At 36.5% G+C, this 67,437-nt stretch overlaps 4 protein-coding genes across 18 annotated transcripts; 2 read left to right on the top strand and 2 right to left on the bottom strand.

Moving 5' to 3' along the window:
• Window positions 1–5,625: 5,625 nt before the first annotated feature.
• On the bottom strand, window positions 5,626–26,823 carry LOC120110296 (putative histidine kinase 2). Of its 9 annotated transcripts, XM_089925067.1 has the most exons (12): window positions 26,767–26,823; window positions 25,426–25,505; window positions 12,155–12,299; window positions 11,401–12,010; window positions 11,208–11,299; window positions 11,023–11,079; window positions 10,388–10,612; window positions 9,620–10,318; window positions 9,101–9,476; window positions 8,138–8,718; window positions 6,771–7,982; window positions 5,626–5,965 (listed from the first exon to the last, which is right to left on the bottom strand). In XM_089925067.1, the coding sequence occupies exons 6-12, from the start codon at window positions 11,071–11,073 to the stop codon at window positions 5,756–5,758; spliced, it is 3,354 nt and encodes a 1,117-aa protein (XP_089781193.1). In that variant the 5' UTR covers window positions 11,074–11,079; window positions 11,208–11,299; window positions 11,401–12,010; window positions 12,155–12,299; window positions 25,426–25,505; window positions 26,767–26,823; the 3' UTR covers window positions 5,626–5,755. The 9 variants fall into 9 exon arrangements, 8 of the variants coding, with proteins under 8 accessions (XP_089781193.1, XP_089781192.1, XP_089781191.1 ...); XM_089925066.1 differs by lacking the exon at window positions 12,155–12,299 and having other exon boundaries at window positions 26,767–26,822; XM_089925065.1 differs by lacking the exons at window positions 25,426–25,505; window positions 26,767–26,823 and adding an exon at window positions 24,519–25,418.
• LOC120110297 (cytochrome P450 714C2-like) lies at window positions 20,563–24,041 on the top strand. The gene is made up of 4 exons (XM_039124893.3): window positions 20,563–20,944; window positions 21,427–21,653; window positions 22,588–22,835; window positions 23,159–24,041. Exons 1-4 carry the CDS (start codon window positions 20,653–20,655, stop codon window positions 23,208–23,210), a joined length of 819 nt encoding a protein of 272 aa, XP_038980821.2. The 5' UTR covers window positions 20,563–20,652; the 3' UTR covers window positions 23,211–24,041.
• A 10,308-nt stretch (window positions 26,824–37,131) lies between the features above and the next one.
• Window positions 37,132–59,454, bottom strand: LOC148702796 (putative histidine kinase 2). 7 transcript variants are annotated; one of them, XM_088703382.2, is made up of 7 exons: window positions 56,019–56,919; window positions 42,527–42,583; window positions 41,893–42,117; window positions 41,125–41,823; window positions 40,606–40,981; window positions 39,644–40,224; window positions 37,132–37,471 (listed from the first exon to the last, which is right to left on the bottom strand). In XM_088703382.2, the coding sequence occupies exons 2-7, from the start codon at window positions 42,575–42,577 to the stop codon at window positions 37,262–37,264; spliced, it is 2,142 nt and encodes a 713-aa protein (XP_088559508.2). In that variant the 5' UTR covers window positions 42,578–42,583; window positions 56,019–56,919; the 3' UTR covers window positions 37,132–37,261. The 7 variants fall into 7 exon arrangements, 1 of the variants encoding a protein (XP_088559508.2); XR_016396280.1 differs by lacking the exons at window positions 39,644–40,224; window positions 40,606–40,981; window positions 41,125–41,823; ... (1 more) ...; window positions 42,527–42,583; window positions 56,019–56,919 and adding exons at window positions 56,926–57,005; window positions 58,267–58,620; window positions 59,221–59,454 and having other exon boundaries at window positions 37,389–37,471; XR_016396279.1 differs by lacking the exons at window positions 37,132–37,471; window positions 39,644–40,224; window positions 40,606–40,981; ... (2 more) ...; window positions 42,527–42,583; window positions 56,019–56,919 and adding exons at window positions 43,490–43,512; window positions 56,926–57,005; window positions 58,267–58,620; window positions 59,221–59,454.
• Window positions 52,076–54,966, top strand: LOC103697824 (cytochrome P450 714C2-like). The gene is made up of 4 exons (XM_088703366.2): window positions 52,076–52,454; window positions 52,937–53,163; window positions 54,098–54,345; window positions 54,669–54,966. Exons 1-4 carry the CDS (start codon window positions 52,163–52,165, stop codon window positions 54,718–54,720), a joined length of 819 nt encoding a protein of 272 aa, XP_088559492.2. The 5' UTR covers window positions 52,076–52,162; the 3' UTR covers window positions 54,721–54,966.
• Window positions 59,455–67,437: the final 7,983 nt, after the last annotated feature.

The raw sequence follows: 67,437 nt of genomic DNA on the forward strand, positions 1-67,437 counted from the left end.
CGTAGCCGAACTAGTGAGCACTGCAGCTGATACGTCATCTAGAAATGACAGGGATACTTGAGGTTCGTTTTTTTGGCTCGTATAGCAATTAACTAGGTATGCGATGATACCGATAGTACCCTAGCAGCTTCACCCTCGATTTTTTTAAGATGAATTTCGACTGTAGCATATCAGATGGCGGCAGTAGAGGTGGCGTGGGTTTTGTGATTAGAGACCAGGACTTCAAACTGATTGTGGCCGGAGATCGGCATGCATTTGGAGGATCCATTCCTGTGATATAGCTGCACGCGGCGTGGGAAGATCTCGTTTGTGCTAAAGTGCACCTAGGCACTCGGCGTATATTCCTAGAGGGCGACTCGGCCATAGTGGTCGGCTGGATTCGGTGCCGGCAGGCCGAGCCGGACCTACACCATCTACTTCGGGATATTTGGCGCATAGTGGAGGAGCTCGAGTTATTTCGGGTCTCGCATGTATTTCGAAAGGCGAACAGTGCTGCGAACTGGGTCGCCTTCTATGCAACCCACCACTCCGAGTTTGTATCATGAGGTACGTCCGATCGTGTGCCGTAGGTATTTGATCGCGTTTTGTTTTATGATTGCTCTGGACCTTCTCACGGTCATGTGTAGTGAGACGTCAATTTACCAAAAAAAAGAAAAAAAAAAAGAGATCTCTCTCTATCTCTCTCACTCACTGCGTTGCTCTCTCTTAAATGAAAGGTAACAAAAAAAAAAAAAATCTCACACAGACAAGTTAGAAGGACAAGCTGTAGCTTTCCAATTTCTTCTCCTGTTGATAATCTGTACTGGATGTGGTATAGCTTTCATTGTAAGGGAAATGGAGAGAGATGCATTTATATTACAATAATTCAAATTTAATTTTTCGAGGATGCACTGGTTGCTAAGTAGAGAGGTGTAATTATTAGGACAGATTCTAATCTATCCTGATATGATGTAACTTAATTTTTAAGCAAACTGCGTATCTAATTTTAATTAAAATGTTCATTTTTTTATAATTGTTGCATAACCTTGATGAATTGGGATCGATCTTGCCTAATCTTTTTCAACAAATAAAGGGAGAAAAGAAAGTTGATAGTGAAAATTGGAGCGGGAAAGTTAGCTATACGGCTTTGTTCTGGTGTGAAATTTCTAGCACCGCTCAATTTGCAATTCTCTTGGGGTTTAAACTTTACCGATCTTTTTTTAGCATCAAGCAAAAGAACAAAAAGCTTTATCCAATTTATTGAGATAGAGAAAGATGGAAAAAAAGCAAGAAATATTTTCTAATAAAGAAAAATAAAGGAACAAGGAGAGAATATACACCCTTGACTTCCTTAATTGAAAAAAAAAAGGACTCGGCTTTTCTACAGTTTAAAGTTCTATCCTCTAAGAAAAGATGAAGCAATAGAAAAATGAAAGATAAAATTTATTTGATAATACTAAACTTGTTCAAGAAGATTCACTAGTTCATAATCTAATTCAAGATATAGGAACAATTATGGTATAATTTGATTAATATCTACAAAATATGAATTCTAAACAAGCTATTTTAAGTGTAGGAACAATGAAAAACTGAAGTAATGGGCATAATTTCTTTTATTTTCAGCTATGACCGGGGGCACCCTACTCTTCATCTCCCCATCTCTCACCACTCTTGTCATCTCATTGTGCATTCCCCATGGCCTTTTGCTCTCACTCTGTGTTTTGATTCACTTCATCCTTCCATCAAAAAAAAAAAAGACAAAAAGATTGGGGGCCCCCAAGATGGTTATAGCTGTTGTCTTTTTAAATCAGGCCCAGGGACGTAGCTCTTTGGTATGGGGAGGTAGCTCTCAGCCATAAAGCAGATAACCTAGATGTAGTTGATCTCAAGCTTTCGAAATAATATCGCTCTTCCATCTCATCTTTCTACTGATCTTAGAGTAATCAGAGGTCAATTTGGTGGCATCATCTTTATCCGAAAAAAATGATGGCATCATCAAGCCACTGGTGTCACTGCCTGGACTCTTTGCTTTGTAGACTTTTGATGGTCGCTTGCTCTTGGGTGCGACCAAACAATCACAGAAAATGTAGCTAAGTATGTGAGCTTGCTCGGCCAACCATTTACTTAACAATTGACATGAGGTATGAGAGGACCAGTGTATGAGACCACTGGTGCCTCCATGTTCTCATGTTGGCATGAGAGGATCGGTGTAACTTGCAAGAGTGATGAAATATGTAGGAGATAGTTGAGTGTTGAATTGCCAAGCCAAGGTTTGATCAAACTTATTGTAAGGATTCGTGCGGGCGTGTGTTTAGTCCTATGTCAGTTATTCGCTGGGTAGATCTTAGATACTTATACAAGATTAAGAAATCCAAATAATACATTCCAGCTAGCCATTTTGGATAAGGTCCTGAGTTATTACAAATGGTATCAAAGCGGACCTAGCCCATAACCTATGTGGATTAGGGGACACTGCAGCACGGATCCATTGGGGCTGACCATGGGCCGATCATGGTGTTTGTGATTAGATTTGAATAGATTTGAACTCTTAACCTAACGAGGACGTCGGAGCTTGAACGGAGAAGGTATGTGAGAACCCGTGCGGACGTGTGTTTAGTCCCACATCGGTTATTCACTAGGTAGATCTTGGATACTTATACAGGATCAAAAAACTCAAATAATATCTTCCGACTAGACATTTTGGATGAGGTCCTCAGTTGTTACACTTACATGCGTACTAACAAATGCCCAAAACAAGTCTTTAATATGCATTTTTTTCACTTTTCTAAGAACTAAAATAGAAGAAATTTGGGCAGAGATCGGGTGATGAAAGGATCAAACTTAGGTTACTGGTTAGAGCAGATATGGTATATTGTTTGTGTGGGGAGATTTCGTATGTACTACTTTCAAAAAAAAATCCATGGAGAGTCATGTGTTAAAAAAAAAAAAAAAGTTAACATCTCCACCCAATTAGTCTCTTATATAATGTCAAGGCAATACTAGGATCTATCCTGGTTAATTTTTAGGTTGGTTTCATGTTGTTGTCAGGTTGTAACTACAAAGTAACGTAGAACTGAGATAACATATATTAAAGTTTTTCTCAGATGGAAAACTGATCTCTAGCAAGAAGTAATGCAGCTAGTTCTCAATGAAATGGTAATGGAGACAATCAAGAGCGTGTTTGTCTTAGAAGACTGCCATCTCTAGCCCATCTTTATATAACAGTCAGATTCCTTTCTCTAGCTATGGTTGGTTCATCACACTATTAATAAAAACATATGGACTTAAAAAGGGCACTTGGATTCTTTTAGGGACAGCCACCACTGATAAAAACTGGGGCAAGTCTTCTTTCAGTCTCTTTCAGTGCTCAGATAAAAGCAACTGTCATTTATTGCTGTAGACCAATTTCATTGATCAATTCCTAGAAGAATATTTCTGCAACATATGAACCGACCCAAGTACTTGGACGTGAGACATATTCTTGGTGATAAGGCCCCTTGGAAGATTTTAAGGAGTAGGTACACATGACATCTTGTCTTAATTAAGCCCTGTTAGGTGGTATTCAAGTTTGCTTGATATCTAATTGGCTTGGAAATTGAAATAGTACAGCTTCAGCCCAATCATGGCAGCCATGGTAAACTAGTTTAGCTCTAATTTCGTTGACTGAATTCTCCCTCTCCGTATATGTCTGTTTCATGTAGTATTTATTAGTATTTGGCCATCAAGCCAACATTTAGAATTCTATGACGCACTTTGAACAATCATGAATAGCTCAGCTAATGAACGTAAATTCTTTTTTCCCGTACATTTTTTGGAGTTAACGAATGAATGTAAATTCAAATACAAAATGGTGTGAAAATAATATTATAACATCTATAAGTCCTTTGGATTATCTTTATAGCTTTTTGTGGAGAGTCTACACGCAGCTAATATTGGGTATCTCTTCAATTAATGATGTGGAAAATTAGAGTTCTGTGTGCCCCTTGTGTTATGCCAAATGGTTCAAGCACATGGGCTGCGAGCAACTGGATTTAGCCGACAAGGAGCCATGGCGGCCGTGTGTTCCCTTGGGCCTTATCCATCTACCATCCTATTAACCCAAGAATACGGCATCCACCGCAGCCCACCCTCTGATTCAAGCACATGGGCTGCAAGCAACTGGATTCAGCCGACAAGGAGCCATGGCGTCCGTGCGTTCTCTTGGACCTCATCCATCTGCCGCCCCATTAACCCAAGAACACGGCATCCACCGCACGTCTGATCGGTTGGTCTATTAGTTGGGCCCTGAGCATGTCGTACGTGGTCCAATATTAGGATACATGTTCGCCCGCCAAAAGAGACGAAGAGCTCGTGGTTGCACGAATTTTGAGTTGTCTTCCATCAGCCCGACATCATGTGGAAGTTGATAAGGATTTACATAAATTAGAGTATCCTTAGTCTACACACACACACACACACACACCCCGACCGTTTAAATCAGACATGAAGTAGGAATGAACCCAATTTTCTTCATCACTTTGGACCTTTAATGTCTTAATATTGAACTGTAACAACTCGGAACCTCACCTAAAGGTATTATTTGGGTTCCTTGATCCTATATAAGTACCCAAGATCTACCTAGCAAATAACCGATGTGGAAATAAATGCAAGCCCGCATGGATCTTCACATTCTCCTTCCATTCAAGCTCTGACGTCCTCGTCAGGCTAAGGATTCAAATCTAATCACAAACACCACGATCGGTTCGTGGTCAGCCTCAATAGATCTATGCTGCAGTGTCCTCTAGCCCACATAGATAATGGGTCAGATCCCTTTTAATATCATTTGTGACAACTCAAGACCTCACCCAAAGTGGCTAACCGAAAGGTGTTATTTGGGTTCTTTGATCCTGTATAAGTATCCAAGATCTACCAAGCAAATAACCAATGTGAGACTAAATACGCGTCCACACGGATCTTCACACGAACAATCTCTCCATATGCTTCCATATGTATATACATATGTACATACATACATACATATATATACATACATATACATACATACATACATATATACATACATACATACATATACACTACTGGCTCTCCTTATTGCCTCCAAATGCCAAAGGCCTTATTGTATGGATAATTGAAGCCAAGGTTAAGCTCTCAAACCTCTTTCTATCCTGTCCCCAAATCTAGCCATTACTTATTAAGAGTCATTCGTATCTTGCTCTTCTTTTGCTTCCTATCTTTCGTCCTGAAGTCAAGGTGATAGCAGAATGTTTTAGTTAATTTGAGGATATGAAAATTGCCATTAGTTTCAAGCTTCTGAGTCCTTTTTGTTTTAAACTAATTCGGTGAGTTAGTTTGTTGGATGCAGAAGAAAGTTTGTCTGGAAGCCTCAGAGAACTAGCAGGCCCTCCATCAGATGCAGAATCACAAACTGGACAGCCATCTCAATAAGTGTCTAGCACAGTAGATAGAATGAAGTGATACTGATATTTAGAGCCACTTCATGCTTATTGTTCTTCTATTGAAAGTCACCGAAGTTTGTATTTGTAGATGAATGCTCCCTTTGCACATCACACGCACACAAAACTAGATACAATGCCATGCCCATGAAGTGTTATAATTAAGTAAACACAGTAGTCATAGAACAACCAATTTAAGCAAACAAGGAGAATGTAATAATAGAAAAACTTACAATATTTGTCTGATCTATAGTACAAACAAAGACATAATAGAAAAGAAATGACAGTTCAAATTGTATAGCAATATAGTCGATTCATTTGTTTTAGTTTTGATAAGCATTATTGATAGTTTCCAATAGCTCATTACTTTTTAGTGGCTTTGTCAAATGGAAATCCATTCCAGCGGAAATTGATTTCCTTTCTTCCTCAGGTGTCGCATGAGCAGTCAAAGCAATTATTGGGATGTGGAAACCATAATATTTTTCCTCTTCCCTTATTTTCCTTGTTGCTTCATAACCATTCATAATAGGCATCTGAGAGAAAAAGAATAAGATATCAGAAAACTGATTTAGTTAAATAAGACAATTATTGTGAAGGTACTGCAACATAACCATCATCTGTTTTATATGAAATAAGAGAGTACAATGCACGATGAGATGCTTATGTGCAAGGTAAGTAGTAATAGCATTTTTAAATGGCTTGCAAGCATAGTGACAAATAAATACATCAATAGACATAATAACAAAAATAAGATAACATAAAACAGAAATACAAGTCGATGCTTAACATGGTATTTAGTGCAAAACATTATAATATGTTATATATGCATGTGTGTGCATTCTAGCAGATAAGAACTATAAACATTAAGAAAAAAAACTGAAGGGACAAAAATCATCACAAACTTTGTTATTTTATTTTCAGAAAGACTTACCATAACAGGTGGAATTTAATGTACTTTCTATCTGAAAATCAATAAATAGATCCATATGAGCACTTATGTATTGATATTCGGTTACTCTAACGATGATTTCATATGCTGCTACTCAATATACTAAAACAATTTTATTTATTTGAGCAATGGAGTGGTAATGTGTTACCACCAAGGTTTAAATCCTAGACCTAGCCTAGGATCAAGCCCTTCGGAAAGGGGTATCAACATTGGACTCGAGCCCAGTTGACCAATACAGTCAAAAAGTTTTGTCATTCAAAGTCAGCCACTTAGATCCTTATTTTAACTTGGAGTTCTTTATAGAATTTCAAATCCAAGTAGTTACCTTCCTTTTGGACGACAATGATTATTACTAGTATAAATACATAATTGCTAAATTTTTTTCTTACCTCACAATCCATTAGAATAATATCATAAGGTAAAGGCTTTAAATCTCCTTGTGGTTGGGCAGTTCCATTGTGCTTATCAGATGTTCCTCGCAAAGCCTTTGTAACCAAGTCCACAGCATCCCGCCCATTTTCAGCATGTTCAACAGTTGCACCAAGTCTTGAAAGTGTGTGTTTAGCAACCTTAGATAAAATGGGCATATCCTCCGCAAGTAAGATGTTCATGCCACTTAAGGGTGTGTCATCATCCATACTGTATCTCGATCCAGATGTTTTGTTGGTATGTTGGCTTGATTGCGAAGCAAAAGAATTGGACAATAAAGTTTTATCATCCATAGAAGAACCAAGCTCGATAGATTGTTGTCGTTCTTGCATTGTATTCATAATCTGTATTCCTTGTGGATCATCTACATTTGTTCCTCCGAACTCTTGTAAAAGTTTCAGGAGTGCATATAAACGAGAACCATGTAATGGTTTTTGCAAAACAAGATCACATTTCTCCTGATTAGAACTACTTAAATCAGCGGCCGGAGTATTGAAACTGGCCAACCAAACAATCTTGCACTGGATATTATGAATGCTGCTAGTAAAATTCTTCAAAATCGAGCATATTTCTGACATATTTCCACTGCTCAAATCAATGACAATCAAAATGTAAGTTGGCAAACCACTAAAACTTAGCTTCTTCAGACGTTCCTTAGTGGTAAGAGGCAAAGTTTGATCAGCCACATCTACAGAGCTAGAACACCCCTCATTTTCTTTGTTATAATTGAGAGATGTGGTTCTGGACAAGGAATTGCTACGTGACACTGAATCGGGCTTTGCAGAGGCACAAAGACTATTCTTGATCTTTTCGAGTGAAGGATAAAGAAGCTTGTGGTGGTCGATTGCCCATACCTTTACTCCAAGGCTTTCCATCCATCTTTGCATAATTTCTTTTGTTTCACCTTGAATCAAAAGTAGAGAGTGAATTCCTTCCATTTGAAGACCTCTTTTGAATGTCATGGCACGAATTTTTGATTGGGCAGTCATATTTTTCCCAGCAAGTTGAGTACTAGCAACAGATGTATTTCTTGGATGCAACTGAGAATTGGTATTCTCTTCACCATCCAAAGATGCATCACTTGACTTGAGAAAAATGTTAAACCTAAAACATGTTCCTCTTTCACCAGGATCTTTCTCCTTAATGCTAATCTCACCACCCATCAGTCGCACCTAATAATAGTAAACGAAAGTAGGATATCAATTCAACGAACAGAGATATAATCAAGGTAAAGCATAGAAAATTTGCAACAAATTTGTAGGCAAAAAACACAGGAAAAAACTTGAATATACGTTACAAAGAAGCAACAGATGTAATTTTTACTTACAAAGGATTGAACTATTCCAAGTCCCAAACCAGTGCCCTCATGTCCTCCAGTAGTTGTTTCTTTGACTTGCACATAGTTCTCAAAGACAGAAGCTCTCTTTTCCTTGGGTATTCCCTTACCAGTGTCCTCTACCTCAAAAATAAATTCAACAGAATCTGGGCCATGCTGAACAGGATTAAGAATTTCCATATTAGTTTCATTCTTCCAAAGGCACCTTGTCAGATGGCTTAATATGCTAGGAAAGCGGAACTCATGGTTCGAAGAAAGTTTAAAATTTTCTAAGCTAGGCTTCTTAGCCCAAGCACGCACAACCACGTGTCCCTCGGATGTGAACTTCACTGCATTGCCAAGTAGGTTATCGAGAATCTGTTTAAGCCGTCGACAATCTCCTTTGACATTTGAACATCTAAGAACTGAGCAATCACAAGGATCCCAAATCACCTCTAGGCCTTTCTTAAGAGCGACAACATGGAATATGTCTGCTGACTCCTCAAGCACTTGAGCCATATCAAATTCAACCTCTTCTAGTTGCATCTTTCCTGCTTCTACTTTACTTGTATCGAGAACTGAATTTACTATCCCTGTCAAAAAGGTTTCATCAAAAGAAATCAGTAATTTGTCTGTAGAATGTTTTCTTTCTGAATGTTACTAGAGTAACATGATAAATTACTAACAACATGAACTCCATCAGCACAACCCTTTAAGCTTGAATCAGTTGGGTATCGATAGAAAATTTTGATTTGAAGAGGAAGCTAACAAAGTTTTCCAAGATCAAGCATGAAAGAAACTAACAATGGACTACGAGCAAACATAAATGTTTTCTTTTTTTTTTTAGGGGAAACAAAAATAATTTCTATACATGCATTTAGATTTATATGTATGTACATTTGTATGATGTTGAAAGTGGTTCTGTATTAAATACGCGTGTTGTATCATGAAGAACCAGATAAGGAAACTATATACCTAGAAGTTGTGATGCACAAGTACTCATCTGCTCCAAGTGCCTATCCAATTTGGAATTTGGGGTGGCATCAAGACGACAAAGTTCTACTAAGCCAGTGATGCCTGCGAGAGAAGTACGCACGTCATGGCTGGCACTAGCAAATGCCAAGCTCTTATTCATACTCTTCCGCTCTGCCTGTTGAATCGCCTCCTTTTGCTTGATGAGGCTCGCATATAGAAATGCTTCCTGTATTCGCGATCTCCTCAACAGTTGCAGCATGATGGAACTTCCGACAATCACACCGAGAATCATAAGTGACAGCAGTGAGACAACAACTATCTTCATCTTATGAACGAGGGGAATTACTTCCTTACAGGGAAAAGCAATTACATATACCTAGTAAATAACCAAAATTCGATCAATTTAGAGCAAGGCAAGGCATAACTATTAATGGAAAGGACTGAACTGAAAATGACATCATTTCATAAGAAGAAAGCATCAAAAAGCTTTAATTCCAGGACCAATATCCAATGCATTACCATTCTGATTCCAGAAACATCAAGATGAGCACAACCAAAATTGTATCTCTTGCCCCAAATGCTCAAATAGTTAGTATGAGATGGATCACTGCCTGTACCTTCAGGGTTATCAAGCTGGCATGAAAAATTATCATGCTTTTCAAGTGGTAAGGTATCACTCTTATCCATTACATGGATTGAAACTGTATTATTACCAAGCACATAGCGAGTATGCGGTGGTCCAGTCTCTGCTATGACATGCCCATCTTCTGTAGCTACATACAAGTGCCCGCCCCAAAGGTTGACACGAAAAATATTATCAACGAGATCTTTTATGGCAATTCCGATGGAAATAACTCCTGATCTGGCCACTGGAGCAGTGAAAAAGAGCATCTGATCCCTAGCTTTGTTCCAGCCAACTCCCCATGAAGCATACCTGCTCTTACCATTTAATGCATCTTGAAACCATTGGGAACCAATTTGTTGTGGAGAGCAAGGAATCACATCTCCATACACCATCCCAGTATCTCGATCTACTGATTGGCTGTACCATTTATGTGCAGCAGAATAATTGGAAGAATCTGAAATATTCGAAAACATCGTGCGCGCCTGGTTCTCATCATTGTAATAGGAGAGAAGCATTCCACCATGTATACTAACATAAGATATCTGTGATATCCATGGCATTGTTGCAAATGCCAGGAACAAATTTGGCGCCACCTGCAAATCGAAAACATCAATTCAGTACCAACCTACTCTGCTAATGGCATATTGCACTCTAATATCTACCTTGTCTGCGATGTTGGAGAATGCGGACAAGTCTCCAATGGAGCTTAGCACCCTGGTGACATGAAATACAGTGGCATTCGCCTGCATCAGGAGATCCGCACGGTCATGGACGTGCGCCAGCAACAACTTGACAGGATCATAAGGATCATCCCGCATGGCGGGCTTAATTTGCTGGGTCATGAGTACCATCACCGAGATCGCACTGACGCCCAGTGCCACTAGAACCTGCATGTGTTAATGATCACAGTAGCATCTAATTCCATTTTCACCTTATTCCATCTTCCAATCCAACAAGGACGAAGGTTATTTTTATAAGCATAGATTAATGGAATAAGACAGTATAGGGAATGCAACCACATGGCCAACTAATCCTATCCGGAACCCTCTCCTAAGAGTATCTCATGAAAAAAAGGAAAAATAATAAAGAAGAGAGATGGGAAAAAAGAATGATGAACAAAAAGAAGGGATTAAAAAACAATGAAGAAAATGATATTCATGAAAAAGAGAATGACATGAAAAAAAAAAGAAAACAAAAAAGAAACACGATAAAGAGAGAAAGAATGATGAAGAACGAGAAGCGATCAAAAGAAAACAACGAAGAAAACGATATAGAAAAATCGAAAGAGAAGGATTACCAGAGGGAATATGATCCAGTAATGAAGAAAAGCGTTCATTTTCGCACTCATTCTTGCCTGCATGTCAAAAAGATCAAGAAGAAGAAGAGTAAGAGGATAACGCTGAAAGAAAACTAGATACGCAGCAAAGAAGATAAAGAGTTTTAACTCTCTTCCTTAAGAGCGAAGGATTATGGATGCATTACCTCTTCTTGAAATCTTCTCTCTCTGCTCTTTTTTTTTTTTCATGCACCTCTTATTTTTTTCCCTTCCTGCTTGTTTTGGAAATGTATAAATGCTTTATATAAAATTGATCACCAAAAACAACTCAAAGTGAGAATCTTCCCAGATTTTCTTTTTTTAGGTAACAACAGCGATAAGGCCAAAAACGATATTCACCTTCTTAAATATGTAAATTAAATAGGATACAGAAGCAAAACCCTAAGCAATGAGCATGAAATCGTTTAACCCTAGCGCATAGCAAGAAGTCGGTCCTTGGACTCCCGTTTAATTTTCCCCTTGACTCGTGTAGACCGGCAGCGAAAATATTTCTATTCATGCTTGACTCTGAGACGCTGCCACGCGACATGGAGCCCGAGCCCCCCAAACCGTGGGCCCCCACCGATTCGGTTGGAATCTTCGAGCGGCCCCCGAAACTAACGGACGCGCCGCGCGGCCTCCACCGGTTCGGTTGGAATCTTCGAGCGGCCCCCGAAACTAACGGACGCGCCGCGCGGCCTCCACCGTTGTTTTGGGCTTATCGAAAGCTATCCTTTCGCGCCTTCCCACCTCCGATCGGCGCCGGCCGGGGCACGGCGGCGGCCTCCGCGACGTGCGGAGCATGTTCGGTGAAATGCCCGAGAACGCGCTACTCGCTGGCTGAGCCGAACTGAGCGGCTTCGCCGGTACGGTCTCGCCGGGTCTTCCGGGCCTAAGAGATTTTGAAGGCGCATATGCTCTCCTTCATGCATGATTGGATGATGCGAAGTCCAAGGGCGATGGTTTCTCTCTGCACATCAGAGGTAAGGAGTCATTGATACGATTCAGTCAATTTAAATTATAATAACTATATTAGTTCTTCATTTGAAATGTTTTATGACACATGGCAAGTTTGTAGGTTGGATCTTGCTGTGCAAATCATTTCATATCTTACCAGTCTTAAATTCTGTATGCTTTCTGTTTTTGCTCTTGCGTCTAGGTGCTTGTTTCTCAAATTTTGATGTTGGCTTTAGAAAATAGCATGATCCAGCTTAATTATTTTGAAATGTGCATAATTTTGCTTCCCTCACTTTGTGTACCTGGAAGAATTAAAAATTAATTTGGTGGGAAAATACAACTCATCATTCCATGCTGATGCTTCTATGTGTTTGAATTAGATTTTTTTATTAAAAAAAACTTGAGGAGACAAGGAGGATGCGCAATACTCCTCCCAAATGATCTTGACATCAATTGATGGTCAATCTCTAGGATTCAATGTCTGAGGAGGACTTAGTGATTTGTAATGAAAACTAAGTACTTAGGAGAGACAAGTGCGTCACGAATTGAATTTTTTTGTGTGTATGTTTGTGTTTGTTGTATGATGATGAAAGCTTCAATAAATAAGCTTGCCCTTCTACTCTTGCATCAAATATGCATGTCTTCAACCTCGCAATTGGGCAACATGCCGTGTTTTGCGGTAAATAAGCACCTCATTAAGATGCAATGACCCCTCCATGCCTATATTTTCGCACATGAACTAATCGCTAATCAATTCTACGTTCCCATCATATGCCATATTGAGAATATTAATTTTTCATGGAAAGGATGCAGTATTTCTTTTTATTATAGCTTAAACAAAATTCACATGTTTGGATTCTATGTTAGTTCTATAATATATACCTTCATAAATGTGCGATAATTATCTATCAATGGGGGTGCAATAAAAATCATGCATGCTTGTGCACTAAATGCAGTATAATAATGCTGCAGGTTTCAACTCTTTCATATGATATCCATCATAATGCTAGCTTGTGCGCATTTACGACAATTACAAAAAAGTAGAAGTGTTGACTAGTTGGCTAGAGAGAGAACGTTGCATCTAACGACTTATATTTAGCTTCTCATTACCGAGTTCCTTAACTTGTGGATGGCTAATATAAGAAAATAAAAAATATTCAAATTTTTCAAATATCTATTTTAGAATTCTCATATCGAAGTTTTTTTATCTTAGAATTGAAGAGAGGGGATTATATCTTATATTGATATCATGCACTTATAAATATGATATATCTAGAATATTGGTCCTCGTGCTTATCAATCTAATATATCTAAAATTATCATTTTTTATTATCTAGGTCAGTATAAACAAGTATATCTTAGAACATTCACTAATATATTTTTAATAAAAGTCGATCAAAATTTTTCAATCATATTCTTTTTACTATCTTAAATTAACTTTGACAAAAATATATAAAAAAAATAAATGTCCAATGATTGAAATATCAATTTTTGGTTTCCATCTAATGCTAGGATCTACAATTATCTTGTTTCTTTTTAAAATTTCTCCACCTTCCAACTTTCATCTCAGCCAATATATTCGTGATATATCTTGATATTGATCACTATAATAATGAGAAAACCTGGGCTCCCAAGGAGTGTAACCGCCTGAAAAGTATAGAATTTTTGGTAATAGAGTGGGGCCCATATAAGAGAGAGCATAATTGAAAGAAAGCAAGGAGAGCGCAAATTCTCTCTACCAATAACAAAAACATGATTAAAACCCAAATCCGAATAATTTTTATCACTGGAGAAATCATCTTATAGGACTTGGGACATCTTTTATTTATATTTATAGAAATACTCATGAAAATAAAATCAACAACATGGAAGACCATCTTTTTTAATAGAAGAACTCTCTTTTTATTTATTAAAATCTAAAAAATTTTGGAATCGTATACAAAAAAAGGAAAGAGAACTTTGGAAAGCCACCCTTTTTATCAATCTATTTGGCACATTCAATGCACCTGTCAAGATCCAGATCTCAACCTTTAAAAACCCTAGCCCTTGCTCTCTCATCTTGTTCTCCTGTAAAATCTCAAGCCCTTTCTCCTAAAATGACCTAAGGTAAGTCTCTCTAAGCAGGCAGGCCTCATCATCGTAAGTTCAACTAAGCTTAGTGTTTTTGGTCCTCATTCTTATCTTTATTTTTGCATACTTCGTGCTCATAAAACTTATGTATTCAAGCCAAGGTTAGCCTACCTTTTGTGTTCCTGCATTTAGCTTATGCATCATTATTTTATTTTAAGAAATAATATGGCGGATTCTGCTTTGCATTTCCAATATGGTGACAAAAGATTGAAAATTTACCTAGGCAAATAGATTGTTGTGGGAGTACCCTAGGCATTGAGAGGTTCTTGTTTGCTTGGCAATAAAGAGTGGTAGATCCCTGCTCTAATTTACGATTGTTTGGGTATTTCCGTAAGAATAACTTGCAGGAATCAAACCTATTAGACTTCCCAGCCTGCAATCTTTTTAAGTGCCCACCTAGGTCCCAGCCTAAGTCCCAACCTGTGGAACTATTTGGTTTACAACAAGAAAAGGAAACCTACGGAGGTCATTTTATTCCTTCTACAAAATTTGCTTAAAGAAAAACATTCGATTTGCTTAAAGAAGAATCTAAAACTAAATATTCTTTAGAATAATAATAATTAATTGCTACTTTGGCCTCCTTTGGATTTTTTTTTCTTATTATCTTTCTATTTTCATAAAGAAAAATTTATCCTGTCCCCTTTCGTTCAATTTTCCTCCATTGAGAAAACTATCAAGAATGGATGGGCATTTAAGTGACTCCCATCTATCCATAAACAAGAAGGAAAATAATAGAAGATGACATGACCCATACCAAGAAAAAAATGTTTCACATACTAATGAAAGGGGAAGTATCATAGTTGCACAGTCTGTCAACTTGAATAAAATAAAATTCACCGACATTTTCCTCAAGTTTTACAAATAGAAGTTCGCGGCATTCACTTTTCTCATTTCATTTTGAAAATAAGACATTGAATTCTTTATTTGAACTTTTGTTCAAAAGGAATTATTCTCACTCAAACCTCTTTTTCATGGAAGAGTTGTTCATAAAATCCCTTCAACGCACTTGACTTACCCCCCAACCCCAACTAATGCTCTTTTAATAAAAGATCCATACTTCACCATATCCTTAGACCTCAGGTATGAAAAAGATCCATTTTTTTGATTATGTTTATCGTTATGCGACCGAAACCTATCATCATGATGCAGCTAAACTATGGTGATTGAGGAGACTCTTCACTTCTATCCTCCTACTGCATTTGTGTTATGAGAAGCTTTCCAAGATATGAAGCTTGAAGACATTTGCATTCTAAGAAGGCATCACTCATAAATCTTCTATGTGTTACGAAACTGGTTTTTGCTGCATCCAACATAACTCATAAATCTTCTATGTGATTTAAATAAATGCACTGTGGATCAAGAACTTTGAGATCCATGAATGAGAGATCAGTGAGTCTGCATCTCCCCATGGAGTTATGATAAAGTATCCTATGTTTTTCTTTTGTTTTTAGGAAAAGTTAATCTTTTAAGCGAAACAACAGCAAGCCACCTAATACTTATTGATAAATGAGATCGAGCAAGAGAAACATACCAAAGGGGGATTTTAAAAAAAAACGAAAAGAAAAGGAAAAGAAAAAGAAAATGAAGAAGAAAGAAATGAAAAGAAAAAGAACATACCTTGCATGAATACTAAAAGTTCGGTCCAACAAAGGATGAACTTATAGATTAATCAAACTTGTCCATAATTTAGCATATCTCATATTATCATAAAAGACCGGTTACATCCTAATTGATGACCTAACCATATTTCGAAATTTGAAATCTGAATTTAAAATTTTGAAATTTGAAATTGAAAGATTTGTCCACCGAGCAACCTATATATCAATTGGATTCATCCAAGATGAGAGGAACATGCAAAAGGAGAATTAGAAAAAGAAAAAAAAAAAAGGACAAGGGCAACATGGAAAAGGAGAATTAGAGAAAAAAAGAAAAAAAAAGAAGGAAGAATTGAAAGGGGGAAAGATGATATCTAGCCTAAATACTAAATATTCAGTCCAACAAAAGATGAATCCATAGATCAATTGGACTCATCCATGATTTAGTATATCTCAGTTGATCATAAGACCGGCTAGATCCCAATTAATGACCCAACTACATTTCAAAATTTAAAATTGGAAGACTTAGTCCACTAAACTTTGATTCTCCGAAACTATACACCATATAGCAAAAGATCGGCCTATAGATCAATTGGTTTCGTCCATAAGAAGAAAAGAGCAACATGCAAAAAGAAAATTAAAAAAACAAAAAAGCAAAAAGCAAAAAGAAAACAAAGAAGGAAGAAATTAAAAGGGAAAAGATGTTACCTAGCCTAAATACTAAATTTTTGGTCTAACAAAAGATGAATCTATAAATCAGTTGCACTTATCCATAATTTAGTATATCTGAGGCTTCTGAGCTGATCATAAGATCGACTAGATGCCAATTAATGACCCAAATACATTTTGAAATTTGAAATCTGAATTTAAAATTTTGAAATTTGAAATTGGAAGACTTGTCTGATTCACCGACTATGGACACCAATATATTAAATTTGGTTTGGAAAAGGCCAACCTATAGATCATTTGAATTCATCCATAGTACAAGTCTATCCTAGCTTATTCTAAGATCGAACAGATCGCAATGTAACAACCCAACCATGCTCCAAATTTAAAACTTAAAATTTGAAAACATGTTTGGCATTACCCTAATTGAATTTTACCACCAACACACTAAAGTTTGGTCCAACAAAAAACCCAACCTATAGACCAATTGGATTCGTAAATAATTTAATTCTATCGATCCTATTGCAGGACCAACTAGATCCAAATCTAACAACTCACCTATATTCCAAATCTAAAATTGAAATCTAAAATTTTGAAATATGAAAACCTATCCGCTAAGCTCCAATTATGTAATCCTTTCACTCTAGCGTCACCATGTCACCCCAATGACCCTATTACATTCCACATAAACACAAGGCACTGCCTAAATGAGTTTTCATTAATAAAAATATCATGCCCTAAATTCGACGCTTGGGTCTTCTGTATGACAGCCATATTACCTATAGGGTATAACCTTATAAGTATGTAAGACCTGACACTTAATAATAGAAGATAAGAAAATAAGATAAATTAAATATTATTATTAATTACAGATAATTGAAGTTGTCCATAATACAAGGTCAGATATATTTAATATGAGATATAGAATTTGATTGATATTTTCTAACCAGAAGTTCCAAATCAAACTCGTGAAACTAGGCATCCTATGGCTCTAAAAAGGAGAAATAATGGCATGACAAGAATAAACACCCACATATTCAAGTTCGGGCTAATGAAAAATCAACCTATAGATCAATTGAGGTCATACATAATTCAAGCCGATCGGAACTCGGTTCAAGACTGGCCTAATCACACTCCAAATTCAAAATCTAGATTTGAAATTTGAAATTTAAAAACTTGTTTGGCCACCTTTGAATTTGAAATTTTAAAAGGTAAGTTTCTTCGACATTACCACCTCGATATCCTCGTGTCACTCCAAAGGCACTACCTAACTAAGGGCGTGTTTAGATATTGCTACAGGATTGGGCTAAAAATCCTTTAGGATTTGTCAATTGGACTGTCCATTTAAATATGGCCCTGTATCAACTAAATACCACCTAATCTAAATTCTATGGGAAGAAAAAAAATCTCCATAGATCTTATTTGTTTTGTAGTCCAAAGCCTCGAATCTGAGCTGGATTTGGATAGGCTATTAGAAAATACAAAATGGATGATCTAATGGATTCAATTTCTACAAAATTTTTAGTTTAATTCTGTAAAAATATTCAAATAGATCTTGCGTAAATATACTCTATTATCTCTCCTTTATCTCCTTCTACTTAAATTAAATGCCAAAAGCGGAGAATAAGCTCGTCCTTTCTTGGATATATGGATAACTATTTTAATAAAATTAACTTAAACAATGAAACAAAAGACAACCATCTCTTTCAAACAATTATAGAATTTAGTATATATTAAATACATATATTTATCCTTTATATTTATCTCTTCAATGAAATATATAAAATTTTAATTCTGTAAAATTAATTTTATTTATTCAAACTTATTTAGATAACTTTTTTATGTCCTTTCATAATTTATTTGCCATGGAACTCTAAAAAAAACATTGAACATATTAAATGTTAGTACTATATTTACCTCTTCAATAGAATATATAAAATTTGAATTCTATAAAATAAATTTTATTGATTCAGACTTATTTAGATCACCCTTTTTTTGTCCCTTCACAATCTAATTTGCAACGGAACTCTATATAAAATATATGTTGAATGCTAGTATTATATTTAGCTCTTCAATATAATATATAAAATTTTAATTTAATAAAATAAATTTTATTGATTCAGACTTATCCACATAATTTTTTTTCTTCACAATCTAATTTACAATCGAACTCTACATAAAACATTTGTTGAATGCCAGTATTTTATTTATATTTTCAATAAAATTTTAATATTATAAATAATTTTTATTTTTTATATTTATCTGGATATTTTTTTATCTTTTTATAATCTATTTTGCAATGGAACCCTACGAAAGACAATGCTCGTATTAAATGCTAGTATTATTACAGATAATGATTACGACAATTTTTTTTTACTAAAATAGATGTATCATACATTAACCCATCCCTTTCAAACAATTATAGAATTTAGTATATATTAAATACATATGTTTATCCTTTATATTTATCTCTTCAATGAAATATATAAAATTTTAATTCTATAAAATTAATTTTATTTATTCAGACTTATTTAGATAACTTTTTTATGTCCTCTCATAATTTATTTTGCAACGGAACTCTAAAAAAAAATATTGAACATATCAAATGCTAGCACAATATTTACCTATTCAATAGAATATATAAAATTTGAATTCTATAAAATAAATTTTATTGATTCAGACTTATTTAGACAACCTTTTGTTTGTCCCTTCACAATCTAATTTGCAACGGAACTCTACATAAAATATGTGTTGAATGCTAGCATTATATTTACCTCTTCAATAGAATATATAAAATTTTAATTTAATAAAATAAATTTTATTCATTCAGACTTATCCACATAACTTTTTTTCCTTCACAATCTAATTTGCAACCGAACTCTACATAAAACGTTTGTTGAATGCCAGTAATTTATTTATGTTTTCAACAAAATATATAAAATTTTAATAATATAAATAAGTTTTATTTTTTATATTTATTTGGATTTTTTTTTGTCTTTTTATAATCTATTTTGCAATGGAACCCTACGAAAGACAATGCTCGTATTAAATGCTAGTGTTATTATCGATAATGATTACGACAGTTTTTTTTTTACTAAAATAGATGTACCATGCATTAACCCATCCCTTTCAAACAATTATAGAATTTAGTATATATTAAATACATATGTTTATCCTTTATATTTATCTCTTCAATGAAATATATAAAATTTTAATTCTATAAAATTAATTTTATTTATTCAGACTTATTTAGATAACTTTTTTATGTCCTCTCATAATTTATTTTGCTACGGAACTCTAAAAAAAAACATTGAGCATATCAAATGCTAGTACATTATTTACCTATTTAATAAAATATATAACATTTGAATTTTATAAAATAAATTTTATTGATTCAGACTTATTTAGACAATCTTTATTTTGTCCCTTCATAATCTAATTTGCAACGGAACTCTACATAAAATATGTGTTGAATGCTAGTATTATATTTACCTCTTTAATAGAATATATAATTTTAATTTAATAAAATATTTTTATTGATTCAGACTTATCCACATAACTTCTTTTTTCCTTCACCATCCAATTTGCAACCGAACTCTACACAAAACATTTGTTGAAGGCCAGTATTTTATCCATGTTTTCAATAAAATATATAAATATTTAATATTATAAATAATTTTTTATTTGACATATCTATATACTCTTTTGTTTTTTTATAATCTATTTTGCAACGGAATTCTTAAAAAAAAATCTTGACCATATTAGATGCTAGTATTTTATTTACCTCTTCAATAGAATACATAAAATTTTAATTTAATAAAATAAATTTCATTGATATGTGTTGAATGCCAGTATTATATTTATATTTCTAATAAAATCTATTTTTTAATATTATAAATAATTTTTATTTTTTCACATTTTTTTTGTTTTTTTTATCTTTTTATAATCTATTCGTAATGGAACTCTCCAAAAGACAATGCACGTATTATAATATTTTTTCTAAAATAAATGTATCATACGTTACAGATATGAATACAACTAAAAAAATTAAAAAATAATAGATTTTGGAGTCAGGTAACCCTCTCGCCTCCACCCAAAGGTTATGGATCAGAGATATGAGATTCCCTTGCTTCCTTCATCTGCTCCCAACCGTGCAGAATAGAGCCTTTCGCTTGTATAGCCCTGCACCCCCATTGTCGGGTATATAAAGCTTATAGATCAGAGAGAACATAAAGAGCTGAGGAGGAAAAAGGAGAGGAAGAAGATGGAAGGTGCTCAGTGGGACACTTTGCTCCCATTCTTTGTTGCAGGATTTGTGAGCTTCGCTGTGTTCTACCTCTCTAACATCCTCTGGCTAAGGCCAGAAAAGATCAGAAACAAACTGAGGAGCCAAGGGATAAAGGGTCCTTCCCCTTCCCTCCTCTACGGGAACATATTAGATATGAGGAGGATCGTCAAGGAGGAGAAGGAGACCCAAAAGGGTGGCAGTCGGCATGTATCAGCCAGTTATACCTCTGCTCTGTTTCCTTACTTCATTACGTGGAGGAAGGAATATGGTATGGTGAAAAACTTGGAATAAATTGCATGATATCTCTTTTTTTTGGGTAAAAATTGCATGGTATCTTTTGATTTGCTCAAGTATGTATCTTTCTAAAAAAGAAATAATTAAGTTTTTTTTCAAGAATTCTGGTTCTACTTTTCTATTTGGAAGATTTAGCAAGGGAAAATTAGATGTTATGATTAGGGGAATAACCCATTAGATCATCTTCTATAAAAGATATCTTCTTTTTTTTAAGTAAATGATCCATTAGATTTGTTGTTTTTCCTGGAATAAGAAATAATATCTGTGTAATTTCATCGTTTATCTTGAGTACAAATGGAATAAGATCATGCTATTCATTCCACTAAGAGGTTGAAATGATCCTATAGTGTTTCTTTGTTGCATTCTTTTATAACACTGTGGAAAACTCAGGCAGCTCCTTAGTCACTGCTATTTGCTTTTCAAATCTTGCCTGAATAAGAAGTTTGGAATTGGTAGGTCCAATATTTATGTACTCAACGGGAAGCATACAACTATTGCATGTAAGTCACCCTGATCTCGTGAAGGAGATAAGCCTCTGCAAGTCTTTAGATTTAGGGAGGCCTTCATACATACAGAAAGAACGCGGAGCTCTTTTTGGTCGGGGCATTATAGCATCAAATGGTGCTGTTTGGGCTCACCAGAGGAAAATTATAGCACCAGAGTTCTTCATGGACAAGGTTAAGGTAAGTTCAGCTCTTATTGGTATTTTCAAACCTTATTTGTGTTTTTGCACAGTTCATGCTCACAAAACTTTGGGTAATTTGGAGCCAAGGTTAACCTACTTCTTTAAGCCCTGACTTTAGATACTGTGGCATGGTACTGAAGCTGAATTTTTGGGCTTTTAGACATACACTGCTAATTGATCATGTGCCTAGGCTTAGAAGAGCGGCGGATTCCTGATAAAATTAAACATGTTAAGAAAACCACTAAATTGTTTGGAAAATTAGTTTGAAATTTTTCTCATAAGCTATTACCTTGTTATGCTTATACTATATTATATTGGTTGGCTATGATAATGTCAGACATTCAAAGTAGGGATTGGTAAATAATGGTGCCAAACCTTATCCATGAGATGTGCACTATCTCCGATCACTATGCAAATATATACTGTGAGCAGCGCAAATTCAGTTTTTCCTTTGATCCCCTCTTGTTTACACTCCATGTCCTGCTGCTCCCAGCCTCTAAGTGGTGGGCACATATAAACGCTTGCGCTCTTTCTCAAAACCTTATAAAGTCCTATTAACCAACCATTTCATGAATAGTGTCATAAAAATCACTTACATTTTGTTTATTTACTACAGCTGTATGCTTGTAATCCCTTTTCATATTGCTAGTATAGATATGTCTTCAGTCCTTTATGTTGACAGATTCCAACTCTGGTTAGCAACAATGTCAACCCCCACACAAGAGCCATATGAAACTCATGTATTCATGTATTATAAATGTAATATGAGATGTGGACAAGCAGAAGTTTAATATGAAATTGATTGTGAGAGAACAACTGTGATGACTAGCTATGAGTCCCCCCTCCCCCCCCTCTGTCATCTTTCTTCCCGAGCTCTAACCATTTTTAAACCACATATATGTCATCACAATGTAGAGTGCACATATTTGCAGCACATGGTGGACTTAATTGTGGAGGCCACAATTCCATTTTTGGAGTCATGGGAGAGCCTGCTTGAGAGTGAGGGAGGCACTAGAGAAATTGTAGTGGATGAAGATTTAAGAAGCTTTTCAGCAGATGTAATCTCCAGAGCTTCTTTCGGAAGTAGCTATGCTAAAGGTGAAGAAATATTTTCTAGACTTAGGCAACTTCAGAAGGCAATGTCCAAGTCAAGCATACTTATCGGGATTCCTGGCTTAAGGTAATTTGGACCCTTCTGTTAAACTTCTTTTTAAATGCTTAAGCATGCTGAGACTTAACAGTCTTGAAATAGTTCCTAATAGATTTTTAATAAGCCAAATTTATCACTGCAATCTCTATTGATCATTGTTTCCTTCTTCCCTTGGGAATACGTTTTTGCTAAGGACCATCGTAGAATTCTGTCATGTAAGTGAGTTCTCCAACAACTCACCACCAAGCTTATCTGAGTTTATTCAGATTTCTTACTCTTATCACTAAAATATATGCATATTAAATTGCTAATAACCAACATCAGATAGTAATGATAGCTCTATCATTTAACAGAGAATATTTTGAACTTGATGTGGTCCAGAACAGTTGCATTTGGCAGAGATGACTTCAATTATTTGTTTAGCAGAACAGACCCCCTCTCCCCGGTTTGTTTAGTGGGTAGGAGGTTGTGTTAATGTCAAGTGGACAATTTTTACAGCTATCTTTGGAAACAAATCTTTCTTTATTAATAGGGAGGGACGAAGCATCTTTTGTCCCATCCTACCCACTATGATTACAATAAACATTACTCCTTGTCCAGCCCACCCACCAAAAAATAGCAATATGTGGCTTCCATTAAACACTAGACAAATTCTTAATGGCCTTAATATGAGGACACCTAAGGACAAAAGCATATGCTCTATCAAAATAAAGGAATGGAACATATTAACTTTTCGATAGTTTTGGGTATTTGAATACATCATTTATTAAACATCTTCTCTATCAAAAACAAAACACTCTGTAAAAATATTTGCATAAGGTGACCTAAGTAGCAGAAGATTGCCAAGTTTGAATTTCTTTTCCCAATCATATTTCACATTTCTACGAGTGTCGTATTGGTGGTTTTAACATCTAGGATGCAACAAGGAGCATGATATTTTTTTGATTTTTTTCTATAAGAAAGCAGTTAAAAATGATGGTATGACAAGCCAAAAAAAATTTCTTAATTGCAAATTTTACCTGTTTTTTTGAAGAGTCAAATATTTGACCATGCATTTAACAAAGTTAATGATATTCCTCAAAATTAAAGATTCACACTACTGATCATGGTTTACAAATATTTAAATCTGTAAAAATGAAGATCATATATGTTTGGAAGCTTTCTGCTTATGCATCAAGGAAATGCAAAATAAACAGTTCTAAACAATATTTGATGATAATATATTGTAAAATTGTCCAACAAGAAAATGCAAAATTCTATTTATTGGTCAAATGGGTTTGGGTTTCGGATTCTGGGTTTCGGGTTTCGGGTTCGGGTTCAGGTTCGGATTCCGGGCTCGGATCTGAACTGGGTTTCGGATTATTTTTTTTTTTTTTTTTTTTTTGGGTTTCGGGTTTGAACCAGGCCCAAGTTGGGTCCGCAGTCAATAGGACCCGTGACAGGCCCTTCTTCTTCCCCAAGCCCCCACGGACAGGGGATGAAGAACAAGAGGAAGAAAGGACCCGGGGGGGGGGGGGGGGGGGTTTGCGGCAGGGTGGCCGGACGGTGGCCTGGCCGGCAGCTTGCGAGGGACGCGGCCGTCGGTAGGGCGGTCGTGGCCGGCAGCAGGGTGCCGCGGCGGCTCGGCCGTGAAGGGAGGGTCCGAAGATGACCTCGGTTTGGGGCCCAAACAGAAAAAAAACATCATGAAATAAAGGGCCAAAAGAGGCTTACCGGTGCTCGACGGAGGCGGCAGGAGGGAGGTCTCGGCTGCAGCTGCTCGATCCGGTGGTCAAACGGCGGTGGCAGCGGCGCTTTTCCGGAGAGGAAGAAGATTTCAAAACAGGGGAGACTCGCGACAGGGTTTCGGACAGCACTCGGCCGGGAGGGCACGCCGATCACCAAGGAGAGGAGGAAGAGGGAAGGAGGGAGGAGGAGGAGGAGCTTGGAGGTGCCCTAGGGAGGAGGGCTTGGGGGGTTTTATCACCCCCTTGTATCGGCTCTCCGCCGCGTGAATCGCGGCGGCCGAGCGAAATCCGCGGCCGGGATTGGCCGCGGATTGATCGGAGGGGGGGGTGCCGCGGGATCCCTGCGGCGCCCTTGCCTCATTTCTTAACATCAACTTTCCTTAACATCAACTTTCCCTCTTGAACCTCCCCATCCCAAAAATTCCACCCCCAGGAAAGAAGGAAAAAAAAATACTAGCATGCTTCTACAGAGGGATGGGTTTTTATTCCTGCTAATGGTCTTTTATATATCCTAAATTACCTTCGCCATGACTTCACACTAGTTCAAACTGGGATGACACCAATTTTAAGAGCAGAAAAGGTTCTAGAAATGTTATAAAGCATTCAGTGCTCTATGTAGCCGACCACCTAATGACTGCTTAAGACTTACCATTCTACCTTAAGATTGAGATATATTTCTAAATTTGTGATATTTGGCATCATCCTCTCTCACTTACTCTAGCACACGTGTGTATGCACGCAGTAATTAGAAGATCCATAAAAAGGCCTACTAAGAAACTTAATATTTCACCAACAAATCAAGAAAGATGTTAAAGGACAATATCACATACTATCACAGTTTGCTTTTCAAACCTAAATATATTAACCAAAAATAAGTCAAGAAGTATTCTTACCACTCCAACAAATTTTCTAGAGTAATTGCTCTTCCAAGTTGAGAAAATATTAGACAAGGAAGGAGGAGAGAGAAGACTAGCTGCACAAATATCAAAACAGGCTGTTAACAACCCCACTGGAGAACTTGGAAAGAGATCAAAAGTAATTGACAAATTAACACGATTCCTTTTTTTATTTCCAATTGCTCAAAAACAACAGTCTAATCTTCATGAATTATGAAGCAGAAAAATAACACCTGCAATAAATTCGGCACTATTTGTGAAAATCAAAGCACTAAAATGATCTCATACGCTTTAACCAGACTTGCTAAATGGGTATGTAGAGGTGAGAAATTTCCTTTGCAGTTATTGTAAGGCCTCCAAAAATATCTTGCAGTTCAGATGTACAAAAGGATAATGATAACTTTCTTCAAGCATGCAAAAGGAAAGACAATTAAAATTCACATTATCATTCAATTAAACGAGTCCCTTGGGATACATCTTACTAATTATATACATTATCCAATTAATGGGATGATACTGTTTGATAAAAAAAAAATTGCACTATTCTTCAAGAATTGCCCTATACCCAGTGAGATGGCCCCTCCTCCAAGTGACGGTAAGATCACACCAAAACATTACATATTTTGGGGGACCCCACCTGCATTTGATGAAGGTACCAGATCCGTAAGAAGGTCCCCATCATGGAAAATTTATACCATACAAAAATCTACTATTTTAAGTGGCGAACTTTGGAAGCCAACTGATGGATCAAGAGAATTTAAGACTACGATAGGTTGCTGAGAAAGTGTAGGAAGGATATGCACGAAAGAGGACATAATTTTCTCCATCTAGATTCTAGGCATACTTAACCCATTTCCACCCATTTTTCTCTACTTACCTTTCTCAACAATCAAACATAGAGTAAGTAGTAGTGCTGCCACAGGTAATGAATAAAAAGACAACTTTCTTTACCCACTGCTCCCTCTGTTTTTCTTTCCACCTTGACCCATTAAATTCCTTTTTAATCAGTTTTGTACCATTCCATAATATTTAAATAACAAATCGACCTCTTTAAAATTAAAACTGCTGTGTCTCTGTGTGTTGTGTGTATGCATGCACGTAGATGAAATCAATTAATATATTTTGAGAAAAAAATTATTCAGTTTTTGCTGGAATTTCAAAAAGTGAGATCCGAACTATGTAAAACTTTCAAAATTTGCTAACAACCATATATAAACATTACTTAAATGTCAAAGCAAAGAGAATGTGGAAAAGGAAAGAACTTGTTTTACCCCTATCTTCTTTTATCATAAAACTAATAAAACAAACGAGCAATTAATAAAAACTAATTCTGCTTACCCCATTAAGAAGCTTACGGCCATTGGCAGGAAGGATATTCACATACTTGGAGGCCATGAGACACCCCATAAAGCAGATAGTGAAGACCTTTGCAATTGGCAGAATAGCAAACTTCATCGTGGCAAGGATGGATTGCCCTCCACCCCTCTGAGTGTCCACCAGGATGGACAACAAAGACTTCTCCATTTTACCTCCGTAATGAATCTCTCAACCCAGAGGCACAAATCTTTACGCATACACCGCAGCAGCTCCCAAATCACCAACAGAATCGTGAAAAGTTGTGGAATTCAGCATTCCACGAAAAAAACTCCTCCAAACCCGTAGCTTTAATAGAACCTAATGTAATGCTTATTCCTGCAACGAACAAGAAGAGCAGGCAACGTTCACTCTTTTGTGAAACATTTTTTTTTTTTAAAAAAGCACTTTTTAACAAATAACAAGTTTAGCACGACATATTAGAGATAAAAATGAAACATTGAAAACTTACGTAAAGCTCAAGAACGTAGATAAAATAAAGATAATTCTATTAATGCAAGACGATTTCCAGTAACATATTCCTGTTTCGTTAGAAATTCACGAAGAAAGGGGTAGAAAACCGCAGAAAGAAACCTCAAATCCTCCAAAGAAATCTCGAAAACCCCAAACAGAACCCTTCATTCATTCTCGAAAGGATTTTATCCTCTTCTTTTTTATTCTCTCTCTATCTCCTTTTCAGAGCAAAAACCTAAATATCAACCCCACCGCCAAAAAAAGAACAAGAAGATAAGCAGACCACCAAACAAAGAATAAATAAATTGGGTCCATTCTCGAGAATTCTCAGTAAAAAACGTCATTGCCGGACATAAATCCTTCACTAATCAGACGCGGAGAAAAACTAATAAAATACCAAAATTTCATAACTCTTCTCCAATTCTTGAGTTCCAAACCCATTCCTCTCCCAAAAAAAATACCTGGATTCTTCCAAACAAGAATTCAAACCAGAGCACAAAAATCCTCTTCCAAGTCCAAGATTTAAAGAATGCTCGAATATTTAATCCACTCCAAAGCCCTTAAGATTTGGGAGGAAACTTCGAAGAGGCGGGAGGAAGGGAGAGAAGAACGAGAACTCTTTCGAAGATTCGAAGATTCGCCTGCTGGCTTCCGGCGAGTTCCGTCCAACGGCCTACGACCCTGCAACTCTTGAAACCCGAGGATCGTTCCGTATATAAAACAAATACGGATCCGGTCAAAAGTTCTGGATTGCCCCCGACGTTTGGGAGAATAACGATGATACCATTCCGTACGAGAACAACCGGCCGCCCGCATAATTCTTCACTTCTTTGAAAGTACGAGCCGTGGGACCATGCAATCTCTCTCTTACTCCGGCCTGCCTGCTTGCCTCGCTGACTTTAGGAAGCTCTCCCTTCAAAGTTGGGAAGATTTTTTTTATTTATGATATCCTAATTTTCATACCATTTTGTGCAAGTGTAACTTGAAAATCTTACTTAAAATAGTCGTGTTACTGCATTTAATCGAGAATCTTCTTTGTAAGGACGTAAATTCAGTTTTAAATGTGACACATAGGGGATTTTGTAGTTTAATGTGGGTTGAAATTACCAACTCCAATTTTTAATGATTTGCGGCTTGTTTAGAAACTTTTCTTGAGAAAACAAAGCTTTTTATAAAACTATAATATTGTAAATGCGCTGATTCTGATAATCTATGTTATGTCATATGTAAGCTCTCAATAAGAAATACAATGGAGAAATGTCATATTAGGAGTATGTTTGATGTTACTTAAAAAAAAAAAAAGTATGTTTATACTTTTTTAAAAAATAGGTTCTCTAAATATATATATGTGTGGTAAATTATCTAAAACTTGCTTTTATTAAAAAAGATTAAAAAATATTTAGACGGCTACTTTTACAAGGAAAGAAAAAATTTTAAAAATCAAATTTGGAGGGGGGGGGGGGGTGCTCTTAACTTTAGCGTGGGATTTCATATATTAAAAAAAAAAAACTTTGGTGTGAGATTTGTATGTTATTTTATTTGACCCCTTCATAATCCATTCCACTCGTGTGGTTTGATTAGGTTATTTTTATTTTTAAAATTATATTAATAAGTGAATAAAATATAGCTCTAAAGAGTGGACCACCAACTCATTATTTTATATTTAAATCCGGTTAACTTTTACATATCTCTAGTTTGTCTTGTACCTACTTAGATAAACCACCAATAGGCTATCATAGCGAACTTTGTACTTGTTCATCCATCTCAACCTACTTTGATCTATAAAAATATATATTTTCTACAAATATTCTTTTATTCCTTGATTTAAGCATATGACCAATAAAAAAAAAACATATAATTAAGTTAAAAAAATGCTAACACAGCATGATTATTAAGGATCCCATCAAAAATATAACAGAAATTGCATCGAACATGCTAGATACATGGAGTTGCAAGCACACAAATGTTTAGATCTAATCAATTTTGTTCCTGTGTACAAAAATAATAGTTATTAGTTTCGTGATAGTTCAAACTCCAGCCAACTCATGCCCATCTCTAGGTCCAAGTTGAAGCTTGTGAAAAATATAATAGAAATTGCATCGAACATTAAAGCTAGTCTAGATACATGGAGTTGCAACCACACAAATGTTTAGATCTTATCAATTTTGATCTTGTGTGCATAAATAATAGTTATTAGTTTCGTGATGGTTCAGTTAAACTCGGAACTTCGGCCAACTCATGCCCATTCCTAGGTCCAAGTTGAAGCTTGTGAAAAATATAATAGAAATTTCATCGAACATTAAAGCTAGTCTAGATACATGGAGTTGCAATCACACAAATGTTTAGATCTTATCAATTTTGATCTTGTGTGCATAAATAATAGTTATTAGTTTCGTGATAGTTCAGTTAAACTCAGAACTTCGGCCAACTCATGCCCATTCTTAGGTCCACGTCGAAGCTTATGAAAAATATTTTAGAAATTGCATCGAATATTAAAATTAGTCTAGATACATGAAGTTGGAAGCACACAAATGTTTAGATCTAATCAATTTTGATCCGGTGTGCATAAATAATAGGTATTAGTTTCGTGATGGTTGTGGTAAACTCGGAACTCCAAGCCAACTCATGCCCATGCTTAGGTCCAAGTTGATGCTGGTGACAATGATTGAATCATGACATTCCAAGCTAGGGATGGAGTATCAAACAAAAAAAGTGATATCTGAGAGGATAGGACCATGTTATGAAGAATAAAAGGAAAAGGAGACCACAAAAGGAAAAAAATAGGACCACGTACCATGGTTTTCGTCGATGGTCTTTTTCATGCAGGCCCTTCGCGGCACCATCGGCCTCTCCCGCCAGGGAAAAGTCCAAAGACTTTAATTAAACTAATGCGACGGGTGCAAAAATGGTTTGCGTTCATTCGCTACCATGGGAAGCTACCAAGGAAACTTCTCATCCTATTTAAGTCGACACCTCTGGTGGCTAAATTAGCCGCCGGAGAGCTCATGCTTTTCTCGTTTGTTCCCATCCAAACGAGGGCGGAGTCACGGCGAAGCTGGGTTCGGTTGTCCGTTGGGTACACCGGAGCTGGTCTCGTTTGGACAGCGTAATGGGCCAGTTTTTGTCGTAGCAATCAGGCTGGACTTAAGGTGGGGCCCGTGACAGAGGGGTAAGGCCCCACGAAGGCTGCAAGATAGGATAACAAAGAGATCTCTCTCTCGTAGCCGAACTAGTGAGCACTGCAGCTGATACGTCATCTAGAAATGACCGGGATACTTGAGGTTCGTTTTTTTGGCTCGTATAGCAATTAACTAGGTATGCGATGATACCGATAGTACCCTAGCAGCCTCACCCTCGATTTTTTTAAGATGAATTTCGACGGTAGCATATCAGATGGCGGCAGTAGAGGTGGCGTGGGTTTTGTGATTAGAGACCAGGACTTCAAACTGATTGTGGCCGGAGATCGGCATACATTTGGAGGATCCATTCCTGTGGTATAGCTGCACGCGGCGTGGGAAGATCTCGTTTGTGCTAGAGTGCACCTAGGCACTCGGCGTATATTCCTAGAGGGCGACTCGGCCATAGTGGTCGGCTGGATTCGGTGCCGGCAGGCCGAGCCGGACCTACACCCTCTACTTCGGGATATTTGGCGCATAGTGGAGGAGCTCGAGTTATTTCGGGTCTCGCATGTATTTCGAAAGGCGAACAGTGCTGCGAACTGGGTCGCCTTCTATGCAACCCACCACTCCGAGTTTGTATCATGAGGTACGTCCGATCGTGTGCCGTAGGTATTTGATCGCGTTTTGTTTTATGATTGCTCTGGACTTCTCACGGTCATGTGTAGTGAGACGTCAATTTACCAAAAAAAAGAAAAAAAAAAGAAATCTCTCTCTATCTCTCTCACTCACTGCGTTGCTCTCTCTTAAATGAAAGGTAACAAAAAAAAAAAAAAAAATCTCACACAGACAAGTTAGAAAGACAAGCTGTAGCTTTCCAATTTCTTCTCTTGTTGATAATCTGTACTGGATGTGGTATAGCTTTCATTGTAAGGGAAATGAAGAGAGATGCATTTATATTACAATAATTCAAATTTAATTTTTCGAGGATGCACTGGTTGCTAAGTAGAGAGGTGTAATTATTAGGACAGATTCTAATCTATCCCGATATGATGTAACTTAATTTTTAAGCAAACTGCGTATCTAATTTTAATTAAAATGTTCATTTTTTTATAATTGTTGCATAACCTTGATGAATTGGGATCGATCTTGCCTAATCTTTTTCAACAAATAAAGGGAGAAAAGAAAGTTGATAGTGAAAATTGGAGCGGGAAAGTTAGCTATACGGCTTTGTTCTGGTGTGAAATTTCTAGCACCGCTCAATTTGCAATTCTCTTGGGGTTTAAACTTTACCGATCTTCTTTTAGCATCAAGCAAAAGAACAAAAAACTTTATCCAATTTATTGAGATAGAGAAAGATGGAAAAAAAAGCAAGAAATATTTTCTAATAAAGAAAAATAAAGGAACAAAGAGAGAATATACATCCTTGACTTCCTTAATTGAAAAAAAAAGGACTCGGCTTTTCTACAGTTTAAAGTTCTATCCTCCAAGAAAAGATGAAGCAATAGAAAAATGAAAGATAAAATTTATTTGATAATACTAAACTTGTTCAAGAAGATTCACTAGTTCATAATCTAATTCAAGATATAGGAACAATTATGGTATAATTTGATTAATATCTACAAAATATGAATTCTAAACAAGCTATTTTAAGTGTAGGAACAATGAAAAACTGAAGTAATGGGCATAATTTCTTTTATTTTCAGCTATGACCGGGGGCACCCTACTCTTCATCTCCCCATCTCTCACCACTCTTGTCATCTCATTGTGCATTCCCCATGGCCTTTTGCTCTCACTCTGTGTTTTGATTCACTTCATCCTTCCATCAAAAAAAAAGAAAGACAAAAAGATTGGGGGCCCCCAAGATGGTTATAGCTGTTGTCTTTTTAAATCAGGCCCAGGGACGTAGCTCTCTGGTATGGGGAGGTAGCTCTCAGCCATAAAGCAGATAACCTAGATGTAGTTGATCTCAAGCTTTCGAAATAATATCGCTCTTCCATCTCATCTTTCTACTGATCTTAGAGTAATCAGAGGTCAATTTGGTGGCATCATCTTTATCCGAAAAAAATGATGGCATCATCAAGCCACTGGTGTCACTGCCTGGACTCTTTGCTTTGTAGACTTTTGATGGTCGCTTGCTCTTGGGTGCGACCAAACAATCACAGAAAATGTAGCTAAGTATGTGAGCTTGCTCGGCCAACCATTTACTTAACAATTGACATGAGGTATGAGAGGACCAGTGTATGAGACCACTGGTGCCTCCATGTTCTCATGTTGGCATGAGAGGATCGGTGTAACTTGCAAGAGTGATGAAATATGTAGGAGATAGTTGAGTGTTGAATTGCCAAGCCAAGGTTTGATCAAACTTATTGTAAGGATTCGTGCGGGCGTGTGTTTAGTCCTATGTCAGTTATTCGCTGGGTAGATCTTAGATACTTATACAAGATTAAGAAATCCAAATAATACATTCCAGCTAGCCATTTTGGATAAGGTCCTGAGTTATTACAAATGGTATCAAAGCGGACCTAGCCCATAACCTATGTGGATTAGGGGACACTGCAGCACGGATCCATTGGGGCTGACCATGGGCCGATCATGGTGTTTGTGATTAGATTTGAATAGATTTGAACTCTTAACCTAACGAGGACGTCGGAGCTTGAACGGAGAAGGTATGTGAGAACCCGTGCGGACGTGTGTTTAGTCCCACATTGGTTATTCACTAGGTAGATCTTGGATACTTATACAGGATCAAAAAACTCAAATAATATCTTCCGACTAGACATTTTGGATGAGGTCCTCTGTTGTTACACTTACATGCGTACTAACAAATGCCCAAAACAAGTCTTTAATATGCATTTTTTTTCACTTTTCTAAGAACTAAAATAGAAGAAATTTGGGCAGAGATCGGGTGATGAAAGGATCAAACTTAGGTTACTGGTTAGAGCAGATATGGTATATTGTTTGTGTGGGGAGATTTCGTACGTACTACTTTCAAAAAAAAATCCATGGAGAGTCATGTGTTAAAAAAAAAAAAAAGTTAACATCTCCACCCAATTAGTCTCTTATATAATGTCAAGGCAATACTAGGATCTATCCTGGTTAATTTTTAGGTTGGTTTCATGTTGTTGTCAGGTTGTAACTACGAAGTAACGTAGAACTGAGATAACATATATTAAAGTTTTTCTCAGATGGAAAACTGATCTCTAGCAAGAAGTAATGCAGCTAGTTCTCAATGAAATGGTAATGGAGACAATCAAGAGCGTGTTTGTCTTAGAAGACTGCCATCTCTAGCCCATCTTTATATAACAGTCAGATTCCTTTCTCTAGCTATGGTTGGTTCATCACACTATTAATAAAAACATATGGACTTAAAAAGGGCACTTGGATTCTTTTAGGGACAGCCACCACTGATAAAAACTGGGGCAAGTCTTCTTTCAGTCTCTTTCAGTGCTCAGATAAAAGCAACTGTCATTTATTGCTGTAGACCAATTTCATTGATCAATTCCTAGAAGAATATTTCTGCAACATATGAACCGACCCAAGTACTTGGACGTGAGACATATTCTTGGTGATAAGGCCAATCAGCTTTGTCTCAACTGATTTGTATTTCTATTCACCTGAGGAAGATCTAGAGTTTGAACTATGATTCTGCCACCCCCACCATATTTCTCAACTTTCTTTTTCAAAAAAAAAAAATCTTGGATACAAGTAAACAGCCAAAGGTAGTTTACTTTCCTTGACATTGACCAAAACCCAAACACCAATTAGATTTGTGTTATATTTTTTTTTCTCATCCATGTATCATGTGATCTGGAAAAGCCCTAACATGCCATCAATCAACAATTACATAATGCAAAAATCACTATTTAAATAAATTATGGCAGCATGAACTATTAATAAATCTCTAACCTAGACAACCTCTGAAAGCAAGTGACAGAGTTGGATGGATGCTAACTTAATTAGGTGAATGACAGAGGTTTAGTTGTAAGTCCGGCATGTACCTATTTCAAGATTAGATAACCTTCTCTTTTGAGCAAAGATTTAGTTAATCTTTTCCTCGGATAACCCTATTTCACACCAAAATCATCTTAGTAAACAAATTAGTACGTACTGCTTTCACAAGAATTGAAACCTATTGATGTAGACTAAAACCTTTCTTCTTACAACGCAAGGCTGCTATACTCGTCTAATTTTCACAAAAAAAAACAAAGAAAGTAAAGGAAACAAAATACCGGGGGCAACCAAGTTATACATGACAAAGTTAATTGCGTGCAAGGCAGTGTCTCCCTCGTCAAAAAGCCTGAAATGGACTGATGGCTGATGCCCACTTGGAGAATTATACACCAAGTTCTTGTATGATGAGGTGTCCCTTTGCTCTCCCTTCTCCACCTCAGGAAGCCTTCAACAATCGCCCACTGATACAATTACTCCAAGCCTATTCATTACATGATCGTTATATTTAAACAGATAGGATGGATGTTGAATTATGATATACCATCAGGCAAATTTATTAACGTTTGACAAATCATTAAGATTCACACAGCGTGTCCTCTGTCTATATATACCTTAGGCTATTGTTTCAAGAGGTAGTAGGGTGGGGATCATCTGGTCCCCTTGGAAGATTTTAAGGAGTAGGTACACATGACATCTTGTCTTAATTAAGCCTTGTTAGGTGGCATTCAAGTTTGCTTGATATCTAATTGGCTTGGAAATTGAAATAATACAGCTTCAGCCCAATCATGGCAGCCATGGTAAACTAGTTTAGCTCTAATTTCGTTGACTGAATTCTCCCTCTCCATATATGTCTGTTTCATGTAGTATTTATTAGTATTTGGCCATCAAGCCAACATTTAGAATTCTATGACGCACTTTGAACAATCATGAATAGCTCAGCTAATGAACGTAAATTCTTTTTTCCCGTACATTTTTTGGAGTTGACGAATGAATGTAAATTCAAATACAAAATGGTGTGAAAATAATATTATAACATCTATAAGTCCTTTGGATTATCTTTATAGCTTTTTGTGGAGAGTCTACACGCAGCTAATATTGGGTATCTCTTCAATTAATGATGTGGAAAATTAGAGTTCTGTGTGCCCCTTGTGTTATGCCAAATGGTTCAAGCACATGGGCTGCGAGCAACTGGATTTAGCCGACAAGGAGCCATGGCGGCCGTGTGTTCCCTTGGGCCTTATCCATCTACCGTCCTATTAACCCAAGAATACGGCATCCACCGCAGCCCACCCTCTGATTCAAGCACATGGGCTGCAAGCAACTGGATTCAGCCGACAAGGAGCCATGGCGTCCGTGCGTTCTCTTGGACCTCATCCATCTGCCGCCCCATTAACCCAAGAACACGGCATCCACCGCACGTCTGATCGGTTGGTCTATTAGTTGGGCCCTGAGCATGTCGTACGTGGTCCAATATTAGGATAAATGTTCGCCCGCCAAAAGAGACGAAGAGCTCGTGGTTGCACGAATTTTGAGTTGTCTTCCATCAGCCCGACATCATGTGGAAGTTGATAAGGATTTACATAAATTAGAGTATCCTTAGTCTACACACACACACACACCCCGACTGTTTAAATCAGACATGAAGTAGGAATGAACCCAATTTTCTTCATCGCTTTGGACCTTTAATGTCTTAATATTGAACTGTAACAACTCGGAACCTCACCTAAAGGTATTATTTGGGTTCCTTGATCCTATATAAGTACCCAAGATCTACCTAGCAAATAACCGATGTGGAAATAAATGCAAGCCCGCATGGATCTTCACATACTCCTTCCATTCAAGCTCTGACGTCCTCGTCAGGCTAAGGGTTCAAATCTAATCACAAACACCACGATCGGTTCGTGGTCAGCCTCAATAGATCTATGCTGCAGTGTCCTCTAGCCCACATAGATAATGGGTCAGATCCCTTTTAATATCATTTGTGACAACTCAAGACCTCACCCAAAGTGGCTAACCGAAAGGTGTTATTTGGGTTCTTTGATCCTGTATAAGTATCCAAGATCTACCAAGCAAATAACCAATGTGAGACTAAATCGCGTCCACACGGATCTTCACACGAACAGTCTCTCCATATGCTTCCATATGTATATACATATGTACATACATACATACATACATATATATACATACATATATATACATACATACATATATACATACATACATATATATACACTACTGGCTCTCCTTATTGCCTCCAAATGCCAAAGGCCTTATTGTATGGATAATTGAAGCCAAGGTTAAGCTCTCAAACCTCTTTCTATCCTGTCCCCAAATCTAGCCATTACTCATTAAGAGTCATTCGTATCTTGCTCTTCTTTTGCTTCCTATCTTTCGTCCTGAAGTCAAGGTGATAGCAGAATGTTTTAGTTAATTTGAGGATATGAAAATTGCCATTAGTTTCAAGCTTCTGAGTCCTTTTTGTTTTAAACTAATTCGGTGAGTTAGTTTGTTGGATGCAGAAGAAAGTTTGTCTGGAAGCCTCAGAGAACTAGCAGGCCCTCCATCAGATGCAGAATCACAAACTGGACAGCCATCTCAATAAGAGTCTAGCACAGTAGATAGAATGAAGTGATACTGATATTTAGAGCCACTTCATGCTTATTGTTCTTCTATTGAAAGTCACCGAAGTTTGTATTTGTAGATGAATGCTCCCTTTGCACATCACACGCACACAAAACTAGATACAATGCCATGCCCATGAAGTGTTATAATTAAGTAAACACAGTAGTCATAGAACAACCAATTTAAGCAAACAAGGAGAATGTAATAATAGAAAAACTTACAATATTTGTCTGATCTATAGTACAAACAAAGACATAATAGAAAAGAAATGACAGTTCAAATTGTATAGCAATATAGTCGATTCATTTGTTTTAGTTTTGATAAGCATTATTGATAGTTTCCAATAGCTCATTACTTTTTAGTGGCTTTGTCAAATGGAAATCCATTCCAGCGGAAATTGATTTCCTTTCTTCCTCAGGTGTCGCATGAGCAGTCAAAGCAATTATTGGGATGTGGAAACCATAATATTTTTCCTCTTCCCTTATTTTCCTTGTTGCTTCATAACCATTCATAATAGGCATCTGAGAGAAAAAGAATAAGATATCAGAAAACTGATTTAGTTAAATAAGACAATTATTGTGAAGGTACTGCAACATAACCATCATCCATTTTATATGAAATAAGAGAGTACAATGCACGATGAGATGCTTATGTGCAAGGTAAGTAGTAATAGCATTTTTAAATGGCTTGCAAGCATAGTGACAAATAAATACATCAATAGACATAATAACAAAAATAAGATAACATAAAACAGAAATACAAGTCGATGCTTAACATGGTATTTAGTGCAAAACATTATAATATGTTATATATGCATGTGTGTGCATTCTAGCAGATAAGAACTATAAACATTAAGAAAAAAAACTGAAGGGACAAAAATCATCACAAACTTTGTTATTTTATTTTCAGAAAGACTTACCATAATAGGTGAAATTTAATGTACTTTCTATCTGAAAATCAATAAATAGATCCATATGAGCACTTATGTATTGATATTCGGTTACTCTAACGATGATTTCATATGCTGCTACTCAATATACTAAAACAATTTTATTTATTTGAGCAATGGAGTGGTAATGTGTTACCACCAAGGTTTAAATCCTAGACCTAGCCTAGGATCAAGCCCTTCGGAAAGGGGTATCAACATTGGACTCGAGCCCAGTTGACCAATACAGTCAAAAAGTTTTGTCATTCAAAGTCAGCCACTTAGATCCTTATTTTAACTTGGAGTTCTTTATAGAATTTCAAATCCAAGTAGTTACCTTCCTTTTGGACGACAATGATTATTACTAGTATAAATACATAAATGCTAAATTTTTTTCTTACCTCACAATCCATTAGAATAATATCATAAGGTAAAGGCTTTAAATCTCCTTGTGGTTGGGCAGTTCCATTGTGCTTATCAGATGTTCCTTGCAAAGCCTTTGTAACCAAGTCCACAGCATCCCGCCCATTTTCAGCATGTTCAACAGTTGCACCAAGTCTTGAAAGTGTGTGTTTAGCAACCTTAGATAAAATGGGCATATCCTCCGCAAGTAAGATGTTCATGCCACTTAAGGGTGTGTCATCATCCATACTGTATCTCGATCCAGATGTTTTGTTGGTATGTTGGCTTGATTGCGAAGCAAAAGAATTGGACAATAAAGTTTTATCATCCATAGAAGAACCAAGCTCGATAGATTGTTGTCGTTCTTGCATTGTATTCATAATCTGTATTCCTTGTGGATCATCTACATTTGTTCCTCCGAACTCTTGTAAAAGTTTCAGGAGTGCATATAAACGAGAACCATGTAATGGTTTTTGCAAAACAAGATCACATTTCTCCTGATTAGAACTACTTAAATCAGCGGCCGGAGTATTGAAACTGGCCAACCAAACAATCTTGCACTGGATATTATGAATGCTGCTAGTAAAATTCTTCAAAATCGAGCATATTTCTGACATATTTCCACTGCTCAAATCAATGACAATCAAAATGTAAGTTGGCAAACCACTAAAACTTAGCTTCTTCAGACGTTCCTTAGTGGTAAGAGGCAAAGTTTGATTAGCCACATCTACAGAGCTAGAACACCCCTCATTTTCTTTGTTATAATTGAGAGATGTGGTTCTGGACAAGGAATTGCTACGTGACACTGAATCGGGCTTTGCAGAGGCACAAAGACTATTCTTGATCTTTTCGAGTGAAGGATAAAGAAGCTTGTGGTGGTCGATTGCCCATACCTTTACTCCAAGGCTTTCCATCCATCTTTGCATAATTTCTTTTGTTTCACCTTGAATCAAAAGTAGAGAGTGAATTCCTTCCATTTGAAGACCTCTTTTGAATGTCATGGCACGAATTTTTGATTGGGCAGTCACATTTTTCCCAGCAAGTTGAGTACTAGCAACAGATGTATTTCTTGGATGCAACTGAGAATTGGTATTCTCTTCACCATCCAAAGATGCATCACTTGACTTGAGAAAAATGTTAAACCTAAAACATGTTCCTCTTTCACCAGGATCTTTCTCCTTAATGCTAATCTCACCACCCATCAGTCGCACCTAATAATAGTAAACGAAAGTAGGATATCAATTCAACGAACAGAGATATAATCAAGGTAAAGCATAGAAAATTTGCAACAAATTTGTAGGCAAAAAACACAGAAAAAAACTTGAATATACGTTACAAAGAAGCAACAGATGTAATTTTTACTTACAAAGGATTGAACTATTCCAAGTCCCAAACCAGTGCCCTCATGTCCTCCAGTAGTTGTTTCTTTGACTTGCACATAGTTCTCAAAGACAGAAGCTCTCTTTTCCTTGGGTATTCCCTTACCAGTGTCCTCTACCTCAAAAATAAATTCAACAGAATCTGGGCCATGCTGAACAGGATTAAGAATTTCCATATTAGTTTCATTCTTCCAAAGGCACCTTGTCAGATGGCTTAATATGCTAGGAAAGCGGAACTCATGGTTCGAAGAAAGTTTAAAATTTTCTAAGCTAGGCTTCTTAGCCCAAGCACGCACAACCACGTGTCCCTCGGATGTGAACTTCACTGCATTGCCAAGTAGGTTATCGAGAATCTGTTTAAGCCGTCGACAATCTCCTTTGACATTTGAACATCTAAGAACTGAGCAATCACAAGGATCCCAAATCACCTCTAGGCCTTTCTTAAGAGCGACAACATGGAATATGTCTGCTGACTCCTCAAGCACTTGAGCCATATCAAATTCAACCTCTTCTAGTTGCATCTTTCCTGCTTCTACTTTACTTGTATCGAGAACTGAATTTACTATCCCTGTCAAAAAGGTTTCATCAAAAGAAATCAGTAATTTGTCTGTAGAATGTTTTCTTTCTGAATGTTACTAGAGTAACATGATAAATTACTAACAACATGAACTCCATCAGCACAACCCTTTAAGCTTGAATCAGTTGGGTATCGATAGAAAATTTTGATTTGAAGAGGAAGCTAACAAAGTTTTCCAAGATCAAGCATGAAAGAAACTAACAATGGACTACGAGCAAACATAAATGTTTTCTTTTTTTTTTAGGGGAAACAAAAATAATTTCTATACATGCATTTAGATTTATATGTATGTACATTTGTATGATGTTGAAAGTGGTTCTGTATTAAATACGCATGTCGTATCATGAAGAACCAGATAAGGAAACTATATACCTAGAAGTTGTGATGCACAAGTACTCATCTGCTCCAAGTGCCTATCCAATTTGGAATTTGGGGTGGCATCAAGACGACAAAGTTCTACTAAGCCAGTGATGCCTGCGAGAGAAGTACGCACGTCATGGCTGGCACTAGCAAATGCCAAGCTCTTATTCATACTCTTCCGCTCTGCCTGTTGAATCGCCTCCTTTTGCTTGATGAGGCTCGCATATAGAAATGCTTCCTGTATTCGCGATCTCCTCAACAGTTGCAGCATGATGGAATTTCCGACAATCACACCGAGAATCATAAGTGACAGCAGTGAGACAACAACTATCTTCATCTTATGAACGAGGGGAATTACTTCCTTATAGGGAAAAGCAATTACATATACCTAGTAAATAACCAAAATTCGATCAATTTAGAGCAAGGCAAGGCATAACTATTAATGGAAAGGACTGAACTGAAAATGACATCATTTCATAAGAAGAAAGCATCAAAAAGCTTTAATTCCAGGACCAATATCCAATGCATTACCATTCTGATTCCAGAAACATCAAGATGAGCACAACCAAAATTGTATCTCTTGCCCCAAATGCTCAAATAGTTAGTATGAGATGGATCACTGCCTGTACCTTCAGGGTTATCAAGCTGGCATGAAAAATTATCATGCTTTTCAAGTGGTAAGGTATCACTCTTATCCATTACATGGATTGAAACTGTATTATTACCAAGCACATAGCGAGTATGCGGTGGTCCAGTCTTTGCTATGACATGCCCATCTTCTGTAGCTACATACAAGTGCCCGCCCCAAAGGTTGACACGAAAAATATTATCAACGAGATCTTTCATGGCAATTCCGATGGAAATAACTCCTGATCTGGCCACTGGAGCAGTGAAAAAGAGCATCTGATCCCTAGCTTTGTTCCAGCCAACTCCCCATGAAGCATACCTGCTCTTACCATTTAATGCATCTTGAAACCATTGGGAACCAATTTGTTGTGGAGAGCAAGGAATCACATCTCCATACACCATCCCAGTATCTCGATCTACTGATTGGCTGTACCATTTATGTGCAGCAGAATAATTGGAAGAATCTGAAATATTCGAAAACATCGTGCGTGCCTGGTTCTCATCATTGTAATAGGAGAGAAGCATTCCACCATGTATACCAACATAAGATATCTGTGATATCCATGGCATTGTTGCAAATGCCAGGAACAAATTTGGCGCCACCTGCAAATCGAAAACATCAATTCAGTACCAACCTACTCTGCTAATGGCATATTGCACTCTAATATCTACCTTGTCTGCGATGTTGGAGAATGCGGACAAGTCTCCAATGGAGCTTAGCACCCTGGTGACATGAAATACAGTGGCATTCGCCTGCATCAGGAGATCCGCACGGTCATGGACGTGCGCCAGCAACAACTTGACAGGATCATAAGGATCATCCCGCATGGCGGGCTTAATTTGCTGGGTCATGAGTACCATCACCGAGATCGCACTGACGCCCAGTGCCACTAGAACCTGCATGTGTTAATGATCACAGTAGCATCTAATTCCATTTTCACGTTATTCCATCTTCCAATCCAACAAGGACGAAGGTTATTTTTATAAGCATAGATTAATGGAATAAGACAGTATAGGGAATGCAACCACATGGCCAACTAATCCTATCCGGAACCCTCTCCTAAGAGTATCTCATGAAAAAAAGGAAAAATAATAAAGAAGAGAGATGGGAAAAAAGAATGATGAACAAAAAGAAGGGATTAAAAAACAATGAAGAAAATGATATTCATGAAAAAGAGAATGACATGAAAAAAAAAGAAAACAAAAAAGAAACACGATAAAGAGAGAAAGAATGATGAAGAACGAGAAGCGATCAAAAGAAAACAACGAAGAAAACGATATAGAAAAATCGAAAGAGAAGGATTACCAGAGGGAATATGATCCAGTAATGAAGAAAAGCGTTCATTTTCGCACTCATTCTTGCCTGCATGTCAAAAAGATCAAGAAGAATTAGAGTAAGAGGATAACGCTGAAAGAAAACTAGATACGCAGCAAAGAAGATAAAGAGTTTTAACTCTCTTCCTTAAGAGCGAAGGATTATGGATGCATTACCTCTTCTTGAAATCTTCTCTCTCTGCTCTTTTTTTTTTTCATGCACCTCTTATTTTTTCCCTTCCTGCTTGTTTTGGAAATGTATAAATGCTTTATATAAAATTGATCACCAAAAACAACTCAAAGTGAGAATCTTCCCAGATTTTCTTTTTTTAGGTAACAACAGCGATAAGGCCAAAAACGATATTCACCTTCTTAAATATGTAAATTAAATAGGATACAGAAGCAAAACCCTAAGCAATGAGTATGAAATCGTTTAACCCTAGCGCATAGCAAGAAGTCGGTCCTTGGACTCCCGTTTAATTTTCCCCTTGACTCGTGTAGACCGGCAGCGAAAATATTTCTATTCATGCTTGACTCTAAGATGCTGCCACGCGACATGGAGCCCGAGCCCCCCAAACCGTGGGCCCCCACCGATTCGGTTGGAATCTTCGAGCGGCCCCCGAAACTAACGGACGCGCCGCGCGGCCTCCACCGGTTCGGTTGGAATCTTCGAGCGGCCCCCGAAACTAACGGACGCGCCGCGCGGCCTCCACCGTTGTTTTGGGCTTATCGAAAGCTATCCTTTCGCGCCTTCCCACCTCCGATCGGCGCCGGCCGGGGCACGGCGGTGGCCTCCGCGACGCGCGGAGCGTGTTCGGTGAAATGCCCGAGAACGCGCTACTCGCTGGCTGAGCCGAACTGAGCGGCTTCGCCGGTACGGTCTCGCCGGGTCTTCCGGGCCTAGGAGATTTTGAAGGCGCATATGCTCTCCTTCATGCATGATTGGATGATACGAAGTTCAAGGGCGATGGTTTCTCTCTGCACATCAGAGGTAAGGAGTCATTGATACGATTCAGTCAATTTAAATTATAATAACTATATTAGTTCTTCATTTGAAATGTTTTATGACACATGGCAAGTTTGTAGGTTGGATCTTGCTGTGCAAATCATTTCATATCTTACCAGTCTTAAATTCTGTATGCTTTCTGTTTTTGCTCTTGCGTCTAGGTGCTTGTTTCTCAAATTTTGATGTTGGCTTTAGAAAATAGCATGATCCAGCTTAATTATTTTGAAATGTGCATAATTTTGCTTCCCTCACTTTGTGTACCTGGAAGAATTAAAAATTAATTTGGTGGGAAAATACAACTCATCATTCCATGCTGATGCTTCTATGTGTTTGAATTAGATTTTTTTATTAAAAAAAACTTGAGGAGACAAGGAGGATGCGCAATACTCCTCCCAAATGATCTTGACATCAATTGATGGTCAATCTCTAGGATTCAATGTCTGAGGAGGACTTAGTGATTTGTAATGAAAACTAAGTACCTAGGAGAGACAAGTGCGTCACGAATTGAATTTTTTTGTGTGTGTGTTTGTGTTTGTTGTATGATGATGAAAGCTTCAATAAATAAGCTTGCCCTTCTACTCTTGCATCAAATATGCATGTCTTCAACCTCGCAATTGGGCAACATGCCGTGTTTTGCGGTAAATAAGCACCTCATTAAGATGCAATGACCCCTCCATGCCTATATTTTCGCACATGAACTAATCGCTAATCAATTCTACGTTCCCATCATATGCCATATTGAGAATATTAATTTTTCATGGAAAGGATGCAGTATTTCTTTTTATTATAGCTTAAACAAAATTCACATGTTTGGATTCTATGTTAGTTCTATAATATATACCTTCATAAATGTGCGATAATTATCTATCAATGGGGGTGCAATAAAAATCATGCATGCTTGTGCACTAAATGCAGTATAATAATGCTGCAGGTTTCAACTCTTTCATATGATATCCATCATAATGCTAGCTTGTGCGCATTTACGACAATTACAAAAAAGTAGAAGTGTTGACTAGTTGGCTAGAGAGAGAACTTTGCATCTAACGACTTATATTTAGCTTCTCATTACCGAGTTCCTTAACTTGTGGATGGCTAATATAAGAAAATAAAAAATATTCAAAATTTTCAAATATCTATTTTAGAATTCTCATATCGAAGTTTTTTTATCTTAGAATTGAAGAGAGGGGATTATATCTTATATTGATATCATGCACTTATAAATATGATATATCTAGAATATTGGTCCTCGTGCTTATCAATCTAATATATCTAAAATTATCATTTTTTATTATCTAGGTCAGTATAAACAAGTATATCTTAGAACATTCACTAATATATTTTTAATAAAAGTCGATCAAAATTTTTCAATCATATTCTTTTTACTATCTTAAATTAACTTTGACAAAAATATATAAAAAAAATAAATGTCCAATGATTGAAATATCAATTTTTGGTTTCCATCTAATGCTAGGATCTACAATTATCTTGTTTCTTTTTAAAATTTCTCCACCTTCCAACTTTCATCTCAGCCAATATATTCGTGATATATCTTGATATTGATCACTATATATAATGAGAAAACCTGGGCTCCCAAGGAGTGTAACCGCCTGAAAACTATAGAATTTTTGGTAATAGAGTGGGGCCCATATAAGAGAGAGCATAATTGAAAGAAAGCAAGGAGAGCGCAAATTCTCTCTACCAATAACAAAAACATGATTAAAACCCAAATCCGAATAATTTTTATCACTGGAGAAATCATCTTATAGGACTTGGGACATCTTTTATTTATATTTATAGAAATACTCATGAAAATAAAATCAACAAAATGGAAGACCATCTTTTTTAATAGAAGAACTCTCTTTTTATTTATTAAAATCTAAAAAATTTTGGAATCGTATACAAAAAAAGGAAAGAGAACTTTGGAAAGCCACCCTTTTTATCAATCTATTTGGCACATTCAATGCACCTGTCAAGATCCAGATCTCAACCTTTAAAAACCCTAGCCCTTGCTCTCTCATCTTGTTCTCCTGTAAAATCTCAAGCCCTTTCTCCTAAAATGACCTAAGGTAAGTCTCTCTAAGCAGGCAGGCCTCATCATCGTAAGTTCAACTAAGCTTAGTGTTTTTGGTCCTCATTCTTATCTTTATTTTTGCATACTTCGTGCTCATAAAACTTATGTATTCAAGCCAAGGTTAGCCTACCTTTTGTGTTCCTGCATTTAGCTTATGCATCATTATTTTATTTTAAGGAATAATATGGCGGATTCTGCTTTGCATTTCCAATATGGTGACAAAAGATTGAAAATTTACCTAGGCAAATAGATTGTTGTGGGAGTACCCTAGGCATTGAGAGGTTCTTGTTTGCTTGGCAATAAAGAGTGGTAGATCCCTGCTCTAATTTACGATTGTTTGGGTATTTTCGTAAGAATAACTTGCAGGAATCAAACCTATTAGACTTCCCAGCCTGCAATCTTTTTAAGTGCCCACCTAGGTCCCAGCCTAAGTCCCAACCTGTGGAACTATTTGGTTTACAACAAGAAAAGGAAACCTACGGAGGTCATTTTATTCCTTCTACAAAATTTGCTTAAAGAAAAACATTCGATTTGCTTAAAGAAGAATCTAAAACTAAATATTCTTTAGAATAATAATAATTAATTGCTACTTTGGCCTCCTTTGGATTTTTTTTTCTTATTATCTTTCTATTTTCATAAAGAAAAATTTATCCTGTCCCCTTTCGTTCAATTTTCCTCCATTGAGAAAACTATCAAGAATGGATGGGCATTTAAGTGACTCCCATCTATCCATAAACAAGAAGGAAAATAATAGAAGATGACATGACCCATACCAAGAAAAAAATGTTTCACATACTAATGAAAGGGGAAGTATCATAGTTGCACAGTCTGTCAACTTGAATAAAATAAAATTCACCGACATTTTCCTCAAGTTTTACAAATAGAAGTTCGCGGCATTCACTTTTCTCATTTCATTTTGAAAATAAGACATTGAATTCTTCATTTGAACTTTTGTTCAAAAGGAATTATTCTCACTCAAACCTCTTTTTCATGGAAGAGTTGTTCATAAAATCCCTTCAACGCACTTGACTTACCCCCCAACCCCAACTAATGCTCTTTTAATAAAAGATCCATACTTCACCATATCCTTAGACCTCAGGTATGAAAAAGATCCATTTTTTTGATTATGTTTATCGTTATGCGACCGAAACCTATCATCATGATGCAGCTAAACTATGGTGATTGAGGAGACTCTTCACTTCTATCCTCCTACTGCATTTGTGTTACGAGAAGCTTTCCAAGATATGAAGCTTGAAGACATTTGCATTCTAAGAAGGCATCACTCATAAATCTTCTATGTGTTACGAAACTGGTTTTTGCTGCATCCAACATAACTCATAAATCTTCTATGTGATTTAAATAAATGCACTGTGGATCAAGAACTTTGAGATCCATGAATGAGAGATCAGTGAGTCTGCATCTCCCCATGGAGTTATGATAAAGTATCCTATGTTTTTCTTTTGATTTTAGGAAAAGTTAATCTTTTAAGCGAAACAACAGCAAGCCACCTAATACTTATTGATAAATGAGATCGAGCAAGAGAAACATACCAAAGGGGGATTTTAAAAAAAAACGAAAAGAAAAGGAAAAGAAAAAGAAAATGAAGAAGAAAGAAATGAAAAGAAAAAGAACATACCTTGCATGAATACTAAAAGTTCGGTCCAACAAAAGATGAACTTATAGATTAATCAAACTTGTCCATAATTTAGCATATCTCAGATTATCATAAAAGACCGGTTACATCCTAATTGATGACCTAACCATATTTCGAAATTTGAAATCTGAATTTAAAATTTTGAAATTTGAAATTGAAAGATTTGTCCACCGAGCAACCTATATATCAATTGGATTCATCCAAGATGAGAGGAACATGCAAAAGGAGAATTAGAAAAAGAAAAAAAAAAGGACAAGGGCAACATGGAAAAGGAGAATTGGAGAAAAAAAGAAAAAAAAAGAAGGAAGAATTGAAAGGGGGAAAGATGATATCTAGCCTAAATACTAAATATTCAGTCCAACAAAAGATGAATCCATAGATCAATTGGACTCATCCATGATTTAGTATATCTCAGTTGATCATAAGACCGGCTAGATCCCAATTAATGACCCAACTACATTTCAAAATTTAAAATTGGAAGACTTAGTCCACTAAACTTTGATTCTCCGAAACTATACACCATATAGCAAAAGATTGGCCTATAGATCAATTGGTTTCGTCCATAAGAAGAAAAGAGCAACATGCAAAAAGAAAATTAAAAAAACAAAAAAGCAAAAAGCAAAAAGCAAAAAGAAAACAAAGAAGGAAGAAATTAAAAGGGAAAATATGTTACCTAGCCTAAATACTAAATTTTTGGTCTAACAAAAGATGAATCTATAAATCAGTTGCACTTATCCATAATTTAGTATATCTGAGGCTTCTGAGCTGATCATAAGATCGACTAGATGCCAATTAATGACCCAAATACATTTTGAAATTTGAAATCTGAATTTAAAATTTTGAAATTTGAAATTGGAAGACTTGTCTGATTCACCGACTATGGACACCAATATATTAAATTTGGTTTGGAAAAGGCCAACCTATAGATCATTTGAATTCATCCATAGTACAAGTCTATCCTAGCTTATTCTAAGATCGAACAGATCGCAATGTAACAACCCAACCATGCTCCAAATTTAAAACTTAAAATTTGAAAACATGTTTGGCATTACCCTAATTGAATTTTACCACCAACACACTAAAGTTTGGTCCAACAAAAAAACCAACCTATAGACCAATTGGATTCGTATATAATTTAATTCTATCGATCCTATTGCAGGACCAACTAGATCCAAATCTAACAACTCACCTATATTCCAAATCTAAAATTGAAATCTAAAATTTTGAAATATGAAAACCTATCCGCTAAGCTCCAATTATGTAATCCTTTCACTCTAGCGTCACCATGTCACCCCAATGACCCTATTACATTCCACATAAACACAAGGCGCTGCCTAAATGAGTTTTCATTAATAAAAATATCATGCCCTAAATTCGACGCTTGGGTCTTCTGTATGATAGCCATATTACCTATAGGGTATAACCTTATAAGTATGTAAGACCTGACACTTAATAATAGAAGATAAGAAAATAAGATAAATTAAATATTATTATTAATTACAGATAATTGAAGTTGTCCATAATACAAGGTCAGATATATTTAATATGAGATATAGAATTTGATTGATATTTTCTAACCAGAAGTTCCAAATCAAACTCGTGAAACTAGGCATCCTATGGCTCTAAAAAGGAGAAATAATGGCATGACAAGAATAAACACCCACATATTCAAGTTCGGGCTAATGAAAAATCAACCTATAGATCAATTGAGGTCATACATAATTCAAGCCGATCGGAACTCGGTTCAAGACTGGCCTAATCACACTCCAAATTCAAAATCTAGATTTGAAATTTGAAATTTAAAAACTTGTTTGGCCACCTTTGAATTTGAAATTTTAAAAGGTAAGTTTCTTCGACATTACCACCTCGATATCCTCGTGTCACTCCAAAGGCACTACCTAACTAAGGGCGTGTTTAGATATTTCTACAGGATTGGGCTAAAAATCCTTTAGGATTTGTCAATTGGACTGTCCATTTAAATATGGCCCTGTATCAACTAAATACCACCTAATCTAAATTCTATGGGAAGAAAAAAAATCTCCATAGATCTTATTTGTTTTGTAGTCCAAAGCCTCGAATCTGAGCTGGATTTGGATAGGCTATTAGAAAATACAAAATGGATGATCTAATGGATTCAATTTCTACAAAATTTTTAGTTTAATTCTGTAAAAATATTCAAATAGATCTTGCGTAAATATACTCTATTATCTCTCCTTTATCCCCTTCTACTTAAATTAAATGCCAAAAGCGGAGAATAAGCTCGTCCTTTCTTGGATATATGGATAACTATTTTAATAAAATTAACTTAAACAATGAAACAAAAGACAACCATCTCTTTCAAACAATTATAGAATTTAGTATATATTAAATACATATATTTATCCTTTATATTTATCTCTTCAATGAAATATATAAAATTTTAATTCTGTAAAATTAATTTTATTTATTCAAACTTATTTAGATAACTTTTTTATGTCCTTTCATAATTTATTTTGCAATGGAACTCTAAAAAAAATATTGAACATATTAAATGTTAGTACTATATTTACCTCTTCAATAGAATATATAAAATTTGAATTCTATAAAATAAATTTTATTGATTCAGACTTATTTAGATCACCCTTTTTTTGTCCCTTCACAATCTAATTTGCAACGGAACTCTATATAAAATATATGTTGAATGCTAGTATTATATTTAGCTCTTCAATATAATATATAAAATTTTAATTTAATAAAATAAATTTTATTGATTCAGACTTATCCACATAATTTTTTTTCTTCACAATCTAATTTACAATCGAACTCTACATAAAACATTTGTTGAATGCCAGTATTTTATTTATATTTTCAATAAAATTTTAATATTATAAATAATTTTTATTTTTTATATTTATCTGGATATTTTTTTATCTTTTTATAATCTATTTTGCAATGGAACCCTACGAAAGACAATGCTCGTATTAAATGCTAGTATTATTACAGATAATGATTACGACAATTTTTTTTTACTAAAATAGATGTATCATACATTAACCCATCCCTTTCAAACAATTATAGAATTTAGTATATATTAAATACATATGTTTATCCTTTATATTTATCTCTTCAATGAAATATATAAAATTTTAATTCTATAAAATTAATTTTATTTATTCAGACTTATTTAGATAACTTTTTTATGTCCTCTCATAATTTATTTTGCAACGGAACTCTAAAAAAAAATATTGAACATATCAAATGCTAGCACAATATTTACCTATTCAATAGAATATATAAAATTTGAATTCTATAAAATAAATTTTATTGATTCAGACTTATTTAGACAACCTTTTGTTTGTCCCTTCACAATCTAATTTGCAACGGAACTCTACATAAAATATGTGTTGAATGCTAGCATTATATTTACCTCTTCAATAGAATATATAAAATTTTAATTTAATAAAATAAATTTTATTCATTCAGACTTATCCACATAACATTTTTTCCTTCACAATCTAATTTGCAACCGAACTCTACATAAAACGTTTGTTGAATGCCAGTAATTTATTTATGTTTTCAACAAAATATATAAAATTTTAATAATATAAATAAGTTTTATTTTTTATATTTATTTGGATATTTTTTTGTCTTTTTATAATCTATTTTGCAATGGAACCCTACGAAAGACAATGCTCGTATTAAATGCTAGTGTTATTACCGATAATGATTACGACAGTTTTTTTTTACTAAAATAGATGTACCATGCATTAACCCATCCCTTTCAAACAATTATAGAATTTAGTATATATTAAATACATATGTTTATCGTTTATATTTATCTCTTCAATGAAATATATAAAATTTTAATTCTATAAAATTAATTTTATTTATTCAGACTTATTTAGATAACTTTTTTATGTCCTCTCATAATTTATTTTGCTACGGAACTCTAAAAAAAAACATTGAGCATATCAAATGCTAGTACATTATTTACCTATTTAATAAAATATATAACATTTGAATTTTATAAAATAAATTTTATTGATTCAGACTTATTTAGACAATCTTTATTTTGTCCCTTCATAATCTAATTTGCAACGGAACTCTACATAAAATATATGTTGAATGCTAGTATTATATTTACCTCTTTAATAAAATATATATAATTTTAATTTAATAAAATATTTTTATTGATTCAGACTTATCCACATAACTTCTTTTTTCCTTCACCATCCAATTTGCAACCGAACTCTACACAAAACATTTGTTGAAGGCCAGTATTTTATCCATGTTTTCAATAAAATATATAAAATTTTAATATTATAAATAATTTTTTATTTGACATATCTATATACTTTTTTGTTTTTTTATAATCTATTTTGCAACGGAATTCTTAAAAAAAAATCTTGACCATATTAGATGCTAGTATTTTATTTACCTCTTCAATAGAATACATAAAATTTTAATTTAATAAAATAAATTTCATTGATATGTGTTGAATGCCAGTATTATATTTATATTTCTAATAAAATCTATTTTTTAATATTATAAATAATTTTTATTTTTTCATATTTTTTTGTTTTTTTTATCTTTTTATAATCTATTCGTAATGGAACTCTCCAAAAGACAATGCACGTATTATAATATTTTTTCTAAAATAAATGTATCATACGTTACAGATATGAATACAACTAAAAAAAATTAAAAAATAATAGATTTTGGAGTCAGGTAACCCTCTCGCCTCCACCCAAAGGTTATGGATCAGAGATATGAGATTCCCTTGCTTCCTTCATCTGCTCCCAACCGTGCAGAATAGAGCCTTTCGCTTGTATAGCCCTGCACCCCCATTGTCGGGTATATAAAGCTTATAGATCAGAGAGAACATAAAGAGCTGAGGAGGAAAAAGGAGAGGAAGAAGATGGAAGGTGCTCAGTGGGACACTTTGCTCCCATTCTTTGTTGCAGGATTTGTGAGCTTCGCTGCGTTCTACCTCTCTAACATCCTCTGGCTAAGGCCAGAAAAGATCAGAAACAAACTGAGGAGCCAAGGGATAAAGGGTCCTTCCCCTTCCCTCCTCTACGGGAACATATTAGATATGAGGAGGATCGTCAAGGAGGAGAAGGAGACCCAAAAGGGTGGCAGTCGGCATGTATCAGCCAGTTATACCTCTGCTCTGTTTCCTTACTTCATTACGTGGAGGAAGGAATATGGTATGGTGAAAAACTTGGAATAAATTGCATGATATCTCTTTTTTTTGGGTAAAAATTGCATGGTATCTTTTGATTTGCTCAAGTATGTATCTTTCTAAAAAAGAAATAATTAAGTTTTTTTTCAAGAATTCTGGTTCTACTTTTCTATTTGGAAGATTTAGCAAGGGAAAATTAGATGTTATGATTAGGGGAATAACCCATTAGATCATCTTCTATAAAAGATATCTTCTTTTTTTTAAGTAAATGATCCATTAGATTTGTTGTTTTTCCTGGAATAAGAAATAATATCTGTGTAATTTCATCGTTTATCTTGAGTACAAATGGAATAAGATCATGCTATTCATTCCACTAAGAGGTTGAAATGATCCTATAGTGTTTCTTTGTTGCATTCTTTTATAACACTGTGGAAAACTCAGGCAGCTCCTTAGTCACTGCTATTTGCTTTTCAAATCTTGCCTGAATAAGAAGTTTGGAATTGGTAGGTCCAATATTTATGTACTCAACGGGAAGCATACAACTATTGCATGTAAGTCACCCTGATCTCGTGAAGGAGATAAGCCTCTGCAAGTCTTTAGATTTAGGGAGGCCTTCATACATACAGAAAGAACGCGGAGCTCTTTTTGGTCGGGGCATTATAGCATCAAATGGTGCTGTTTGGGTTCACCAGAGGAAAATTATAGCACCGGAGTTCTTCATGGACAAGGTTAAGGTAAGTTCAGCTCTTATTGGTATTTTCAAACCTTATTTGTGTTTTTGCACAGTTCATGCTTACAAAACTTTGGGTAATTTGGAGCCAAGGTTAACCTACTTCTTTAAGCCCTGACTTTAGATACTGTGGCATGGTACTGAAGCTGAATTTTTGGGCTTTTAGACATACACTGCTAATTGATCATGTGCCTAGGCTTAGAAGAGCGGCGGATTCCTGATAAAATTAAACATGTTAAGAAAACCACTAAATTGTTTGGAAAATTAGTTTGAAATTTTTCTCATAAGCTATTACCTTGTTATGCTTATACTATATTATATTGGTTGGCTATGATAATGTCAGACATTCAAAGTAGGGATTGGTAAATAATGGTGCCAAACCTTATCCATGAGATGTGCACTATCTCCGATCACTATGCAAATATATACTGTGAGCAGCGCAAATTCAGTTTTTCCTTTGATCCCCTCTTGTTTACACTCCATGTCCTGCTGCTCCCAGCCTCTAAGTGGTGGGCACATATAAACGCTTGCGCTCTTTCTCAAAACCTTATAAAGTCCTATTAACCAACCATTTCATGAATAGTGTCATAAAAATCACTTACATTTTGTTTATTTACTACAGCTGTATGCTTGTAATCCCTTTTCATATTGCTAGTATAGATATGTCTTCAGTCCTTTATGTTGACAGATTCCAACTCTGGTTAGCAACAATGTCAACCCCCACACAAGAGCCATATGAAACTCATGTATTCATGTATTATAAATGTAATATGAGATGTGGACAAGCAGAAGTTTAATATGAAATTGATTGTGAGAGAACAACTGTGATGACTAGCTATGAGTCCCCCCTCCCCCCCCTCTGTCATCTTTCTTCCCGAGCTCTAACCATTTTTAAACCACATATATGTCATCACAATGTAGAGTGCACATATTTGCAGCACATGGTGGACTTAATTGTGGAGGCCACAATTCCATTTTTGGAGTCATGGGAGAGCCTGCTTGAGAGTGAGGGAGGCACTAGAGAAATTGTAGTGGATGAAGATTTAAGAAGCTTTTCAGCAGATGTAATCTCCAGAGCTTCTTTCGGAAGTAGCTATGCTAAAGGTGAAGAAATATTTTCTAGACTTAGGCAACTTCAGAAGGCAATGTCCAAGTCAAGCATACTTATCGGGATTCCTGGCTTAAGGTAATTTGGACCCTTCTGTTAAACTTCTTTTTAAATGCTTAAGCATGCTGAGACTTAACAGTCTTGAAATAGTTCCTAATAGATTTTTAATAAGCCAAATTTATCACTGCAATCTCTATTGATCATTGTTTCCTTCTTCCCTTGGGAATACGTTTTTGCTAAGGACCATCGTAGAATTCTGTCATGTAAGTGAGTTCTCCAACAACTCACCACCAAGCTTATCTGAGTTTATTCAGATTTCTTACTCTTATCACTAAAATATATGCATATTAAATTGCTAATAACCAACATCAGATAGTAATGATAGCTCTATCATTTAACAGAGAATATTTTGAACTTGATGTGGTCCAGAACAGTTGCATTTGGCAGAGATGACTTCAATTATTTGTTTAGCAGAACAGACCCCCTCTCCCCGGTTTGTTTAGTGGGTAGGAGGTTGTGTTAATGTCAAGTGGACAATTTTTACACCTATCTTTGGAAACAAATCTTTCTTTATTAATAGGGAGGGACGAAGCATCTTTTGTCCCATCCTACCCACTATGATTACAATAAACATTACTCCTTGTCCAGCCCACCCACCAAAAAATAGCAATATGTGGCTTCCATTAAACACTAGACAAATTCTTAATGGCCTGAGGACACCTAAGGACAAAAGCATATGCTCTATCAAAATAAAGGAATGGAACATATTAACTTTTCGATAGTTTTGGGTATTTGAATACATCATTTATTAAACATCTTCTCTATCAAAAACAAAACACTCTGTAAAAATATTTGCATAAGGTGACCTAAGTAGCAGAAGATTGCCAAGTTTGAATTTCTTTTCCCAATCATATTTCACATTTCTACGAGTGTCGTATTGGTGGTTTTAACATCTAGGATGCAACAAGGAGCATGATATTTTTTTGATTTTTTTCTATAAGAAAGCAGTTAAAAATGATGGTATGACAAGCCAAAAAAAATTTCTTAATTGCAAATTTTACCTGTTTTTCTGAAGAGTCAAATATTTGACCATGCATTTAACAAAGTTAATGATATTCCTCAAAATTAAAGATTCACACTGATCATGGTTTACAAATATTTAAATCTGTAAAAATGAAGATCATATATGTTTGGAAGCTTTCTGCTTATGCATCAAGGAAATGCAAAATAAACAGTTCTAAACAATATTTGATGATAATATATTGTAAAATTGTCCAACAAGGAAATGCAAAATTCTATTTATTGGCCAAATGGGTTTGGGTTTTGGGTTCTGGGTTTCAGGTTCCGGGTTCGGGTTCAGGTTCGGATTCCGGGCTCGGATCTGAACTGGGTTTCGGATTTATTTTTTTTTTTATTTTTTTTTTTTGGGTTTCGGGTTTGAACCAGGCCCAAGTTGGGTCGGCAGTGAATAGGACCCGTGACAGGCGCTTCTTCTTCCCCAAGCCCCCACGGACAGGGGATGAAGAAGAAGAGGAAGAAAGGACCGGGGGGGGGGGGGGGGGTTGCGGCAGGGTGGCCGGACGGTGGCCTGGCCGGCAGCTTGCGAGGGACGCGGCCGTCGGTAGGGCGGTCGTGGCCGGCAGCAGGGTGCCGCGGCGGCTCGGCCGTGAAGGGAGGGTCCGAGGATGACCTCGGTTTGGGGGCCAAACAGAAAAAAAACATCATGAAATAAAGGGCCAAAAGAGGCTTACCGGTGCTCGACGGAGGCGGCAGGAGGGAGGTCTCGGCTGCAGCTGCTCGATCCGGTGGTCAAACGGCGGTGGCAGCGGCGCTTTTCCGGAGAGGAAGAAGATTTCAAAACAGGGGAGACTCGCGACAGGGTTTCGGACAGCACTCGGCCGGGAGGGCACGCCGATCACCAAGGAGAGGAGGAAGAGGGAAGGAGGGAGGAGGAGGAGGAGCTTGGAGGTGCCCTAGGGAGGAGGGCTTGGGGGGTTTTATCACCCCCTTGTATCGGCTCTCCGCCGCGTGAATCGCGGCGGCCGAGCGAAATCCGCGGCCGGGATTGGCCGCGGATTGATCGGAGGGGGGGGTGCCGCGGGATCCCTGCGGCGCCCTTGCCTCATTTCTTAACATCAACTTTCCTTAACATCAACTTTCCCTCTTGAACCTCCCCATCCCAAAAATTCCACCCCCAGGAAAGAAGGAAAAAAAAATACTAGCATGCTTCTACAGAGGGATGGGTTTTTATTCCTGCTAATGGTCTTTTATATATCCTAAATTACCTTCGCCATGACTTCACACTAGTTCAAACTGGGATGACACCAATTTTAAGAGCAGAAAAGGTTCTAGAAATGTTATAAAGCATTCAGTGCTCTATGTAGCCGACCACCTAATGACTGCTTAAGACTTACCATTCTACCTTAAGATTGAGATATATTTCTAAATTTGTGATATTTGGCATCATCCTCTCTCACTTACTCTAGCACACGTGTGTATGCACGCAGTTATTAGAAGATCCATAAAATGGCCTACTAAGAAACTTAATATTTCACCAACAAATCAAGAAAGATGTTAAAGGACAATATCACATACTATCACAGTTTGCTTTTCAAACCTAAATATATTAACCAAAAATAAGTCAAGAAGCATTCTTACCACTCCAACAAATTTTCTAGAGTAATTGCTCTTCCAAGTTGAGAAAATATTAGACAAGGAAGGAGGAGAGAGAAGACTAGCTGCACAAATATCAAAACAGGCTGTTAACAACCCCACTGGAGAACTTGGAAAGAGATCAAAAGTAATTGACAAATTAACACGATTCCTTTTTTTATTTCCAATTGCTCAAAAACAACAGTCTAATCTTCATGAATTATGAAGCAGAAAAATAACACCTGCAATAAATTCGGCACTATTTGTGAAAATCAAAGCACTAAAATGATCTCATACGCTTTAACCAGACTTGCTAAATGGGTATGTAGAGGTGAGAAATTTCCTTTGCAGTTATTGTAAGGCCTCCAAAAATATCTTGCAGTTCAGATGTACAAAAGGATAATGATAACTTTCTTCAAGCATGCAAAGGGAAAGACAATTAATATTCACATTATCATTCAATTAAACGAGTCCCTTGGGATACATCTTACTAATTATATACATTATCCAATTAATGGGATGATACTGTTTGATAAAAAAAAAATTGCACTATTCTTCAAGGATTGCCCTATACCCAGTGAGATGGCCCCTACTCCAAGTGACGGTAAGATCACACCAAAACATTACATATTTTGGGGGACCCCACCTGCATTTGATGAAGGTACCAGATCCGTAAGAAGGTCCCCATCATGGAAAATTTATACCATACAAAAATCTACTATTTTAAGTGGCGAACTTTGGAAGCCAACTGATGGATCAAGAGAATTTAAGACTACGATAGGTTGCTGAGAAAGTGTAGGAAGGATATGCACGAAAGAGGACATAATTTTCTCCATCTAGATTCTAGGCATACTTAACCCATTTCCACCCATTTTTCTCTACTTACCTTTCTCAACAATCAAACATAGAGTAAGTAGTAGTGCTGCCACAGGTAATGAATAAAAAGACAACTTTCTTTACCCACTGCTCCCTCTGTTTTTCTTTCCACCTTGACCCATTAAATTCCTTTTTAATCAGTTTTGTACCATTCCATAATATTTAAATAACAAATCGACCTCTTTAAAATTAAAACTGCTGTGTCTCTGTGTGTTGTGTGTATGCATGCACGTAGATGAAATCAATTAATATATTTTGAGAAAAAAATTATTCAGTTTTTGCTGGAATTTCAAAAAGTGAGATCCGAACTATGTAAAACTTTCAAAATTTGCTAACAACCATATATAAACATTACTTAAATGTCAAAGCAAAGAGAATGTGGAAAAGGAAAGAACTTGTTTTACCCCTATCTTCTTTTATCATAAAACTAATAAAACAAACGAGCAATTAATAAAAACTAATTCTGCTTACCCCATTAAGAAGCTTACGGCCATTGGCAGGAAGGATATTCACATACTTGGAGGCCATGAGACACCCCATAAAGCAGATAGTGAAGACCTTTGCAATTGGCAGAATAGCAAACTTCATCGTGGCAAGGATGGATTGCCCTCCACCCCTCTGAGTGTCCACCAGGATGGACAACAAAGACTTCTCCATTTTACCTCCGTAATGAATCTCTCAACCCAGAGGCACAAATCTTTACGCATACACCGCAGCAGCTCCCAAATCACCAACAGAATCGTGAAAAGTTGTGGAATTCAGCATTCCACGAAAAAAACTCCTCCAAACCCGTAGCTTTAATAGAACCTATTGTAATGCTTATTCCTGCAACGAACAAGAAGAGCAGGCAACGTTCACTCTTTTGTGAAACATTTTTTTTTTTAAAAAAAAAGCACTTTTTAACTAATAACAAGTTTAGCACGACATATTAGAGATAAAAATAATACATTGAAAACTTACGTAAAGCTCAAGAACGTAGATAAAATAAAGATAATTCTATTAATGCAAGATGATTTCCAGTAACATATTCCTGTTTCGTTAGAAATTCACGAAGAAAGGGGTAGAAAACCGCAGAAAGAAACCTCAAATCCTCCAAAGAAATCTCGAAAACCCCAAACAGAACCCTTCATTCATTCTCGAAAGGATTTTATCCTCTTCTTTTTTATTCTCTCTCTATCTCCTTTTCAGAGCAAAAACCTAAATATCAACCCCACCGCCAAAAAAAGAACAAGAAGATAAGCAGACCACCAAACAAAGAATAAATAAATTGGGTCCATTCTCGAGAATTCTCAGTAAAAAACGTCATTGCCGGACATAAATCCTTCACTAATCAGACGCGGAGAAAAACTAATAAAATACCAAAATTTCATAACTCTTCTCTCCAATTCTTGAGTTCCAAACCCATTCCTCTCCCAAAAAAAATACCTGGATTCTTCCAAACAAGAATTCAAACCAGAGCACAAAAATCCTCTTCCAAGTCCAAGATTTAAAGAATGCTCGAATATTTAATCCACTCCAAAGCCCTTAAGATTTGGGAGGAAACTTCGAAGAGGCGGGAGGAAGGGAGAGAAGAACGAGAACTCTTTCGAAGATTCGAAGATTCGCCTGCTGGCTTCCGGCGAGTTCCGTCCAACGGCCTACGACCCTGCAACTCTTGAAACCCGAGGATCGTTCCGTATATAAAACAAATACGGATCCGGTCAAAAGTTCTGGATTGCCCCCGACGTTTGGGAGAATAACGATGATACCATTCCGTACGAGAACAACCGGCCGCCCGCATAATTCTTCACTTCTTTGAAAGTACGAGCCGTGGGACCATGCAATCTCTCTCTTACTCCGGCCTGCCTGCTTGCCTCGCTGACTTTAGGAAGCTCTCCCTTCAAAGTTGGGAAGATTTTTTTTATTTATGATATCCTAATTTTCATACCATTTTGTGCAAGTGTAACTTGAAAATCTTACTTAAAATAGTCGTGTTACTGCATTTAATCGAGAATCTTCTTTGTAAGGACGTAAATTCAGTTTTAAATGTGACACATAGGGGATTTTGTAGTTTAATGTGGGTTGAAATTACCAACTCCATTTTTTAATGATTTGCGGCTTGTTCAGAAACTTTTCTTGAGAAAACAAAGCTTTTTATAAAACTATAATATTGTAAATGCGCTGATTCTGATAATCTATGTTATGTCATATGTAAGCTCTCAATAAGAAATACAATGGAGAAATGTCATATTAGGAGTATGTTTGATGTTACTTAAAAAAAAAAAAAGTATGTTTATAATTTTTTAAAAAATAGGTTCTCTAAATATATATATGTGTGGTAAATTATCTAAAACTTGCTTTTATTAAAAAAGATTAAAAAATATTTAGACGGCTACTTTTATAAGGAAAGAAAAAACTTTAAAAATCAAATTTGGAGGGGGTGGGGGGTGCTCTTAACTTTAGCGTGGGATTTCATATATTAAAAAAAAAAAACTTTGGTGTGAGATTTGTATGTTATTTTATTTGACCCCTTCATAATCCATTCCACTCGTGTGGTTTGATTAGGTTATTTTTATTTTTTAAATTATATTAATAAGTGAATAAAATATAGCTCTAAAGAGTGGACCACCAACTCATTATTTTATATTTAAATCCGGTCAACTTTTACATATCTCTAGTTTGTCTTGTACCTACTTAGATAAACCACCAATAGGCTATCATAGCGAACTTTGTACTTGTTCATCCATCTCAACCTACTTTGATCTATAAAAATATATATTTTCTACAAATATTCTTTTATTCCTTGATTTAAGCATATGACCAATAAAAAAAAAACATATAATTAAGTTAAAAAAATGCTAACACAGCATGATTATTAAGGATCCCATCAAAAATATAACAGAAATTGCATCGAACATGCTAGATACATGGAGTTGCAAGCACGCAAATGTTTAGATCTAATCAATTTTGTTCCTGTGTACAAAAATAATAGTTATTAGTTTCGTGATAGTTCAAACTCCAGCCAACTCATGCCCATCTCTAGGTCCAAGTTGAAGCTTGTGAAAAATATAATAGAAATTGCATCGAACATTAAAGCTAGTCTAGATACATGGAGTTGCAACCACACAAATGTTTAGATCTTATCAATTTTGATCTTGTGTGCATAAATAATAGTTATTAGTTTCGTGATGGTTCAGTTAAACTCGGAACTCCGGCCAACTCATGCCTATTCCTAGGTCCAAGTTGAAGCTTGTGAAAAATATAATAGAAATTTCATCGAACATTAAAGCTAGTCTAGATACATGGAGTTGCAATCACACAAATGTTTAGATCTTATCAATTTTGATCTTGTGTGCATAAATAATAGTTATTAGTTTCGTGATAGTTCAGTTAAACTCAGAACTTCGGCCAACTCATGCCCATTCTTAGGTCCACGTCGAAGCTTATGAAAAATATTTTAGAAATTGCATCGAATATTAAAACTAGTCTAGATACATGAAGTTGGAAGCACACAAATGTTTAGATCTAATCAATTTTGATCCGGTGTGCATAAATAATAGGTATTGGTTTCGTGATGGTTGTGGTAAACTCGGAACTCCAAGCCAACTCATGCCCATGCTTAGGTCCAAGTTGATGCTGGTGACAATGATTGAATCATGACATTCCAAGCTAGGGATGGAGTATCAAACAAAAAAAGTGATATCTGAGAGGATAGGACCATGTTATGAAGAATAAAAGGAAAAGGAGACCACAAAAGGAAAAAAATAGGACCACGTACCATGGTTTTCGTCGATGGTCTTTTTCATGCAGGCCCTTCGCGGCACCATCGGCCTCTCCCGCCAGGGAAAAGTCCAAAGACTTTAATTAAACTAATGCGACTGGTGCAAAAATGGTTTGCGTTCATTCGCTACCTTGGGAAGCTACCAAGGAAACTTCTCATCCTATTTAAGTCGACACCTCTGGTGGCTAAATTAGCCGCCGGAGAGCTCATGCTTTTCTCGTTTGTTCCCATCCAAACGAGGGCGGAGTCACGGCGAAGCTGGGTTCGGTTGTTCGTTGGGTACACCGGAGCTGGTCTCGTTTGGACAGCGTAATGGGCCAGTTTTTGTCGTAGCAGTCAGGCTGGACTTAAGGTGGGGCCCGTGACAGAGGGGTAAGGCCCCACGAAGGCTGCAAGATAGGATAACAAAGAGATCTCTCTCGTAGCTGAACTAGTGAGCACTGCAGCTGATACGTCATCTAGAAATGACAGGGATACTTGAGGTTCGTTTTTTTGGCTCGTATAGCAATTAACTAGGTATGCGATGATACCGATAGTACCCTAGCAGCCTCACCCTTGATTTTTTTAAGATGAATTTCGACGGTAGCATATCAGATGGCGGCAGTAGAGGTGGCGTGGGTTTTGTGATTAGAGACCAGGACTTCAAACTGATTGTGGCCGGAGATCGGCATACATTTGGAGGATCCATTCCTGTGGTATAGCTGCACGCGACGTGGGAAAATCTCGTTTGTGCTAGAGTGCACCTAGGCACTCGGCGTATATTCCTAGAGGGCGACTCGGCCATAGTGGTCGGCTGGATTCGGTGCCGGCAGGCCGAGTCGGACCTACACCCTCTACTTCGGGATATTTGGCGCATAGTGGAGGAGCTCGAGTTATTTCGGGTCTCGCATGTATTTCGAAAGGCGAACAGTGCTGCGAACTGGGTCGCCTTCTATGCAACCCACCACTCCGAGTTTGTATCATGAGGTACGTCCGATCGTGTGCCGTAGGTATTTGATCGCGTTTTGTTTTATGATTGCTCTGGACCTTCTCACGGTCATGTGTAGTGAGACGTCAATTTACCAAAAAGAAGAAGAAAAAAAAAGAAATCTCTCTCTATCTCTCTCACTCACTGCGTTGCTCTCTCTTAAATGAAAGGTAACAAAGAAAAAAAAAAAAAATCTCACACAGACAAGTTAGAAGGACAAGCTGTAGCTTTCCAATTTCTTCTCCTGTTGATAATCTGTACTGGATGTGGTATAGCTTTCATTGTAAGGGAAATAGAGAGAGATGCATTTATATTACAATAATTCAAATTTAATTTTTCGAGGATGCACTGGTTGCTAAGTAGAGAGGTGTAATTATTAGGACAGATTCTAATCTATCCCGATATGATGTAACTTAATTTTTAAGCAAACTGCGTATCTAATTTTAATTAAAATGTTCATTTTTTTATAATTGTTGCATAACCTTGATGAATTGGGATCGATCTTGCCTAATCTTTTTCAACAAATAAAGGGAGAAAAGAAAGTTGATAGTGAAAATTGGAGCGGGAAAGTTAGCTATACGGCTTTGTTCTGGTGTGAAATTTCTAGCACCGCTCAATTTGCAATTCTCTTGGGGTTTAAACTTTACCGATCTTTTTTTAGCATCAAGCAAAAGAACAAAAAACTTTATCCAATTTATTGAGATAGAGAAAGATGGAAAAAAAAGCAAGAAATATTTTCTAATAAAGAAAAATAAAGGAACAAAGAGAGAATATACATCCTTGACTTCCTTAATTGAAAAAAAAAAGGACTCGGCTTTTCTATAGTTTAAAGTTCTATCCTCTAAGAAAAGATGAAGCAATAGAAAAATGAAAGATAAAATTTATTTGATAATACTAAACTTGTTCAAGAAGATTCACTAGTTCATAATCTAATTCAAGATATTAGGAACAATTATGGTATAATTTGATTAATATCTACAAAATATGAATTCTAAACAAGCTATTTTAAGTGTAGGAACAATGAAAAACTGAAGTAATGGGCATAATTTCTTTTATTTTCAGCTATGACCGGGGGCACCCTACTCTTCATCTCCCCATCTCTCACCACTCTTGTCATCTCATTGTGCATTCCCCATGGCCTTTTGCTCTCACTCTGTGTTTTGATTCACTTCATCCTTCCATCAAAAAAAAAAAAAGACAAAAAGATTGGGGGCCCCCAAGATGGTTATAGCTGTTGTCTTTTTAAATCAGGCCCAGGGACGTAGCTCTTTGGTATGGGGAGGTAGCTCTCAGCCATAAAGCAGATAACCTAGATGTAGTTGATCTCAAGCTTTCGAAATAATATCGCTCTTCCATCTCATCTTTCTACTGATCTTAGAGTAATCAGAGGTCAATTTGGTGGCATCATCTTTATCCGAAAAAAATGATGGCATCATCAAGCCACTGGTGTCACTGCCTGGACTCTTTGCTTTGTAGACTTTTGATGGTCGCTTGCTCTTGGGTGCGACCAAACAATCACAGAAAATGTAGCTAAGTATGTGAGCTTGCTCGGCCAACCATTTACTTAACAATTGACATGAGGTATGAGAGGACCAGTGTATGAGACCACTGGTGCCTCCATGTTCTCATGTTGGCATGAGAGGATCGGTGTAACTTGCAAGAGTGATGAAATATGTAGGAGATAGTTGAGTGTTGAATTGCCAAGCCAAGGTTTGATCAAACTTATTGTAAGGATTTGTGCGGGCTTGTGTTTAGTCCTATGTCAGTTATTCGCTGGGTAGATCTTAGATACTTATACAAGATTAAGAAATCCAAATAATACATTCCAGCTAGCCATTTTGGATAAGGTCCTGAGTTATTACAAATGGTATCAAAGTGGACCTAGCCCATAACCTATGTGGATTAGGGGACACTGCAGCACGGATCCATTGGGGCTGACCATGGGCCGATCATGATGTTTGTGATTAGATTTGAATAGATTTGAACTCTTAACCTAACGAGGACGTCGGAGCTTGAATGGAGAAGGTATGTGAGAACCCGTGCGGACGTGTGTTTAGTCCCACATCGGTTATTCACTAGGTAGATCTTGGATACTTATACAGGATCAAAAAACTCAAATAATATCTTCCGACTAGACATTTTGGATGAGGTCCTCTGTTGTTACACTTACATGCGTACTAACAAATGCCCAAAACAAGTCTTTAATATGCATTTTTTTCACTTTTCTAAGAACTAAAATAGAAGAAATTTGGGCAGAGATAGGGTGATGAAAGGATCAAACTTAGGTTACTGGTTAGAGCAGATATGGTATATTGTTTGTGTGGGGAGATTTCGTATGTACTACTTTCAAAAAAAAATCCATGGAGAGTCATGTGTTAAAAAAAAAAAAAAAGTTAACATCTCCACCCAATTAGTCTCTTATATAATGTCAAGGCAATACTAGGATCTATCCTGGTTAATTTTTAGGTTGGTTTCATGTTGTTGTCAGGTTGTAACTACGAAGTAACGTAGAACTGAGATAACATATATTAAAGTTTTTCTCAGATGGAAAACTGATCTCTAGCAAGAAGTAATGCAGCTAGTTCTCAATGAAATGGTAATGGAGACAATCAAGAGCGTGTTTGTCTTAGAAGACTGCCATCTCTAGCCCATCTTTATATAACAGTCAGATTCCTTTCTCTAGCTATGGTTGGTTCATCACACTATTAATAAAAACATATGGACTTAAAAAGGGCACTTGGATTCTTTTAGGGACAGCCACCACTGATAAAAACTGGGGCAAGTCTTCTTTCAGTCTCTTTCAGTGCTCAGATAAAAGCAACTGTCATTTATTGCTGTAGACCAATTTCATTGATCAATTCCTAGAAGAATATTTCTGCAACATATGAACCGACCCAAGTACTTGGACGTGAGACATATTCTTGGTGATAAGGCCAATCAGCTTTGTCTCAACTGATTTGTATTTCTATTCACCTGAGGAAGATCTAGAGTTTGAACTATGATTCTGCCACCCCCACCATATTTCTCAACTTTCTTTTTCAAAAAAAAAAAATCTTGGATACAAGTAAACAGCCAAAGGTAGTTTACTTTCCTTGACATTGACCAAAACCCAAACACCAATTAGATTTGTGTTATATTTTTTTTTCTCATCCATGTATCATGTGATCTGGAAAAGCCCTAACATGCCATCAATCAACAATTACATAATGCAAAAATCACTATTTAAATAAATTATGGCAGCATGAACTATTAATAAATCTCTAACCTAGACAACCTCTGAAAGCAAGTGACAGAGTTGGATGGATGCTAACTTAATTAGGTGAATGATAGAGGTTTAGTTGTAAGTCCGGCATGTACCTATTTCAAGATTAGATAACCTTCTCTTTTGAGCAAAGATTTAGTTAATCTTTTCCTCGGATAACCCTATTTCACACCAAAATCATCTTAGTAAACAAATTAGTACGTACTGCTTTCACAAGAATTGAAACCTATTGATGTAGACTAAAACCTTTCTTCTTACAACGCAAGGCTGCTATACTCGTCTAATTTTCACAAAAAAAAACAAAGAAAGTAAAGGAAACAAAATACCGGGGGCAACCAAGTTATACATGACAAAGTTAATTGCGTGCAAGGCAGTGTCTCCCTCGTCAAAAAGCCTGAAATGGACTGATGGCTGATGCCCACTTGGAGAATTATACACCAAGTTCTTGTATGATGAGGTGTCCCTTTGCTCTCCCTTCTCCACCTCAAGAAGCCTTCAACAATCGCCCACTGATACAATTACTCCAAGCCTATTCATTACATGATCGTTATATTTAAACAGATAGGATGGATGTTGAATTATGATATACCATCAGGCAAATTTATTAACGTTTGACAAATCATTAAGATTCACACAGCGTGTCCTCTGTCTATATATACCTTAGGCTATTGTTTCAAGAGGTAGGAGGGTGGGGATCATCTGGTCCCCTTGGAAGATTTTAAGGAGTAGGTACACATGACATCTTGTCTTAATTAAGCCCTGTTAGGTGGCATTCAAGTTTGCTTGATATCTAATTGGCTTGGAAATTGAAATAGTACAGCTTCAGCCCAATCATGGCAGCCATGGTAAACTAGTTTAGCTCTAATTTCGTTGACTGAATTCTCCCTCTCCATATATGTCTGTTTCATGTAGTATTTATTAGTATTTGGCCATCAAGCCAACATTTAGAATTCTATGACGCACTTTGAACAATCATGAATAGCTCAGCTAATGAACGTAAATTCTTTTTTCCCGTACATTTTTTGGAGTTAACGAATGAATGTAAATTCAAATACAAAATGGTGTGAAAATAATATTATAACATCTATAAGTCCTTTGGATTATCTTTATAGCTCTTTGTGGAGAGTCTACACGCAGCTAATATTGGGTATCTCTTCAATTAATGATGTGGAAAATTAGAGTTCTGTGTGCCCCTTGCGTTATGCCAAATGGTTCAAGCACATGGGCTGCGAGCAACTGGATTTAGCCGACAAGGAGCCATGGCGGCCGTGTGTTCCCTTGGGCCTTATCCATCTACCGTCCTATTAACCCAAGAATACGGCATCCACCGCAGCCCACCCTCTGATTCAAGCACATGGGCTGCAAGCAACTGGATTCAGCCGACAAGGAGCCATGGCGTCCGTGCGTCCTCTTGGACCTCATCCATCTGCCGCCCCATTAACCCAAGAACACGGCATCCACCGCACATCTGATCGGTTCGTCTATTAGTTGGGCCCCTGAGCATGTCGTACGTGGTCCAATATTAGGATACATGTTCGCCCGCCAAAAGAGACGAAGAGCTCGTGGTTGCACGAATTTTGAGTTGTCTTCCATCAGCCCGACATCATGTGGAAGTTGATAAGGATTTACATAAATTAGAGTATCCTTAGTCTA

The sequence above is a fragment of the Phoenix dactylifera genome, chromosome 8 (assembly GCF_051530095.1).
Source record: "Phoenix dactylifera cultivar Ajwa chromosome 8, Ajwa_hap1_PhDact_Kaust_v1.1, whole genome shotgun sequence".
Taxonomy (NCBI): Eukaryota; Viridiplantae; Streptophyta; class Magnoliopsida; order Arecales; family Arecaceae; genus Phoenix; species Phoenix dactylifera.

Coding starts and splice junctions, on each gene's coding strand:
- LOC120110296 (XM_089925067.1), bottom strand. CDS start 11,073: ATGAGTGCGAAAATGAACGCTTTTCTTCATTACTGGATCATATTCCCT. Junction 10,319..10,387: donor TCTCCAACATCGCAGACAAG/GTAGATATTAGA, acceptor TTCGATTTGCAG/GTGGCGCCAAATTTGTTCCT. Junction 8,719..9,100: donor TTGTGCATCACAACTTCTAG/GTATATAGTTTC, acceptor CCTTTTTGACAG/GGATAGTAAATTCAGTTCTC.
- LOC120110297 (XM_039124893.3), top strand. CDS start 20,653: ATGGAAGGTGCTCAGTGGGACACTTTGCTCCCATTCTTTGTTGCAGGA. Junction 21,654..22,587: donor TCTTCATGGACAAGGTTAAG/GTAAGTTCAGCT, acceptor ACATATTTGCAG/CACATGGTGGACTTAATTGT. Junction 22,836..23,158: donor ATCGGGATTCCTGGCTTAAG/GTAATTTGGACC, acceptor ATCATTTAACAG/AGAATATTTTGAACTTGATG.
- LOC148702796 (XM_088703382.2), bottom strand. CDS start 42,577: ATGAGTGCGAAAATGAACGCTTTTCTTCATTACTGGATCATATTCCCT. Junction 42,118..42,526: donor ACTGGATCATATTCCCTCTG/GTAATCCTTCTC, acceptor TAACACATGCAG/GTTCTAGTGGCACTGGGCGT. Junction 41,824..41,892: donor TCTCCAACATCGCAGACAAG/GTAGATATTAGA, acceptor TTCGATTTGCAG/GTGGCGCCAAATTTGTTCCT.
- LOC103697824 (XM_088703366.2), top strand. CDS start 52,163: ATGGAAGGTGCTCAGTGGGACACTTTGCTCCCATTCTTTGTTGCAGGA. Junction 52,455..52,936: donor TACGTGGAGGAAGGAATATG/GTATGGTGAAAA, acceptor TGGAATTGGTAG/GTCCAATATTTATGTACTCA. Junction 53,164..54,097: donor TCTTCATGGACAAGGTTAAG/GTAAGTTCAGCT, acceptor ACATATTTGCAG/CACATGGTGGACTTAATTGT.